This window comes from Ursus maritimus, unplaced genomic scaffold (assembly GCF_017311325.1).
Source record: "Ursus maritimus isolate PB19 unplaced genomic scaffold, ASM1731132v1 scaffold_6, whole genome shotgun sequence".
Taxonomy (NCBI): Eukaryota; Metazoa; Chordata; class Mammalia; order Carnivora; family Ursidae; genus Ursus; species Ursus maritimus.
The window spans coordinates 69776570-69847208 of record NW_024426774.1 but is presented as its reverse complement, the minus strand read 5'-3'; the positions used below and the strand labels follow the sequence as shown (position 1 = coordinate 69847208).

The 70639-nt window shown below is 51.2% G+C and overlaps 1 protein-coding gene across 1 annotated transcript; it reads right to left on the bottom strand.

Moving 5' to 3' along the window:
- Positions 1-23471: 23471 nt before the first annotated feature.
- KCNK12 (potassium two pore domain channel subfamily K member 12) lies at positions 23472-70126 on the bottom strand. Its single transcript, XM_040623502.1, has 2 exons — positions 69736-70126; positions 23472-24420 (listed from the first exon to the last, which is right to left on the bottom strand). The coding sequence occupies exons 1-2, from the start codon at positions 70124-70126 to the stop codon at positions 23519-23521; spliced, it is 1293 nt and encodes a 430-aa protein (XP_040479436.1). The 3' UTR covers positions 23472-23518.
- Between the last annotated feature and the right edge of the window lie 513 nt (positions 70127-70639).

Here is a 70639-nt window from a genome sequence, read left to right as displayed (position 1 = left end):
GCTACACAAAAGCGTGCATCAAACGGAAATCAGCCCACGGTTTTAGTTGTTAGCCCTGCAAGAAACGAGGTGGGGGGTGATGTTGATGCTAAGAAAACGTAGTCTTTCAAGCTCTGATAAATCAGGCTGCTTTCATTCCTCTAAAAGAGATTTAGTGTTTGGTTGTAAGATGTTTTTGAAAATGAAAAACACATAATGGAGCCGTTTAAGATATTTCAGACCTGAGCTGTGCTTGTTACATGAATATGCTAATGAGGCAACCAGGCCTTCAATGAGAGTCTCCTTCCTTTTGGAATGGTGGATGTAAAGCAAAAGACCGTTGCATTTAAAAATTGTAATTGTGGTACGGTTTGGGTTTTCTTCGCTGAGACGTGATCTTGGATATTACCAGAGTAAAGTCGAATATATAGTTTCCAAGATTTAGAACTTAACGATACTGTTACCATGAAATCTGTGGGCCACATAGCCACGTTTCTGAGAAAATACATGATTTTTGCATTTTTTAAAAGTTAGCACTAAGGATCCATCCAAGATGCAATTGTTTTTGTAATTAATTTGATTTCTTTCCTTAAAATACTGTTTTGAGGATAAAAATTGTAACCGAACAGAAGAAAGATGTTTTAGGATAGATATATTTAAAGAATAACTTTTTCCCCTTAAAATCTCAATGTTCCACATACTAAGCACATCCTGTTAGACTTCTTAAGTATTAAATGCATCTTCTATCCTTGGTCTTTCTGCATTTAGCTTTTTTGGGAAGTATGTTTTTACCCACAGCATATGGTATGAGCTGCTGATTCAGTATTGAGTGGCTCTTTAAGCTTGTTAGTTACATTCTGTTGATCAAAATGGTGCACTGAACAGTCAGAAGAAAAGCCAGTTCCTGGTCTGAAATAAATTAAAAACTGTTAATCAGCTTATGAAGAAGAACAAATGAGTAAAAGGGGTTTTGTAAGGAAATCTAACATCGCCATCCTGGGCGCAGCGTGTTTGGGTCAGGGGGGTTGGCTGTGGCCGGGGACGGTGATAAAAATGCCCAGAGTCATACACACAGTTTGAGGCTCAAACTGGAAGTGGAGCCCAAATTAAAATAATCGTTTTCTGCCTGATGTTCTCCCCACTCCACTTTCCTTGACAGAACTGCTGCTGCTTTCTCTTAATTCTGCTTCAGAATGTATCCATGTGGCCTTCAGATGTGTGTGAATGCAGTGCTGCAGTGCTCGCGAGTCACAGAGAAAGTAGTCCCTTGTCTCATTGCTGGTAGCGGTGCCTCCCTCCCTCCGCAGAGGGAAATGGGGAGCCCTCGCCTTGCCTTTGACACAGCAGCTTCCCCACCTCCCTGAAAGCAGTGTTTCATGGTGTCAGACAACATTCAGAACATGGTCCAAATTCAATGTATGTTAGCATATTTTTGCTTTGGCTTGTGGTTTGTCCAACAGAAATGCCCACACACATCTTTCATCCAGCTCTGTGGGAAATTCAGCAGTGGCACGAACAATATGGGATGTTGGGCAGCCTTCACTGGACCATCCTGATCTTTCTAGGCTTGCTGACTAGAAGACCACACTGCTGTTGCCTTTGGTTCACTTCAAAGAGGTAAAGAGAAATTATAAACTCCCTTAAATGGTTAAACTTAGAAGGAAAGGAAAATTCTGTCAGTGGACAATTCTTTAGCTCTAACAAAAGAACCATGACAATGAGTTCCATGGTGTCCACAACCAACCAGTAAGTATAACCATAGCAGTTAACCTGTATCATCACATGGTTACTGTCGTGTTCATTTCCTAGCATCTTGGTGACACTTACAACTAGCAGTCAGTTTAACTTTACAAATAATCTTGAATGGAAATAGCTGAAAACCAAATTAAGCGTAGTTACATCTAGGACAGTGTAACTATTTTTGTTCAGCCATCCATCTAAAATGTTAATAACGCATTGTCCATCCAGCGAGATGTATTTTTATTTTATCCATCTTTTCTTCACATAATGATCAGGACTTGTATTTAGTATCAATTTTAATGTGATATTTTATTGTTAAGCATTATGTGGCTCAGCCAAATCAATCATGAAAATGACTTTCCACGATGAATCCTGATTACAACCTGGCTGAACAATTTGGCAACGTTAACTCCTTGGTGAGTGGCTGAAAGGACAAGGTCCCGTGCTGCTTCCTCCAAAAGCTCGTAGAGGTGGACGCTTCTGTCTGCGCCCCACAGATGAGGACACCTGGCCTCAGAGGTTCCGGGCCTCACCCGGGTCACACAGCCAGTAAGTGGCAGAGCTAGGATTTGCACCCCAGGAGCGTGTCTCCAAAATCTGTGCTTTTTTTCCCCTTTCCATGTAGAGCCTTAAAATATAGTTAGGAATCTGAAAGGCACACTTGAGATAAATTTAATCTTTCTAAATATTATTTAGTGTTAAAAATGAGTGGTGTAGGCAAAGAAACAGGAGTTAAGGAAAATGGAGGTGTGGTGCAGATGTTAGGTGTTTCTAATTCTGTGGTAGGAGCTGGCGCTCCGGTGGAAGGCTTCTCTCTCGGCGGCTGGAGACGCAGCAAGAGGGGTCCGACCACCAGGGCCCTGCTGCCCGCCTGCTTGACGGCCGCTACTGGCCGCTGTCCGGGACTTATTAACCCCGGCACGCTGAGCAGCTAAGAAGCTACGTTCTTTCAGGTGCTTACCAATCACCCAGTGCTGACATCTAATCAAGTGATTGCAGTGTACTCTGGACAAAGGATTGCACTGAAATGAAAAGAGATGGTTGCCAGAAGCCTGCAGGATGGGGGAATGAAAGTCAAAGTCAGCAGCGTCTATAGGAGGACACCGAAGCTGGTGCCCGCAGAGGTTCTCATCACTTGACTCGGAGGTTATGTGTGTTCTTTCTTGAGCCAGGAATGTTTTATCCAGCCTGTGGGGAACAGCCCTGGCGGCTCTCAGTCACTCTGCTCTAAATCCGTTCCTAGTGAGTAAACTGATGACTCAGCCTGCACAGGCCAGGACACTTGGCTGAGTGAAAGCCAGCGGCAAAGGGGCGTATCCAGAAGGCTGCTGGAGTCGCTTAGTCCTTGCTTCACCACTGAGCTGCGTGACTGGAAGCTGCCCTGTGTCGGGTATTTCCCCCCAACCTTCTGTAGTTGAAAGGGACCAGATTATTCGAGTTCTTAAATGCTACACTCTCAGGGCCAGGCAGGTGCGGGCTACAGAGGGTAGTAGGTGAAGGCAAACGCCAACCTAAAAAGCGTTCAAAACTTGAGAAATGCTGCTGACCAAGAGAATAGGTCTGTGGGTCTGATTTTGTCCAAGGGCCCCAGTGTGTGTCCGTTGGGGTGATTATATGAAATGGATGTTGCACACTTGCTAAGAAGGGATTCACACCCTATTATAATCAGTCTACACCGGCGCCCCAACTGCTACCCCGACGTGGTCCCATCCTCGTCACTCCCTCTCCAAGTACCGTGCTTCTGATCCAGCTGGTAATTCTCTCGTCAGGAAAGCACACTAGGCTGCTTTATTTTCTATTATCAGCTGTGACCTTAGCGTCCAAGTATGTCGAGGTGTAGAAATACTCATTGATGCTTTCCCCTGAAACTCTTTTGGGGCTCCTTCACTGGAACTGGACACGGAGAGAAAAGACCCAGTGAATCCCAAGGAGACAGAATGAGGGAGGAGCTCTGGTTACCTGACAGAGGAAAGGCGAGGTGATTGGATCATAGCAGCACTTCCAACCTCCACGCACTTAAGTCCAGGTTTTGGGGAGGGTGGGGATGAGGAGAGAAAGCAGGTTGTGACCTTCAGAATTCACTCTGACTTAAGTAACCTTCAAGATTGAAAAATAGTAGCTTGAAGCAAATTCAGACAGTGACCAGGTGGAGGACAGGAATCCCTGGAAGGCTGGACCTGCTGGGTTTGGGTGTAGTGGAGGAGTTTGGGGTTCAATAAATAATAGCTACAAAGAAAAAGTGATTGAGAAGAAAGGTGGGTGGGATTATTCACTCCGGGGATATCAAAATTTCATTTAAAAAAAGTAAATATGATAGTCTACTGCCCATTTCAACTATGACTCTTGCTCATTTAGTCCTAATAATTTATTAAGTGTTTTACTTCCAGTCTAGCTAACATACTGTGTCCTGTTAGTTTCAGGTGAACAATAGAGTGATTGAGTAATTCTGGCATCGCTCAGTGCTCGTTGTGTCAATTTTATTTAACTTTTAAAAGAACCAGGTTTTGGTTTCCTTGATTTTCCTCTATCGTTTGTCCATTTCCATTTCACTGCTTTCAACTCTGTTTTATTAAGTTAGTCATGATAATTTAAACACCAACATGTAATTTAAGAAAAATACTAAAAAGAAAAAAATACATATATTTGGGATAATGAAGGGTGTAAGAGAGGAAATCTGACAATCTTTCTGTAAGATAATGTCTAAAACTGCAAAATGAAGAAATAGCAGTGTGAGCATGTTATATAAAAAGCATGGAGACAAATGCCAGAGGATTCTAAGAGCTGAAAGCAGCTCCCTCTGGACAGTGAGCAGGACAGCAGTGAGGGGAGGACTGCCGTTTTCTATTATGAATCTCATGATAATACAATTTCGTTTCTGAAAACTCTGTTTTTCTTTCATGTAAAAGAAATCTGGAGGTAGGAAGTCTTGGTACTGTGGTTCCATGAACATCAGGGACCCTGGATTCTTTGAGCTTGTTTCCACACTGTGTGTGGTGTCTCTTCTCAAGGCCGTCATGGCCCAACACGGCCACTGGGGCTCTAGCCAACGACCCACACTTCAAGCAGCAGGAAGGAAGCACTTGCGAGGATGTTCTTGCTAGCTTTAAGGAAATAGGGCAGTGGTACGCATTGCTTCCACTTGCATCTTCCTGGCCAGAATCCAGTCGCATGCCTGCGCTGAGGGGCCTGGGAAATGCTGTCTTTAGTTGTTTGCCCTACCTCATCGGGGCACTTGAGCAAAACTCATTTTGAAAAGTGCATTTTGGGAATGGCAGGGGATTTTTAATTTGGCGCTTAGTAAATGCTTTGGGATGATGATGTTTCCTCTTCTGCCAACCATCTTCGAAGCCCCCCCTTTTCTTTAATATTTATTTTCTCTAAAAGCATCATTTGGTTTCTGTTCTTCTCCTTCCCATGTAATAACTTCTTCAGGCTGCACTCTGTTCTATAATCCTGTTTCCACTGAATCCTTAAACTAAGCTGCAAATCCAGGACCTTGTCAGTCTTGCCCACAGTTCTGAGCACAGCTGGCGTGGAAGAGGTTCTCAGGGACACACCTGTGTAGAGAGTGTAAGTGCCGGGGAGGGACCCGGCTTATCGGCACCTTTGAGCAGGGACTCCGGTGTGCCCCCAGCTAGATACCTCTTCCTCTGGGCTGTCACGAAGGGTGCAGAGCACTCGGACATGGGTGTGGTTGGAGCAAAATGACCCTCCACAGAACAGACTGGCAGAATATTGAAGCCAGCGTGCAGCGCTGGGGGGAGACGCGCCTCAGGTCTCATGGCTGGTTGGTGGCAGAGCTGCCTGGTTGGTGGGCCTTCTGACCCTCAGCCACCTTCTCTGACCACAGCTCAATCGAACACCGATTTCTAGACAAAGCCTCATTGCACAGCATCATTAAGAAAACAGAAATGGATAATAAATTCTTATGTATTCAGAAATTGTTCCTTTCCTCCCCTCCTCTTGGGATTGATTAATTTAGCTGGAAATAATGGACCCGAACTGATATTGTTGAGCACCAGGTCTACATGGTAATTTCTATTCTTGTACCTTGTTTAGAGACTTCCAGAAGACCGTAATACTTATTAAGAGGATCCTTTTCTCTCCCCCACTTCCCACCAGTTTTTTTTCCCCTTGGTGTTGAGAACTGAGGAGCCAGAAAATAAATGAGCTGGAAGAAAGAACAGTTTCTTTTTTCTAGGAGTTGTGTCATATTTCTAAAGGGCAGCGCTGTAAATACCGTACTCCCCTTGGGGAAGGAATCGTGCTTCAAGGACACCTCACTGGAGAACAGACTCCAGGGGAAGAAGGGCCGGCTCGGGACTTACACAGTCATTGGCCAAATTCCTGCCTTCCCAGAATCTTGCTGACAGAGGCCCAGGGTCACCTCATAAGGGTTTCTTGGTTTTGTTTTTGATTTTTTTGAGGCCATTTCTGCTTTCTTCTGACTTTTCTCAGATATTTGTGGCTCTCTTAATGACATTATCATTCAGACTGCTTGAAATCAATCCATACCTGTCTCTCGGTTCCTTCTTACATAAAGTAGTGTTCTGTTTGTCCTCAGTTGGCCTCATGGTTTCGAAGGCAGCTCTCCCTCTGAGTGTCTCAGGGGTTAGTGAGCAATTCTGTCCACGTGGCTGGGAGCCCTTGGTGGGTTTTGTAGCAGCACAGTGCACCCCCCCCCCCCGAGCTAGTCTCATAGTGACTCTTGCCCAGATCCTGTGGTCATACCAGAGACGTCCCAGGTGACAGCTCAGAGACCAGCTCTGACACCACCCCCTGGGAGCTCTGGGGGCTCAGTTTCTTGTTAGCTTTAAGATATTCTCTTGTATATCGCGCCTGGGCCCTGGCAACCCAATGGCCAAGGAAGAAAAGTCCCAACCTCCTTGGCCTGAAGCTAAGTAGCTTCCACTCCACATGTAGCCTTTACCCCCTCTGGTTCCCTTCCACATCTCTGCCCTTCTGGTTCCAAATGCTCCCTGCTAGTCCAGGCCGCTGAAGGACCCAGCCCTCTCACCGCTTTGAACGCTGAGGCCAGTCCTCCTTACCACAAGCGGTTTGATCTTCCCATGGTGCCCAGGCCCTCTCAGCTCTGCTTGGGCTGTCTCCTGCTGTCTGGCTTCACCCCTTCCCCCTGCCTAGGGGAGGAAAGGCTCCCTAGAGGAAGTGGGGAACATTATGACCCAAAGGAGTGAAGAAGGGTACCGGGCGGAGAACAGCATGTCCACGGACTTCCTTCCAGGAGGCGAAGATTCGAGGAGATACCAAAGGGGGGAAACTGAGCAGTGTCTTCTGCTCCAAAGCCCTCAGTAAGAGTCAGCTGCTATGGTGGTGGCGGTAGTGGTGGCAGTGAGGGGGAGGTGGGGGAGAGGGGTAGGAAGAGGGGGAAATGGAAGGAACAGGAGGAGGGCTGTCCTGTGCTCCACGCCTCTCATGAGGGCTGCCGGCTGGTGGTCGAGTGGGCTGCGTGCCAGCCCTGCCTCCACTGTGTGCTGTGGCCCAGGCTTTGTCTGCTCTGGGGGCCACCTCCTCCTCTTTCCCACAAAGGCCCTGTATGAGCAGCAATGGCCTCTCGGAAGAAAAAGATGTCTTTGTGTTGAGGCACGAAGAGCTAAAATCCCTGAACTCACAAAGGCCAGTGCTGGAAAAATGATTCTTGTAAGGGAAGAGTGAATTTGTGGCTGGTGGGGTAGTGAAATGAGGAAGGGTTTTGGAAATCACTCTCTAGAAGCCAAGAGCTACTGAGCCTTCCTGGGTTTCTAAGTGGAAATGAGCCTAAAGCATCAGTCAAGGCCTTAGCTTGGGGCGCCAGGGAGACCCTGTCCTGGCCGAGGGGAACTGAGCATGGACAGCAGAAGTCTAGGGGAAGGGAGCTAAAGCCGTCCAGCACCCAGCCTGCGCCACGCGCTCTGCACACATAGTCTCATTTAATCTGCACGCAAACCCGCCATCTGTGGGGACACCAAAATGGAGGCTGGGAAAGGTCGCTGAGCTGAGTGATGGAAGGACGGCTGCCCCCCAGGCCTCCAGCTCCCGCTCGCCCCCACCCCCGTGAAGTGCTCGCGGAGAGAGCCCTCCCCACGCGCACCAACGGAGAATCAGAGAGCCCGGAGGACCTTGCCCAAACCCGCAGGGCTGGCAGGGGCGGGGTGACGTCTTTGTGGGAATCTTGCAGTCAGATTCCGCCTGCGGGGTGAGTCGTGGTCTGCGGAGATTTCACAGTGTTTCATTTCTCACGGTGATGGCTCCTTTCTCATGGGGGCACAAAATTTGCCAGATTTTCCTCCTTCATGTTTGAGAAATGCATCTCCACACCGTTCATGAGGCACTTTTGTAGCCAGATACTTTCTCCCTAATCCCTCCCGGGGCTGACTGCAGTGTGGGCCGGACCCACGTGGTGGGGAGAGCCGTGTAAGGGGTGGAGTTGGGCCTCCCTTCACACGCTCACCTGAGCGCCACCGTCCGGGGACTGTCTGGCGCAGGCAGCTAGCTGTCTTGTACCCATCATCTTCTCATTTAGCTCATTTTGCTGGTTTCACGATCCCTCCTGGGGAGTCCAATTAAAATCTTGGAAGGAATTGGGCTCTGTACGTTGTCCTCAGTGGAGCAACTAAGAGCTGAAGAGAGTAAAATGAAAAGCGAGACAAAGCCATTGCTCAGGTTAGGCTAATTAGAATTCGAAGCTTCTTCCTTGTATAAAAGGAAAAAACCCAACCATCCTGGTGGTCTCCATTACAGAAAGAAATGTTTTATTAAATCATATGTAATCCTGGCAATTGCTTTCTATTGGAGCTTGAAGAGAGGCCCGGGAATGTTTCCTTTCCTAGCACTTTCCCTCTCTGTACCTCCCTTACGACACTCTTCTGCCAAGTTATTTGTGTCTGGTCTTAATGTTTAATTTTTGCTTCTAGACGGTCTGTCCCTTTATCTACTTCTGTGGACAATTTGCAGTGGTTTGTATGCATGTAAGATGCTCAAGAAATGATGAAATATAAATACATGGTGGATGGATGGATGGATGGATGGACAGATGGACAGACGGACAGATGGTTGGATGGATGCCCCTGATAGGCAGGTTGGCACGGGAAGAGTAGAACTTGTGGATTCAGGAGGGGAGGGGGGGAAGGGGAGCTGATATCCAGTGAATGTCTGTCCTCGCTAGACACTGTGTTTGGCCCTTTATAACCATTTCAATAATCATTACACCAATGCAGTCAGGTGGGTTTGTTTTCTCATTTCGAGGTGTTTAGTGCTCAGAGGGTTACAGAATTTGCTTTAATGGGACCCTCATCTAGACCAGTCTGAATGGAAAACCCACCACACTCTAAAAGTCAACCCAGCACCAAGTGGGCACCAAAAGTTGACTTTTACAATGTTGTTTACCCAGTGTGCTGACCCCGAAAGTACGTGGATGCAGATGGGTGGAGGAGGTTTGGGCGTGACTGAGGGAGGAGCTGGCCTCCCCAAGACCTGAGTGACCGACGTGTCAGCCCAAGAAGACTGGCTCCCCTCTTTGGTTCCAGAGGAGTCAGGACAAGTGTGGCCATGCCCTCAGTATACCTGTCGTAGAATGCTCTGTGCTGGGGGCGGGGAACCTGGGGGGCTCCGTCAGTTAAGTGTCCGATTCTTGATTTTGGCTCAGGTCAGGATCTCGCAGTCGTGGGATCCAGCCCTGTGTCGAGCTCTGCGCTCAGTGCAGAGTCTGCTTCAGGTTCTCTCTCCCTCTCCCTCCTGCTCATGCACACACACACTCTCTCTCAAATAAATAAATAAATAAATAATAAATATCTTAAAAAAAAAAAAGAGTGCTGTGTGCTAGGACAGGTGGCCTTCTCGCCTCCATGTCCCCCAACCCTGCCTTGCCCCACAGACAGCAGACTGTACCCTTCTGTGCCTGCTGCAGAGCGTAAAGGCTGAGAGCAAGTGTTCCCTGAACGGCAGGCCTCAGAGGAGGGGAGAGAGGAGGCTGCAGTCTGCAAACTGGGAGCTGCCTGGGAACAGCGTTTGCCGGGCCTGGCCTCAAGCTATGTCTCCGTCAAAGGAGACAGGGCTGGGAGCCAGCGGGCAGCAGGGTTTGGGAGCCCAGACTATGGATTTGGTCCTGGAGATTGAATCCTTTGTGTGACTTGCCCGCACGATGGCCGTCTGCCCTGCGGGAGCATCCTGGTTCCAGAGTCTATCCCGACCAGACCTGGTGGGCCAGTCCCTCACAGATACCCTGTCCTGTGGGGTGGGGGGAAGGGCTCCTGTCAGCAGGCCCACCCCGATGATCTATCGCTCTCTCCTCTTTGAGGTGGGGCTTCTGAGCTCCTGACAAACCATACAGCGACTCAGCTTTGGGGAACTCCCCACAAACCCCTCTCCCCACGCCCTTGAGGTACCAGTGTGACCTACTATTTCTTCCTTTAGCTTCGCGTAAACTACCCTCTGCGAGGCTTCCGTTACTGGTCATTTAGTGGCATGGTAGTCTACGTGGAAACCACAGTATCTTCTTTCTCCATGGTTATTTACACTTCAAGTCATTTTATGGAGAAAAAAAATTGTCAAAGAATACTAATCCTCATTTCTATTCATACGGCCTTTAGCAATAGACATTATTTTTTCACATATGTTGTCTTTTGGGGTGATTATAACCCCGTTTTATTTGCATCTCTGTGGGGGACTTATTTGCCTACCTGACCGCCCTGCCAGGCCCAGACTGTATTGGCGCATATTTGTATGGGAACCTCATGCAGGAGTCCTTGTGGCCTTTGGAGTGGGTGCTTGGTTCCTGGAACACATCCCCAAAATGGATGAAGAGCTCTCCCCCTCCCATCCACCAGGGAGCTGATGAGGTAGAGGAGAAAGTCCCGTGAGGTTGCAGAGGCTGAAGGCACTCATGTTGGACCTTATAATTCTGTGGGGAGAGGCACTTTTGGGTAGGAGTCTGTGTAGTGCCCTATGAGTGCCCTTTGACCCACGTTATCCCTGGCTCCTTGAGCAAGAGGGCTATAGGAAAAAGAGACAGCCAGGCCCCTTTTGGAGACATTCTTAGAAACTGTAACAGTGGTTGGGAGAGAACCGCTAATGCCCCAAAGAGTGGAGAACAAGATGTGTGTGAAAGTGATAAAGTGGAGTGATGTCAACAGTGGCCGTGGGAGAGAAGTGGGTCGGCCCCCCATTCACTGTGGGGCATCGGGAAGGAGAAGGGACAAGACGTAGTGAGGTTCCCACAGGGCAGTAAAGGTCACCACAGATGGCCAGAGTGGGACAATTGTAATGGCCACCAAGGAGAACACATCAGTCCCTCAGGTCCCCGTAGGAGGAGAGAGGGTCTTTGGGGCTGGGGTCTGGGCTGGTTCTGCCGGGAGGGGCGTGGAGCCAAGGTGGCTGTGGCTTCCACTGTTCTTGCCCACTTTGGCCACCGGCCTTTGCTGGCACGACCCAGGGAGGCAGAGGCTGCCTGTCAGGGAAGAACTGGACCCAGGTGCAGGTGTGTGCAGTAAAGGGTCAACTCGGTGGGACTGGGGTGCTCACACGTGACACATACCGGGGGACTGGCCCTTGCCCTTCGCCTGGGAGATAACCTCTGAGCCCTTGGAAGGTCTTGTCTTATAGATCTGGCTTGTACAACTGAGTGCTGGTGTTACGCCGGAGAGTTTGCGCCAGCAACGTGATTTGTAGTGAACACCGGTCTGCTCACCTGGGGCCCTGGGCCATGCTGTAGCGGTTTGATCTCTGGAGGGGCTGAAGCAGGTCAGTCATGTGGGTACTCCATGCCATGTGACCGACCGTCTGCCCCCAATAAAAACCCTAGACATCGAGGCTCAGGAGAGCTCCCTTGCTGGCAAGACTGTACGTGTCACACATCGTGACTGGGAGAATAGGTGCTCTCCGAGCGATCCCGCCAGGAGACGACCGCTAGGTGCTTGAGGCTGGTTTCTCCAGGATTCGGCAATCTGTGCTTTTCTCCTTTGCTGATCTTAGTCTCTACCCTTCCTCTGTGATAAGCCGCAACTGTGGGTAGCATAGCCTTTCCGAGTTCTGTGTGTCTTTCGTTGAACCTGAGGGTGGTCTTGAGGACACCCAACAAAATGTGCCACGATCTGAGCCCCATGTTTGTTTCAAAGGCCCTACAGCAGGTGGTCTCACCGACGTTCAGCACCAAGAAGCTGGTGGCGAGTGTTAGTTATTTTTCTTTAAGTGAAAGGGGGAGGAGATGCCCCGAACTCTCAGCTCAGAGGCAGATCTGCTTCTGTTCCAGGCTTTTCCGCATACAGCCAGGACGGGCAAGTCACTTCCCCTTCCCCCCAGGCTCCTCCTCTGTAACTCGGAGGGCAGGCGAAACCATGGCGGAGGGTGGCCAGCAAGGGTGGCCCACGCAGGCTCTGGAGTGCGGGGCGGGGGGAGTTCTGGCAGCTCCTTCCTTGTGTCCCCGGCCTCCCCGGTGCACAGTGGGTGAGCTGGAGAGGGGACTGAGAGGCCTGCGATGCCCGGCTTGTGTTTGCATGGCCCCAAAGGGGGCACTGGGCTCTGGTGGCAGATCTGTCTGGAGTTGCTGCAGCAGGAGCCAAGCTCCATCGGTGGTGGAGCAGGGGGGGCGTGAGCCCGGCCTGGGGTCTGCACGCAGGCCCCACAGAGGATGGGGTGCTCACTGCGCGGAGGCTGTGAGCGGAGGGGCGCTTGATGCCGTCAGGGGGAGGGGGGGAGGGGCTGCAACGCCCAGGAGAAGGCTGTGCCCTAAGACGTCTCCTGGCCGGAAAGCTTGACTCCACCCCCAGTGCTTCTGCGTTATTCCTGTTAACTTGTTTAGGATGAATAAAACTGCCATGATCATAATTGTCCCCCAATTTTATTATTTTGATTTTTAACCAGTGGAAGGGAAATCCCTTAGCAGGGAGGGTGTGGTGAGGATAAGTAGGCTGTGGAGGGGCAAATGTTCCCGGTTTCTGGAACAGAGAAACTCTCTAGCCAGTAGAAACCTCCCTCCAGTCCTCTTGCCCCAAGCTCTGGATGCTCAGAAGAGAATCTAGGGAAGTTGGAACATGGAAGAAGGAGACAGATTGAGAGACTCTTGCAAATCTTGGGGTGTTCGGTTTATAGTATCAGAAGCTGGGCTGGCAGAGACCCTGTCACATAAACACTAAGTCAACACTGGTGACAGGATTTGTTAGAAATGTAATGGGAGATGGCTGGAAATTTGTCCTTTTTTTTTTTTTGACAGAGGAGGGGGAGGGGCAGAGGGAGAAGGAGAAGGAGAGAGAGAGAATTTCAAGCAGGCTCCATGCCCAGCGTGGAGCCCGACACAGGGCTTGATCTCACGACCTTGAGATCATGATCTGAGTCAAAATCAAGAGGGATGCCTAATTGACTGAGCCACCCAGGCGCCCCAGAAATTTGTCTTTTAAGGGAAGGAGTATTGGGGCTTATGTTCAGTTTCAGTCCTCCGAAGCCCGAAGTCAGCAAGGTGGATCAATGATGCCCTAGAATGGTCTTTTCTGGGACTTTATCTGATTAGTAGGGTCCCCAGCTCCATCTTCTGGGAGCCCAGGCTTCTGCCTCCTTCTGCTCCATCAGAACCTGGTCTTGGAAGAGGCTCCACCAGTCATTTACTCTTTAGCGAGAATATGTCACACTGTCCTGTTTCTCCCACAGATGTCTGCATTCCACGACTGAACTTTCCGTGAAAGTTGCTATTGCTACAAAAGACATTCCAGCCCTTCGAGAGCAGGGAAGGCATTATCCTGGGTCAAGGACAATGGTAGTTCACATTTTTTCAGTTGCAGGGTGACCTAACTCAGTCCATAGACGAAGGGGGAAATTACTGGCTCGAACTGGTGGGAAGAAAGCTGAGGGTCCTCCCAGATTTGGGGGAAGAAATGCAGGCGCCAGCCTCAGGGGGCACAGCTGGGCTAAGGTAGGCCTGCCCCCGCTTCCCTTTGCAGAGCGGGTGTTCTTCTCTCTTCCTGCGGGCTGCCGCTCCGTGCGGCGAGGCGGGAGGACGGTCACTGCCCCACAGCCCTTGCAGGCCGATGTGGTGGACAGGCGCTCAGCATCCACTCCACATCCTTCTAGAGGGCTCCGTGTATTGCAGGGGCGGGGAGGCTGAAAACTACATTCCCCACACTCTCTTGCAGCTGCCGATCCGGCTGAGGTTTAGATTCTGCACGTGAGATGCACTTGCACAAGATTTGAAAGGCGGATTGGAGGTAGAGCCTCTGCTTCCGCCGTTTACTGCTGGCAAGGGGGTGTGTCCGATTTTTCTGGAGTGACTTCTTTATCACTGTGGCCTTGACGCCAACGGCTGCTTCCTGACTGTAGGAGAGGCAGCAACCCTCTTGGTGACTGGCTGTCTCGGTGTGTCTCTCCCCGAGAGTCAGTCCTGAGAGCTTCACCTGGAGTCTTTCTGGCTTTCCCAGTGACATACGGGCTATTTGATAGCCCAGGTTCAATACCAAGTAAAGCTCATTACACCAAAAATAGACTGAAAACATTTTATGGCCAAGCAGGAAACCTGATCCAGGACAGGGTCTGGGAAGGCTGTTCAGATGAGGTTTAGGGAGGAGAAATCGGTAACATCTTTTAAAATCAAAGACAGCAAATTCTGTGTCCCAGAGCAGGAAAGCGAAGTCTCCTAGTAATGCTGACTGATCTGAAGTTGTGGAAGCGCAGGGGACCAGAAGGGGCCTCCTGGGTGCTTGTGGCACCTGTCTCAGGATTATGGGTCCAGGTGTCTCTCCTGGGCACATAAGCCCCTGCCAGGGACTATGGCAACAGTGCCCTGCAAACTCAGGCAGGCTGTCAGTGACCTCGGCCGCCAGGTCAGAGGTCATCCCCGGTAATGAATCTCGTCTGCTTAAACTAGCTGAACTGGATTCTCTTGCATTAACTTGGCCCTGACTGGTGCAGCAGGCCTAGCATGTAATCTATGAGAAGAAAGAGCCGCTCGATCACCCCTGATCCTTGTAAGGCCAAGGAGGTGCTCCCCTGGCCTGGGCCGTGTGCCCTCCCTTAGACCAATGACCGTGGTCGCACTCCTTACATCCTCTTGTAGAGACGATTGTTGCTGGTGATGGTGACCGTGTGACACTCTTCTCATCAATGAGATGTCAGCAGAATGGCCCCAGGGAGGCCTGGGAAAGCCACTTACTGGGAAGGCTCCCTTCCTACTGCCTGCTGCTGGTAACATAGACGTGAGACTTGGAGGTGTGGCACCTGAGGTGACCAGCATGAGGACCAAAGACAGCATGCTAAAAATGGCCAGCGGGAAGAGAGGAGGAGCTGGCCTTCCCACCTTACGGCAGCACCTGCCACCAACTCTGGTTATTTGAATCAAATCATCCCCTTCTTCTGCTTCTTTAAGCCCCTTTCTATTGGATTTTCTGTTACTTGCAGCTGAACACATTTCTATCTAACACAGGAGGCATCCTGGGATTGACAGGTCCACTAGACCATGGGGAGATGGGGTAGTTTTTCAAAAGGACAGGACAGGGACGTTGTTCCCAGAAGGGGACAGGAGAGCATCCTGGGCCGATAAAGGCAAAGGCTCCACAGTTGCTTTGATGTGCCTTCCCAACACCCCTAACCCCTCCCCTGCAGGCGGTCTTACCCCAACTATGGGAATGGCCGACCACCGCGGTTTGGGCCTCCTGAGTGAAAGCCAGCAGGACTGGGACCTGAGTAAGAGAAGGACTGTAAGAACCGGATCTGGGCCAATCTGAGGGGGAGGAATGGAGAGGATGGGGGTGGGTAAGAGATATCTGTAAACTCCCATGTTCATTGGCTGCTGAGATTTTGATAAATACCCACCCGCAGCCCTAGGGCAGCCCTGGAGTTCCAGCTTTCTGACCCCAGAGCTCTCTCAAACAGCCCTATGTAACAGGCCTTGCTGTAGTGACAGAAATGGGTTTTATCTGTGCTGTCCAGTATGGTAGCTGTTAGCCACATGTGGGTGTCGAACACTTGAAATGTGGTTCCTGCAACCAAAGAGCTGAATTGGTAATTGAATTTAAATTTAATTTTAAATTCAGTTGAGTATAAGTAGCTGCGTGTGGCTGTGGGTGCTGCACCGGACAGGGCAGCTCTCCCGAGCGGCCCTTTATTGGTCCTGGAGGAAGCAGAGACACGTAAGACAGAGGCCTGGAGCTCACAGAGGTTCTCCCGGGGTTGGGGGTGTGTGCGGCTGCTGCGCTTTCAGCAGGAAGCTGGCCAGCCTGCCACGGGCACGTTTCCTTCCATCCTGCATCCAGATGGCCGGTCCTGCTCAGCACAGTCCATGGAGAAGGAAGGGGCACAAATGGTCCATGTTGGGTTAGGCACTTGGCAGATGTTTGCTAAGTGTGGTTCTTGAAGGAATCCCCGTGGATTCTTTCATGCCTCCCCTCCCGCCTCTCCTCCTGAGCCTCAGAGGGACAGAGCCCAGAGGCCCAGCCCTCACGGGGCGGACAGGGAGAATGAGCCCCTGTGAGAGGGAGAGGCCTGCTGGCCGTCGGCGACAGAAGCAGCCACAGGGCAGAAGGGAGCGCTCAGGGTCTCTGGTTACGCCTTTCTTTAGTGATTCCATCAGTTTCCCTTCTGTGCACATTTCCCTCCAATGGAGTAGCAAGAGGCCGGGGATATAATTTGCTTTGCCCAGACTCCAGTTCTTTTTGAATTTTATTTATTTATTTATTTATTAAAATTTAAATTCAATTAATTAACATATAGTGTATTATTGGTTTCCGAGGTAGAGGTCTGTGACTCATCAGTCTTATATAACACCCAGTGCTCATTACATCACGTGTCCTCCTTAATGCCCGTCACCAGGTACCCCATCCCCCATCCCTCCCCTCCAGCAACCCTCAGTTTGTTTCCTATGATTAAGAGTCTCTTAAGGTTTGTCTCCCTGATTCCATCTGGTTTTATTTTTCCTTCTGTTCCCCTGTGATCTTCAGTTTTGTTTCTTAAATTCCACGTATGAGTGAGATCATATAATTGTCTTTCTCTGACCGACTCATTTCACTTAGCATAATACCCTCTAGTTCCATCCACGTCGTTGCAAATGGCAAGATTTCAGTTTTTTGATGGCTGTGTAGTATTCCATTGTATATCTATACCACATCTTCTCTTCCCATTCATCTGTCCACGGACAGCCCAGACTCCAGTTCTTATAGCCAAGAGAGCACTCCATGTACTTCCCCTCTCTGGCCTTCTCACTTGCCACTGCTCCTGCCTGGGACGCTTCCTGCCCCTCATTGGCACGCTCAGCTTGGACAGCCTACCTCTGAGGGCCTTCCCTGATGGTGGGGTGGTAGACTGATTGCCTCCCCCTGGGTGCTCCCACAGCCTGGGCTGTCCCATGGATCCGTGGCACCCACCCTGCGGTACTGTGGTGCCCAGTCTCACAAGCCTGGAGTTCAGGGACCATGAAAGCTGTGCTGTCTTTCTCACCCATGTCTCTCCAGCCCCTGGGGGTGCCCGGGTGGCTTAGTCGGTTAAGCATCTGCCTTCAGCTGGGGTCATGATCTCAGGGTCCTGGGATCAAGCCCTGCATAGGGCTCCCTGCTCAGCAGGGAGTCTGCTTCTCCCTCTCCCTCTGCCCTTCCCCCCTGCTTGTGCATGCTCTCTCTCTCTCTCTCTCTCTCAAATAAATAAATAAAATCTTAAAAAAAAAAAAATCTGGGACCATGTCTCTCCAGCCCCTAACAAGGGGGGGGTGGCTGGTGCTAAATTAGACAAGTTGCATACCCCTATGACCGCGGACAAAATGGGGGAAAGTACCAGATTCCTAGGGTAAGTAAGGGACCGTAAGATAAATAGGCAAACTCTTGTCCAAGAGCCTGGCTTGGTAAACGTAAGTTCTTTTTTCTTATCTTCTCCTCAGGAAAACAGAAAGGTAACTGACCCTAGAAAGGAGAGGGTTGGCAGTGCATCGGGCACAGCAGAAGAATCATAGGCCTCCCGTTTGGAAAGAAGATAAGGAGCGCTTTGTGCAGGAAAATCCCCCGCCTGAGCTGGTTACATGGCTGGGGCCCGGGCCCCGAGACAGAGGAGGGCTGAGGGATACCAGAAGCCGAGCCCCTCGACGCCACAGCTGGTGAGTGGGTCTTAGCTGGAAGCAGGGTAATAGGTCGCTTTCGTTCCAGAAACACTGTAGACCAGTGTTTTTCAAACTGCTGGGTGTAACTCATCAGGAAATCCATTTAACAGCTTTGACCGGCATTAAAACAAAACACAACAGAATGGGAAGTAGGATCCCGCACATCACTACAGTCCTGTGAGAGCTCTGGGGTTGGGCGCGAGAGAGTGATTTTGTAGATTGGGGTGGGCGGGCGGTACTTGAGTGACCTGTGAACTACTTCTCAGCTCAGGGAGGGTGCCCTGAGGGAGAGGGAGGACCTGGGCACGCGCTGTGGAGTTTGCACTAGGATGATGGCACCACGGGCAGAAGAAATCATCTAGATGGAACCTTCTCCCCCAGCTGGCACTGCAGAAGCAGTAGGGGTGACCCTTTGCATTTGTGGAGAGCTTACACTTTTCAGTTCTCGGCCTCTCATTTACTTTTCATAAGACTCCTGGGGGGAGTCTTATTATTATCCCATTTTAGAGATGAGAAAACTGAGGATCTGAGCCAGCACAGTGACGGTCAGATGCGGAACTAGATTTCAGACTCCTAGCTTCTAAGCGAGTGTGCTTCCCATACCATGACGAGAGTGCTCTGTGTTTAGAGTGTGGGTTCAAGACACTGGCTGCCCATTACGAGTACCTGGGCACCTTCCACAAAATTCCAGTGATTGCCGGAGCTCCTCCTAGGACCACTGCAATCAGAATCTCGGGGTGGGGGAGGGCAGGGGCGGGAGTGGGGTGCAGTGCGGGATGGAGGGGTGAAGAGTAGGGGTGGGGTGGGGCCTGGGCATCAGTATCTTCTCAAGTTGCCTCTGGAGACTCTTGGGCACCGCCAGGGTTGGAAACCGCTGCCACAATGGGGCCGGTTTCCTCTGTGCCCATCTTCCCTCCAGGCCTGGCTCTTAGAAACTGGCCCTGACCCAGTTCGGCCAAGCTGCCTGTGAGGTCCATTGGTGCCTCCTGCTTCAGATGGATGTCACTGTTGTTTTGCTGAGTAACTTCCCCAGGGAGCTGCTGCTGGGGCCCAATCCAAGAAGCTGAGGTCTCCTGGGGCCCCCTGAGAGGGAGGTGTGATCAGGGAGGTGGGGAGGCAGGAGGCTCTGACAGACAGACAGCAAACAGCTCAAAGGGGTGGCAGGCTGCATTTTATTCATCGTTAATTTAAACACCCTTCAACTCCTCTCTTGGAGTACTGCTCAGAAAAATAAATGTATTGTTTAAGAAACCCTGCAGGCTTGCCCCGCATGCTCTAACCCCCCTCCTGAGAGAACACAGTAGCATAGAAAATGATCTGTAAAGCAAGGGGGAGCTTCCCCAGGGAGGAGGGAGAGGAGGAGGAGGCTGAAGGAAAGGGGAGGAGGCTCGGGCCAGGTGAGTACAGAAGTCTCATCGCTTCTCAGCGCTTAAGGAGGTGTGGGAAGGTGCCAGAGCTGCTCCTGGGAGGGGCGTGAGTCCAGGCCCGAGTCCGTGCTGAGGAGCCCGCCCTGGCTCAGGGACGGTGTCAGCAGCCCTTCCCCCACCCCAGCCCGGGGAGTGTGCAGCCTCCGGCACCGCGATGAGCTCGCTGTACACCCGCCCTGCGACAAAGCAGCCCCAGCGCCTCTTCTGAACTCAGGAGGGCCCTAAGCAGTCTGTCTGGCTGTGCTTTCCAGACAGGGTGCGTGTGGAATTGTGCTTTTCGTTTGTTAAGAATGTAAAAAGTTACAGTAAGACGGAACCGCCTGGCCCACAGCTCCTGGGGCAGCCACCTCTGCGGGCTTCCATCTGCCTCGTTTCCCCAGAAGCTTCTCCTTTGGCTGTTGAGGGCTCAGCCACCCTCACCCCGAAGCACACAGGAAGAGGGCGTCTGCTAGGAGGCCTGTCTGAGGGGTGGAGGAGCCTGCATAATTTTAGCAGCTGTCTTCCACGGTTTGGCTTGGGTTTGGACGCTGGCTTCTATGTAAAACACAGATTCAAATTCATGCAAAGTGTACGTGAAACTCCCCCAAGGCGGAGAGGAATTTTCCAGGCCCTAGTAGATCTCCAGGGAGTTAAAAATGGGAAAGCTTTCTTCTCAGCGTGATCCAGACTGGGATTTTTCCTTGGGGAAAGGGGCTAGTAGCTCTTTGTAAGGCTGGTGTGTGTGTGTGTGTGTGTGTGTGTGTGTGTGCGCGCGCACATGTAAGTACACATGATGCTGTGATGTGTGAAGCTCCAGGACAAATGCCCAGGACTGTCTGGCATTGTCCACGAGCTGAGGGCTTGACACAGTCTGAGCCTTCTGACTCTTTCTCCAGGCCCCGGGGGCTCTGGCTTCAATCAGAGGACAGAGGAGGCTGACCACTTGGCCTCATTAGCAAGCAAGGACATGGAGGGGGGGGCTTCCTTACCTGTCTGCTCATCCCGGAAAAGTCCCAGCAACTCATTAAGACCCTGGCCTCTGTGTCTGCACAGCAGGTGGCAAGGGCTGCTTAGAGCTCCACAAGCCCCAGCCTGAGAGGGGTGAGTTTGGGCCTAAGGTGAGACAGCAACCCCAGGAGCTGAGGGGAGGGGTGGGAGTTGTAGGCTGCAGGGAGCTACCAGCCGTGGGTCAAACTGGAGATCCCCACATGGTGGGAGAGGCCACAGCATCTAAGAGGATGGAGCCCTTGCTTAGCCTGAGGTTCAGAAGAACCTGTGCCAAAGAAAGGGGTCCCTAGCAACGTCGTTATTCCTGAAATGATGGTGGGACCTCAGTTCTGGTTCTCAACGCTCAGCAGGATGCCAAATAAGCCTTGAGGCAGGGGTCTAGGCTCCATCAATGCCCCTAACTTTGGGAGCTTGGCTCCCCCCCCCCAAGAACCAGCCCCTGGCATTTGGGGCACTGAGCCCTTTGGCCTGAGGTGAAGGACAAGGATGTACTGAATTGGGGGGGGGGGCTACGGGAACATGGGCAAAAATACAAGCATGCCCCGGATCCTGAGCTACCCTGTATGCTGGAGGGCTGCTGTTTCTCTGGGAGGTTGACGAGAGGGAAGGATCCCTTCCCTGTCCCCATGAAGCCAGGCTTATGGCTCCTTCAGAAGCTTGCTCAAGCTGCTCACAATTGTCTCCTTCCAAAGGCAAAGCATAGGAGAAGTGAAAACAGCTAAGGCTGCAGCATGAGCAATTTAAGATAGACTTTAGGAAGCACTGCTGACAGAGAAGACTGCCAAGGAAGGTTGTGAGTTTTTCTTCTCTGTAGGCGGGTCCTGTTCCCTCCAGTGGAGACACAGTTCTGTGCAGTCCTGTGCGCTGGTCAGTGGGGTCCCCTGGACACCTCTTTGGCCTCTCGAGCTCAAAGAACCTCGTTAGCTACGTCTAAAGCTTCCTGTGCTGTCACTGGGACCCACTTCCCCTGGGTTGGCTGCTGTTTTGCCTGCTATCAAGTCCTCGTGGTCTAAATGCCTCCGTCTTGGTGATCGCTCACCCCCTCTGTATGCTTCAGATCCCCAAGTTATTGCTCGTTGCCTGGGTGACACCTTTAATTGGATGCCTTTTAATCTTTCCTTCTTTTAGAGGGATTGGCATGACATTTTATTTCTAGGCCCTATGAGAGGGCGTTGGCCTAGAGGGTGTGTGCCTCTCTCAGTATGCTGTCACTGTAGTGTGACCACAGCCATGGCTCGGTGGGCCGGTGGGGGGGGGTCACAAACTGGCCTGAACAACGGTCACTGTGACTCCTGAAGTGTGGCGCTCTGGAAGCCTACCCTTCAGAATTTGGCAAGACTGACCTCTCTCCGGGTCGCTCTGCCTCACTGGCCTCACAGGCAGATTAGGACTTGTGTTTAAATCCCAATCCCCATCCCAACGAGAAATTACCTGAAGAAGCTAGTCATTCAGATCCCAACACATTTTCCCCTTCTTGTTATGAAACTGGACGGGGAAAGGGGAGGTGGACATTCAAGCATGACTCCTAATGCTGTGTGCATGTGCGTGCATGTGTGTGTGTGTGTGTGTGTGTGTGTGCACGCATGTGTGTGCATGTGTGCGTGTGTGTGTGCGTGTGTGTGTGCATGCATGTGCGTGCATGTGTGCGTGTGTGTGTGCGTGTATGTGTGTGCATGCATGTGCGTGCATGTGTGCGTGTGTAAGTGTGTGTGTGCGTGTATGTGTGTGTGCATGCATGTGCGTGCATGTGTGCGTGTTCCAGGCACATATGCTTCCTTCACTGCCAGGGAGGGAGATTTCACAGCTTTCCATGCCTCTCAGGCCTACAGTGTGAGGCGTCCTGGAGCTTTTCTAAGACTTCCTGTCAGAAGCTGTAGACATTGGTGGGTCACACCGTGTCTGACTAGACTCTGGCATTTGTCCTGGGGATCATCTTTTTAGAGGAGGAAAATGGGCCTAAAGAGCATTGTTCCTTCACAGTCCAAGAACCCCATCCTTTCAATGAAGGCAGTAGCTGGCCTTCCTCCAGGTCAGGGACCCCTCTGCAGCAGAGGGCGGAGAACCGGTCCCTCAGCTTGAGGATATCCGCGCAAAACTAATTCTAAAACTGCTTCCATCCACCCGTTCCATCAGCTGCCCCCACCCCCCGCCTTCCCCCACCTCCAATACAGACTGTGCGTGGAGAAAACAAATTCACATGACTGTCAGTGGGGGCCAAACAGGGTTTAGAATGGGATCTGTCCCCAAAACATTATGGGCTGTGGAGCCAAATTCTCTGACATTTGCAGGATGGCTGCTTTGGGCTCCTGGTGCTGCGGAGCCTGACTCAGAGGAGGAGAACCGGGTTGTGGAGGCTGCACTCTGCACCCTCAGGGGGAAAAACGAGCTACTCAACGGGAGTCAAGAAACCAAATCCACACCAACAAAGCAAGATCCTGAGAAGACTCAGACGTTCCTGATTAGTAATGGAAAGCATTCCCAAGGACAACGCTGGTGAAAGAAAGGAGGGTTGGGGGATTCTGAGATGTGCCCCAGCCGCAGAGATCAGCCGGCTGAAGCAAAGCAGGGCTCCTGCAGCCTGAGTGCTCCCCTCCCTGCCGGCCACCCTGGGTTTCTGGCCTTAGAAGTAGCTGCCCTGTGTGCTGTGCGCAATGCACCGACTCCAGGCTGAGAAAGGCCAGCTGAGCCCCTTACCATCCCAATATCCAAATCTCGGGAAGTGCCACAGTCCGCAAGTCGGTGCTATGTTTCATCTCATTGCATAATACTACACCATTCTCCGTGTGTAGCGGCTGTTCTATTTATATACATCGGTAGGCAACATATGGCTCTCCCCACCCCCACCTGTCAAAACTGTGACTACATCACTTCTGACGACCAGAAGGAAGCTGCTAGGCTGGGCCAGGATTCTAAATGCTGCGGAGGTAATTCAGAGCCATGAGAAGTTGCACCATATGCTTTGGGGTTGCCGGCTGCTTATGTGCATGGGGACAGGGTTTAGTGCCAGTCCGCGAAACCCAGGGATGGCCCTCTCCTCGCTGCGGTTTGCACCGGCCGAGGGTCTGGGGTGCCATTCTCTCTCTCACTGGAGGAGAATCTGCTGGGGCCCACAGTTCTTCAAGACGGGACCCACGAGGAAAACTGGCTCCCCCGAAACCTGCCCTGGATAACATCAGGCCTGGCCAAATAGTATTTCTTTAAAAAAAATTTTTTTTGGTTTGATTTTATTGGGTAAAGATTAAGAAAGCGCCAGCGTCTGAGAGAAGGAAAGCAAACCACGGCCGGCGGCACGCTAGCCTGCCGAGGGTCCGTGGCGCGGCCCGGCGGTCTACCTGGAGGCGCTGGTCTCCGCCAGCCGGTTGTTCATGATGCCCAGTGCGCCCACGCCGCCCGAGAAGCCGTTCTGGCGCGTGTTGACGCACACGTTGCGCGGGTAGCCGTTGGCCGTCTCGGACAGCTGCTTCTGCAGCAGCGCCAGCGACACCTTGTTGGAGGCCGTGAGGTCGCGCATGGAGATGAGCTCGCCCGACAGGCGGCGGCCCTCGGCGTCGCTGTCGCGGGCCGCGGGGTCGGCGCCAAGAGCGGCCAGGCGGCGGCGCAGCCGGGAGCCCGGCGTGATGGCGTTGCGCCGGGAAAGGGGCGCGCCGGGCGCCGGGCAGCAGCGCGCGCAGCAGCGGCAGCTCAGCTTGCGCAGCATCCAGTTGAGCACCTGCTTGATGAGGATGGAGATGACGTTGAAGAGCGAGTAGATGCAGCACACGCCGAGCAGGATGAAGAGGAAGTTGCCCAGGCGGTAGAGCCCCTGGTTCCGGTAGGCGGCGTGCTGGCTGCTCACCAGGTCCCCGAAGCCGATGGTGCTGAAGGTGACGAAGCAGAAGTAGAGCGAGTCCACGTAGTCCCAGCCCTCCACGCTGGTGTACATGGCCGAGGCGCAGCACGACAGCAGCACGGCGAACAGGCCCAGGATCAGCAGCACGTGGTACACCGACGGCTTCCAGCCGGCCAGGCAGTCGGCCTCGGAGAGCGCCGAGCCGCGGCGGAAGGTGGCGGGCAGCAGGCCGCTGCGGCGCAGCTGGCGCTCGCGGCAGGCGCGCATGATGAAGGCCAGCAGCGAGATGATGCGCTCCAGGAAGAGGTTGAAGAACAGGATGGTCCCGGCGCAGCCGAACAGCCCGTAGGCGATGAGGAAGGCCTTCCCGCCCACCGTCGCGGGGGTGGTCATGCCGAAACCTGTGGAGACAGGGCAGGGGTCAGCGAGGCCTTGGCTGGGCAGGTGGTGCCTGCTGGGGGGCGAGCCGGGCGGGCGTCCGCAGGTGCTGCCGTGGCTTCTACCCTGAGTGGCATCACTCAGAGGAGGGGAAACGGTGTTTAGCCATTTCTCTCCCTTGGCGGCGCTAGGCTTGGTTCCCGATCGGCGCGACGCCTAAACTGATGTAGGAGACACGGCCCCTCGTCTTGGGGATCTGGAGATCGAAATGCGTGGGGCAGGATGGTCACTAGGAAGGACCCATAAAGACGCATGAAACGAAACCAGTGCACAGGTGCAGACCACTGGGATACCTGCAAAGCTACAAAGAGATGTCACTGGCTCTCCCACCCCCTCGAAATTTTTCTTTTCTTTTGAGGTAACCAACGGCACACATGGGCCTACCTGGGACAGAATTCCGTAAAGGCTTCATTTTAACTGATCCGGATTACTAGGGACCAGGTAGAGTGTGTTTAATCCAGGTAGCTATGTGTGATGGTATCTGAAAGGGGGTTTATGAAAACTGACAAAAAGATTGAGAATGAGTCCACAACCTTCAGAGAGTGAGCTGGCTCTGTCATTGAGTGTCCGACTTGGGGCTCAATCCCAGGACATGACCTGAGCCGAAGGCAGAGGCTTAGCTGACTGAGCCACCCAGGCACCCCTATCAATGGATTTTTGCAGAAGGCTTGACTTCCCACCAGCGTGCTGGGGCCCTTGCCATCCAGGGCAGCACAGCTCTGCCCCTCCCACCTGAGCTCTCAGCCCACTGCTGGGGTGATCTCTTTGTGGAACGCACGTTTGCCTCACTCTGGTTATAGAAGGGGTTTAATCTCTCGGCACAAAGATTCCCTGCTGGTTGGAGTCTGAACTGGAAATGGGTCATCTGTTCCAACGGCACCATGGCACCTTTCATCACCTATGCAGCAGAATTCAGGGGCATCCCTGTGAAATTTATGCCCCGCCTCAGGAGGGCTGCCTGCATGCTGCTACTAGTGGGGCGAAGCCAGCCCTGGGAACTGGGTGGAGAAGAATTTTGTCTCACTTGGCTTACTATTTCCTTAAAAGAGCCAAAGGGAAAAATTTTTTTTTCAGTAATTCCTTAAGCCTATGTACTAATCATTCTCTAGATTCCCTGGAGGAAATCTCAATTGCCTAACCACAGTCTTCATCTTATGCTTAATGACTTAGGAGAAAAGCTTATGATGATACCCATGTTGAAGAAGATGAATTATATCCCTAGATTCAGATTTTGGCCACAAGAAAGTAAAAACAAAAACAAAAACATCAAAACTATATTATCAGTGTAACCAATTTAATAGAGGGATTTTTCCACACTTTAAAGCCAAACCGAAGGGGTGCCTGGGTGGCTCAGTCGGTCAAGCATCTGCCTTAGGATTGAGCCCTGCATTGGACTCCCTCTGCTCAGTGGAGAGTCTGCTTCTCCCTCTCCCTTGCCCCTCCCCTGCTCGGGCTCACTCTCTCCTGCTCTCTCCCTCTCTCTTTCAAATAAATAAATAAAATCTTTTTAAAAAATCTTAAAAAAAAAATAAAGCCAAACCCAAATTCTTGAATTCACCAAGAAATCAGCTCTGAATCCATATGGTTATAAGTGGAGTGAAAGTATTTGTATTTGTGCGTGTGCGTGTGTGTACAGTGTGTGTGTGTGTGTGCACATTTATATAAAGTCCTCGATCGATGACCCAAATATCCAGCAACATAACCAAGTCACGGTCTGTTCATACAAGGAAATAGCAATGAGAAAGCATCAATCACAACTACGTGAAATAATATGAATGGATCTCACAAAAAGACTGTTAAAGAAGCTGAACACAGAACACCTTCTGTATTATCCCATTTATAAAAAGCTCAAAACCGGGCCCCTGGGTGGCTCAGTCAGTTAAGCGTCTGCTTTGGCTCAGGTCGTGATCCCAGGGTCTTGGGATTGAGTTCTGCACTGGGTTCCCTGCTCAGCAGGGAGTCTGCTTCTCCCTTTACCCCTACCCCCTTGTGCTCACACGCTTGCACTCTCTCTCTCTCTCTCAAAAATAAATCTTAAAAAAAAATTCAAAGCCAAACTGTAGTAATTTTTTAAGGGATACATTCTTGGTTGGTAAAAATATAAGGAAAATCAAGGAAGTATTTTTTTTGAAGTTTTTATTTGTCCGAGTAATCTCTATACCCAAAACAGTGCTCGAACTCATGACCCCAAGATCAAGAGTCAGATGCTCTCCTGACTGAGTCAGCCAGGTGCCCCTCCCTCCTTTTCTTAAGTTTTTATTTAAGGGAAGTAATTTCAGTTAAAAGTCAGAATTGGAGTTTCCTCTGGGCGTGGTAGGGGGTAATAAACAGGAGGGGATACGGGGCCTCCGGGGTGCTGGCAGTGTTTTGTTAATCTGGATAGTGGTTACGCGGGTGTTGTATAATTACCTGCGTGTTTTGTAAGGGTTTGTTGTTGTTTGTACTCTCATGGTAAGAAAAACTTAGAAAAAAACCCCTAGACTCTTAACTGTAAGGGATCTTAATTCTGATCTACCTCTCACTGTATAGGTGAGGGAGCAGGGGTAGAGGGGACATGACCTATAGCTTGCTGGGGACAGATACCATACCTGTGTCCTGGCTTCTAGCCTGGTGCGTAGACCATTCTACCGGACACTGCTTCTACACGCTGAGGAAAAATAGCACGTCTAATAGGGGATCCCTTTGCTAGATTCCAGAAGAAATGGAAAGTCCTGAGCCTGGAAATTTAATACTTGAGAATATTGAATGGGATTTTCCCAATCTTTAGAATTTTTAGCTGAAGTTTCAAAGCTAAGAGTGACATGTGGTATGTTATCCCCTATTTGAAAGAGAAGTTCTAGAAGCATCTATGCTGGATTACTAGAAGACCAAAATGGGTCTGCTGACTAGTACCCCCAGCCCCACCTCCAGGCTATATGGAAAGGCTAGAAAGTGTCCAGGGATAATGGAAGATGGTCATGAAGTAGCAGAGTTGTTGCGGCATAAGGTGCCATGTCATCCTGCACCCACCGGCGGGGCAAGTGTTGGGGGTGCGGTCAAGAGCACCTCGGGCTCCAGCAGAGGAGGCTAGCTGAGCTGCAGACACAGGCAGGCCCAGCCAGGGCCACTGGCTGCAGGATTGTGAGAGTTTTGGGAGAGCCAGGGATATTTCCTAGAGTCTGAAGCTGTGCTGGAGAGTTCTCTGGATGGGAGGCTGGCTGGAGCAGCCCACACAGGCAGGGGTGGGAAGAGGGGAGCAGTCTGCATTTCCGATGATGCATCAAAGATGTGTGAGAGCGACATGGTCGAGTGGATGTGCGGAAGGCAGCCAGATCTGAAGAGACTCTGCCCAAGAGGGCTGCTGCCTGATGGAGGGGCCCCTAGCAATAGGAGGCTAAGGGGTGGGGTGCTGGGACAGCATTTGAGGTACTCACAGGAGGTAGGATGGAGAAGGCACGCCCACTGAGGGAATAGTGCAGGGCAGTGGTCTCCAAAGACCCAGAGATGGGCCTCAGGAAAGGGCATGTCTGTCCCAACAGTGACCATGGCAGCACCACCAGCAATAGCTAAGAAAGGATTATAGTGGCTGCAGCGATGTCAGACCAAGAGCGAACAAACAGAATGCCCCGCTCACATCGCAGACCCCTGAGCTGAGGGCCAGGCCTGAGGTGGAGGGAGAGGCCGAGCTTTGATTAGAAGTGAACTTGAAGACTGGATTCTTTCTGTCTTTCTTTCTTTCTTTATTTATTTTAAACGATTTTATTTATTTATTTGACAGAGAGAGAGACAGCCAGTGAGAGAGGGAACACAGGCAGGGGGAGTGGGAGAGGAAGAAGCAGGCTCCCAGCGGAGGAGCCTGATGCGGGGCTCGATCCCAGGACTCTGGGATCACACCCTGAGCCGAAGGCAGACGCTTAATGACTGAGCCACCCAGGCGCCCCATGAAGACTGGATTTAGATTAGATTGAGATCAGATTGGGTATTTAAGACTGAGTTTCAATTTTAAAACAGCTCGTACTTAAGAAAAAAAGGACTAGTTGGAAAACTCTACAGCATTTGGCCAAGACGTGAAGGGATCCAAAGGGAAGTTCTTTAAGACATTAGATGAAGACGGGGCCATTTCTGGGGTCAGCCCATTGAATAAACTGGTTCCACCTGGATTCGCTCGCTGCGGGAAGCCCACGGCCACCCCACCCTCTCAGCGCCGGCCCCGCAGGCCTCCTAGCTTCATCTCTGCAACAGTTCTGAGGGAGGAACACCCCACTCCACTGACAGGAAACCACGGACCAAGGGGTTAAGTCGTTGTCGAGGCCCCACAGCATGGAAGGGTAAGCTGAGACCGAAACCCAGGTCTGCCGGGCCCACTGCCCACATTCTTCCCACACTGCTTCCTGAGGGCACCGAGGGGCCTCCACTCCTCCTAGAAAACCTCATTTCCATCCTCCAGGCCTGGCAGCCAGGACAGTGCTTTCACGGGGGGAGGCTGACCCTCAGTCACGACTCCTGTCCCCAGGAGTCCTCTTTTCCCTGGTGGCTCTCTTTCCACTGACCATTGCTGGGGAGAGGAGCTACTCCTCCTCTTTAATGTTCCCACCAAGGTGGACTCTTCACCCCTCTTGTGGCCCAGTGAGGACAAGCACGGCTTTATAGCCAGACTCAAACCTGGGCTTGGTTAGGGACAGCAGGAGGAATGTGATGCCGAGGGGACCGCTACTTTTGGCTAACGGTCTGGCTGATTGCCCACAGGCAGGGGACTCCTCTGGCCCTTGGGGCCCTCACAGGACTGCCCTTACCTCACCTACCCCCGAGTCAAAGGCCATGCCCTCTGTCAGAAGCATACTCAGATTCCTCCAAACTCCCCCAGGTCTGGCTTCCCGGCCCCCCTCTGGAGCTGCAAATCTTGTTCTTTTTCTAAGATTTTATTTATTTATTTAAGAGAAAGATAGAGAGAGAGAGTGCACAAGCAGGGGGAGGGACAGAGGGAGAAGGAGAAGCAGACTCCCTGCTGAGCAAGTAGCCCGATTTAGGGCTCCATCCCAGGACCCCGAGATCATGAACTGAGCAGAAAGCAGACATTTAACCAAATGAGCCACCCAGGCACTCCTCTTTTTTTTTTTTTAATTTTACTTTTTATTTCTTTAAAAGATTATTTATTTGAGAGAGAGAAAAAAACATGAGTGAGAGGGAGGGGCAAAGGGAGACCAAGGAGCAGACTCTCCACTGACCAGGGAGCCCAAAGTGGGGCTTGATCCCAGGACCCTGAGATCATGACCTGAGCAAAGGCAGATGCTTAACCAATGGAGCCACCCAGGCACCCCTGGAGCTGGCTTTCTTGTTGACGATGTGTCTCTTCCCTTGAGGATGGGACTGAGAACGAGATGAGTTTCCCCACTGACCATTCTCCTTCCCCGAAGGGGTGTGGCCTTATCCTAGGCCCCGATAAGGCAGCACCACCAGATGCGCTGCTGGAAGACCAACATGCACCCGTTCGCTCCTTCGCAAACACAGTTTGGCAGGCTTTGTGCTAGGCTCAGGGACATGGTGGAAAACCAGACAGACGTAGTTCCTGCCCTCACAGAGTACCTGGGATGTCTTCTTCAAGGTTTTGTACTGACTTCCATTCCTCTGCTGCCTCAGGCTCACCCCTGGGCCGGGGCACGGCGTGTCCCTGCTGCCCCCACATAGAAGCTGGGCCAGAGCTTCTTCTGGGATCTCCTCATGGCCATGACCACAGGCCCGAAATGGTGCCGAATGCTTGATTGGCTGTGGTACCAACCTCCCAGAATGAAGAGGACAGGCCGGTTAGGAGTCTCTCTGACAGCACAGAGGGCACCCAATCAAGTATCCCTCTCACCAGCCCTATTCCTGAGGTCTGGTTCTGTGCCCACTGTACCTCCTTTTGCTTTCCTACAGACGACACTGTCTGCTCAGCTCAGATCAGGTGGAGGTGGCAGTTTACCCTCCTTCCCCCATTCACATCCACAGGCTCAGAGCTCTGGTGGGGGGGGCGGCGGATGGCGGATGGCGGCGGATGGCGCCTTGGGGTCAGGTTTCTGCTGAGGGCCGGAGGGGAGGGCTGTCGGTACCTAGCGCTGCTGTCTAGTCAGGTGCTTCCCAGAGTGGAGGAGCAGTCCCCCAAGCTCCGGCAGTCTGTGGGGAGCCAGGCTGGCTCTGGAGAGGGGCCTTGAAGACTCAGCCAGAGAAAAGGCAAACCTAGCCATCCTGAGAGTCCCTTCCTTCCCCCAATCACACCCTGCAGAGGCGTAATCTGTCCCCGGGTTCGCACCAAGCCTGCTGTTTTGTTTATGCCACAATTGATCTGCCATCCCAGTTTGCAAAGAGCAGACACTTGGGGGCTTTATTATGCCACTTTGACAAAAGCTGTGAAGCTCGTTCCCACAGCCTGTCTGGTGCCGCCTTCGCAAATGGGGCCCTGGTGACAGGGCCTCTGGAGTTCAGCTCAAAGAGGCTTGAATACAGATGGGGAGGCCACTACTGATCTGTATTGGGTGCTCCTGGCCGGCAGCCTCTGTGCTGGACGCTGGACACATGTCCTCTCATCCAATCCCCCCAACCACCCTGTGAGGGAGGCATCATCAGCCCCAACAAAGACATGGGCTAAGGGAGGTCAAGGTGGTCGGCTGAGTTTCAGTTTGTAAGTGGCTGAGCTGACCCTGAAGCCCTTTTTGCTGGGCCAGACAGAGGGGAAGCCTTTGCTCTTCACCCGGGGAACATTTTTCTGCTGGCTCTACAGTGTTGACTTAGAGAAGGAGAGATATCATTCATAGCCCAATCCAGTATACTTTTGAGAGTAAAAAGAGAGCTAGTAATAATTACCCCAGGACAGCATGTAGAAATAAGAAATATAAGAAATAAGAAAGAAACGGGGACATAGGATTAAATTGCAGATTCCAAAGCAGAGGCCGGTTAGCTCAGTGGGTTAGAGTGTGGTGTTAATAAAATGCAGATTCCAAGGCAGGTCCCACTCTAGAGGTTTATTTAGTGGGTCATGAAAAGGGCCCAGGAATCTGCATTTTAACAAATGTTCCCTGATGATTCTGATGCAGATGGGTTAAAGCCAGTTCTTTAAGAAACAATGTTATAAGGTAGCCCTGAATGTCCTACTGGTTTGAATCTGCCCGATTTCAAATATTTTGATTTAAATTTCTTAATTTCTTAAAAAAGATGGCCTTATTAAGGTGTAATCATTATATAAATTATAAGATATTTAAAGTGTATATTGTTGATTTAAATTTCAAGAGGCCTTAAACACTTGTGGTAGATATTGTAGCTGTCTTTATAACAACACCTCTCACCCCCAACTCCTCTGTGAGGCAGCCAGGCCACTTGAAGAAAAGCCCCTAGTCCAGGGGCGGGATCGGCGTTAGTCTCCACCAATGGACATGACCAGTCCCTTACCGTGATTGGCTCAAGGATGGATAGGCCTAGATCAATCAGTGCAGGGCGTTTTTCTGGCTACAGAGATGGGTGCAGGACCCCATGTGACCCCATTCAGGTGAATCAGATGAAAGAAGAGTTTCTCTGCTAGTTTTTGGGCGGTAAGATTGTTACTTGAGAGCTGCTCTGGATGTGGAGGGCGCGGGGAGTAGCCCAGGAGTCACCGGCAGCCATCTGGACCATGAGGTGGGGCCAGCCTTGGATGAAGCTGACACTGCAGGAGGCCGAGTGGAGGCAGCTGAAAGAAATGAGGCCATCATGACCCCCACGAGCTGTCAAATCAAGCTGGCCATGCTGCCCAGCCTACATCTGGACTTCCAGGGGCTTGAGCCCATAAACCCCTTTTCCTGCTTACACCTTCCATGACACACAACCAAACACTCCAACTGCTGTGAAGCTTAAGGACCTGGGCAAGCAGCTCAGGGTACAGGAAATAGGACCAGTCTTGAGCTCAAAGGTTTGACCCCCTGTTGTGGCCTCTATGGGCCAAGTGTGAAGCAAGTGGCTACCATAACTTCTCTGAGCCTCCATTTTTTTTTTTTTAAAGATTTTTATTTATTTGACACAGAGACAGCCAGTGAGAGAGAGACAAGCAGGGGGAGTGGGAGAGGAAGAAGCAGGCTCCCAGCAGAGGAGCCCGATGTGGGGCTCGATCCCAGGACCCTGGGATCACGCCCTGAGCCGAAGGCAGACGCTTACGACTGAGCCACCCAGGCGCCCCCTGAGCCTCCATTTCTTCATCTGTAAAATGCAAATCTCCCAATGTGAACGCTTTTTGTAAGCAGTAATACGCTATGCCAAAGTATGCTCCTCAAGACGATAAAATAGACTTAATGGTGGTGGGGAGAATTCCCAAAATTGAAAAGAGAAAAAAAGGTGGATGAATGTGAAGCAAGTTTATTTATGGCAGGACTTTTCAGAGCGCTTATTGTGTTACTGTGATTTATGAATCCGAGGGGTCTGTGCTAACACTATCCAGTGTTCCCCATACTAATCTGACCACAGATTGCATTTAATTGCCTCTGGTGACCTTGAATGTTTCAAAGAATAACCTTGGGGAAATGCTGCATTCTACCCTCATGAAGACTTAAGGATGAGACATTTTAAAAAACGCTTGAGGAGTACCCACATTCTTCAATAGTCACCGTGACAATGCAGTGCCTAGAATAGCCCCTGCTATGCAGAACGTGCTCGAGCTAAGCTTGTCGAGTGAATAAATAGACTCTCCCTCTGCTTGTTTGGAACAGTGATTCTCAAACTAGATTGCCTAGGACCCACCTGGGGATCTTGTTGGATTCTGGGGCAGGGCTCCCGATTCTGCATTTGTAACCTGGCTTCAGGTGATGCCACTGCAGCTGGACAGTGATTTTTATTTTAAGTAGCAAGTACAGATCTGACTTACAGCATTAATTACCTTCTGGGGCCTGTCTCCATAATGAGACTGAATGAATCCCTTGCAGGTGGGGCCACTTCATATCGGCTATTTGGAACTATGTTTCTCAGGTTTGAATCCTAGCTCCACCACTCCCTGGCTGTGTGTCTTCTAGTAAATTAACCTCTCTGTGCCTCAGTGTCCTTATCTGTAAAATGCAGATAACTTAAGGACCTCAGTTTTTTGTATTGAGTTAATAATATGCAAAATACTTAATGCCTCACACATTATGAAGCCCTTAATAGTGATTTATTATTAATCTTTCTGTGCTCTACAGTGAACAAGGGAATCCTATGTAAAGTAGGCAGTGATAGTGATTTGTTAACCGAATGACTGAAAGTAAAAATTTTAAGAACCTCTCAAGGGTGAGAGCTATCACAGACAGTGGGAAAGCAGAGGGGTGGGGTCAATGGGCAGGGATGGGCAAGGCCTCATTAGGGTTGCCAGATAAAATACAGAATTCCCAGTTAAATATCAAATCACTTTTTAGTATAAGTATGTCCCAAACACTGCATGGGGGACACTTACACCAAAAAATGATTCATTATTGGGCACCTGGTTGGCTCCATCAGAGGAGCATGTGACTCTTGATCTTGGGGTTGTGAGTTTGAGTCTCATGTTGGGCACAGAGATTACTAAAAAAATAAATAATTATAAAATAAAAATTATTCTTATATTTAAAAAAAAAGGAAGGGATATATATTAGGGTCACCTAGCTGGCTCAGTCAGTACAGCATTCAACTCTTCATCTCAGGGTTGTGAGTTCGAGCCCCATGTTGGGTGTAGTGATTACTTAATAAAATCTTTAAAAAAATTCATTATTTATCTGAAATTCAAATATGACTAGGTGTCCTGTATTTTTATTTGCTCAATCTGGTGACCCTACCCATGGCTGCACTTATCTGCTTGCCACAGTTCTCTGGGAAGACTTTCTCAACATCTTCATCTCATTTGATCCTGAATGGCTGGAGGAAGGATTAACAGCCTCACTTTAATAATCAAGGAACCTGGGGCCCCTGGGTGGTTGCGTCGGGTAAGAGCCTGCCTTTGGCTCAGGTCATGGTCCCAGAGTCCCCGGATGGAGTCCCACATTGAGCTCCCTGCTCAGCGGAGAGCCTGCTTCTCCACCCCTTTTAAGCTCTCTCTCAAATAAATAAATAAAATCTTGAAAAAAAAAAAAAATCAAGAAACCGGAAGCTCACTGGAGGCTGGGCCTTGCTCAAGGCCAGGCTAGCAGCCAGGCCTTCCCGTGCCCCTCTCTCTCCAAGCAGGGAGCAGTGGGATATTCCGGTGGGCTGTGGGGTGGAGGGTCCGACTGCCATTAGGCTGCTCTGTGGCTAGAGCCAAGACACTGACTCTCAGGCAGAGAGAGGGCGGCTCCTCCTTGGAGGAAGGCTGGGCACTTTAGAGGGCATCAGACCAGAGAGGCTTCCCTGGGACACGAGCCCCAGCCCTGGAATCTCGGGGCTGCCTATTCATCCTGGTCTAATTGCTACCCTGGGGCCAGGCGTGGGTGCGGCAGCGGGAACAACCAACCAGTCTGGATAAGCCCCGAATATTTTGGGAGAGCTGGGGCTGAACGAATGGTCGGCAAAAGTCACTAAACCATTGCGAGAGGAGTAAAAACGCGGCGGGGGCTAATGATAGCTGACATGTACTGAGCCCTCACTCCTTCCGGGCCCTGGGCCAAGACTTCTTGTATATCCATGCATTTCATCCTCACGACGACTCCGTGAGGCACTGGGTTTCATTCATTCAAAGTCACAGCTTTTTTTCCTTGAATTTTAACATGCCTGAAACCAGGATGCTTCTCACAATTGATGACCTGACATAGTTTATTTGGCAACATTTTAAATTCTTAATGGCACACAATACTGGTGCATTTATAATCGATGCTGCAGTCATAATCTCAGGTGGGATGAACCACAAGTGGGAGGTTCTTAACCATCCCCATTTGTGAGATTAGCCGATGTAGTCACATTTAACAGATAAAGGCACTGAAGTTAAATAACTTGCCCAGATCCCACAACAAGGGGCAGAGCCAGGATTTGAAAGCGGAGGAAGGAGCTTGCAATGTGGTAAGGGAGAGAGGCAAGTGCAGGGGAATTCCGAAGAAAGAGAGGTAGGTTGCCTCTGGCTGGAGCCGCCCTTGTTCACTCCCGGCTGGGCTGCACCGGACAATCACCGCGGAGACGTAAAACCGTCCCCAGTGCGCAGGCGCGCCCACACCAGCGCAGGTCAGAATCCGGGCTGAGGTCCTCCAGATGGAGGGTCTGCGAAAGGCTGACGGAGGAAGGCGAATTTGTCCAGAAGGGTGGGTGGGGTTTCGAGAGGAAGTAGAGGCCTGGCCTTGAGAGTAGCATGCGCCCTGGAAGAGTGCCGTGCACAGGGCGGGGTGTGCGAGGGGCTCAGCCTGGCCCCCAGACCGTGTCCGGTAGCGCTCGCCTACGGAGTGCGTGACTGTGTGGAAGAAGGAAGAGGACCGTGTGGGAGAACTTCCCATGCACCTTGCTCTCAGACTGAACTTTATGGAAGCATTGTGGGAGTGAGTCCTCTAGAAGCTTCTCCAGCATCTGAGCCTGACATCCGGCAACATGCCCTGCCTTGTACAAACTTACAAGCTCTGGATACCTAAAGCTGCGTGAGACAAAACTGGCGAGTCTCCATTCCTGCTCCTGCAGGCTTGGGAAGGGCCAAGGTCACCTTTCTTGGAGCGCTGAGAGCAGAGGAGCAGGGACTGTGGCGTCAGGCTCTCGCCACACTTGCTAGTGGCAACATGGACATGTTAGTTCTCTCTCTAAAAATGGCCTGCTGACTGCCTGCCTCGGAGGGTTATTGTGAGGAGTCACTGAGGCGGTGGTTCCCCGGCTTCCCGTAGGGCCTCGGACGTGCTGAGCGCTCACCAAGGACAGGCTCGATTGGCAGACAGCACGGGAGAGGCACGGCCCTTCATCACAGCTCCGGGGCATCAGGTGAAACGTGCGAGCCCAGGGCCAAGCCGGGACTCGAGGTTTCAGCTGCCAGAAAAAGCTCTCCCTCCATCTACGCACCCCAGACCAGACGCTCCCACTGACTGCTTTCACCTCCCTCCGGGGGTCTCAGTTTGCTCGCAGTTCCAGGTGAGTGGCCGCACCCCCTCCGGACACATTTCAGGCTCTGGCCCCTGAGCGGGGTGGGAGGCCCAACCCCAAATCCGGTGTGGCAGCGGGATGAGAGGCTGGAAAACTGGATTGTTGCGGCCAAGCTGAGGCTGTGGGCTGGTGGTGTTGGTTGGCGCTTATGGATTTGTCTAGATTGCAAACTCCATGGACAGCTTCCCGAGGACAGCAGCCCTTGGTTCCCTTCTCTCCATAGCCGCTTGTGGGGTGTTGGGGGGGGGGGTCTTACACTGGACTCTTGGTGACTCAGGACAAAGTAGCGCTGCTAGCAAAGGATCTGGAGAACATGGGCCCCTCCTTCTCCCGTTTGCTTTTGGCTTGTTCTGGGGAAGGCTTCGGCAGGACCTTTGGTTGAGGAGAGCAGGTGGGGGTGGCTGAGAGTGCAGAGCCCCCCCCACTTCCCCCAGCTGCAGGCTGGTGATGTTTCACATTAGCAAAGTTTTGGTAAACTGTGAGCAATGGGCAAGTGACCCCGAGAACCGGTTGTGAACCTTGGCACGGCTTCCCTGGCCCGCCGGGCTGACTCGAACCTCCTCCTACTCTCTGCTGCTTCTGTGGGATTAAGGTTTTCTCTCCTCACCAGAAATCATTCAGCAAAATGAGTTATTAAAAGCCAGTTAACTACTCTTGCCTCCGGGTAGCTCCTGCTTAACAACCTCTCCCGGGGAGCAGCTGTCAAACCCGGGCCCGCGGAGCTGGCGGGGAGATGAGTCATTTACATGGAGCCCATCCTCCGTCCTGCCCCCCAGATCTGTCCCTGCCTCTCTGATGACTAATTCTTCTCAGGGATGAGATCACTGCCCCTCCTGCCCCCCACCCTCCCCAAAGAGCAGAGCCCTAGCCTCAGCCCAGGGTTGGGGGAGAGGGCTGACTGCAAGGCGAGGGGAGGCAGGCACAGTCCCAGATGGGACACGGGCCTGGCCAGCAGGAGCCGGGAGTCGGCCTAGTGACATGGGAAAGCCTCAGGCCCGCCCTGGCCTCGCTCCTTGCTTGTGGACCTCTGGAGCCCGCACAGGGCTGGGGTGAGGCTGCTCGTTCCGGGAGGAGCTTGAGAGTTCGCCTGCTTGGAAGGGTCACTCCAATGTCAGTTGAATCTCCTGTCACCTCAAGTCCCATATCATAGAAGAGCAGAGGTTTTCAAGCCCATGGTGGTTCCCGTATAGCAGAGTCTTGCTCTCCCACGGACAGTTCCACCTCCTCTCAGTCCCGTTTTCATGCCCCCGGTCCTTCATCCCTGCCTATGGAGCTGCGAGCCACATTTGAAGGAGGGCCTCCATGCCCTGCTGAAGGGGACACAGGGAAGGAAGTCGGGTCCCTGGGAAGCGGGGTTCTTAGCCCTCAGGGACAGGCTGCCCGTGCACGGGGGGCCACTCTTCAAGGCCCTGGTGTGTATGAGGAGCCAGTGCTTGGCTCCTCCCCCTGCCCCTCTGCACAGAAGCAGGCCTGTGGGCTGCTCCAGGGGAGTGATAAAGACGAAGGCATGATGCGGACAACCTCACTGTTGAGAGCTGCAGCTGGGGAAGTGCTCTCGACGGTCCCCGCAGAACCCCGAGCCCGCCCTGGTGCCCACTGACACGCCCCTGCCCTATAGACCGGCAGACAAGCTAGAGGGGCTGCCACAGCGTCTCCGCACAGGGGTCTCTGTTAGGGCCTGGCTGTGTTGGGAGGGACTGGACTTGCGGCTTCTGGACTGAGGCTAGGGGGTCAGGAGTGCCTCCTCCTCCAAATGGGGCAGGGCTGCTCCTACTGCACATTCTGCTCTCAGCCACCTGCAGGGAAGGCTGGTTGATCACTGGCTCACCGGAGGTGAGGGATGGAGGGACTGGGTATGGAGACCTACCCCATGCCCGGCATTCTGCTGGTGCTTTCCTGGAGGTGCCCCTAGAGCAACTCCTGGAGCAGGTGCTTCTGGTCCTTATTCAGGGGAGAAAACCAAGGCCCAGAATAGTCAAGTAATGAACAAAAGAACATCAGTACATAGGTCCCAGACCCCACACCCGTGGCTCTTGCCATTCCCCTTCTTGGGGCCCTACCGGCCTTTGGCTCAGCGAATACACTGTATCGTGCCCTGAAACACCACACCCTGATGGGGAACTGTGGCCAAAGTGCCTACCCTGGGTCTGTGGCATGAGTGTGCAACAGATCCTGAGTGACAGGACATGGAAGCTGGGGCTCCGTGGTGTTAGGGACCTTGTCCAGGGTCACAGACCATGGCATGACTGGGATTCCAGCTCAGGTCTGCCCAACCCCAAATCCCATGTTCCGCATCAGCTCGCCTTTAGCTTCCCTACCCCCGTTCACAGAGAAGCCTGATGCCTTGGAGCCCTCCTTCTGCAACTGTCCCGGGTGGACTGTCCTGCTCATGCTGCACTGAGCTCCCAACAGGAGGACCCAGAATTTCTCAGACTGGCGCTTAAGGCCCTGACCCACTTTTCTAGCGTCATCTTCTCTCTTTGAACCTTCTTCCTCAGGCGCTCAGGTCCCCTCACTGCCTTATGCAGACACACACATTCATTCACCAGGAATTCCCGGAAAGCCTGCTCTGTGTCAGGTGCTGTGGACAGGAGGTGAGCAAGATGGGCAAAACTGCAGCCTGCACAGAGCCTAGTGTGGAGCAGATGTGCCACAGACGCTCCCCGCGCCCCGCCCCTGTGCCTTTGCACCTGCCATTCCCCACCGTGCAAGGCCTGCAGTGACTTCTTTGCTTTCTTTATACCTCTCTGAAGCCCATTCATCACCTGGCGGCACGTTTAGCTCTGTGGTGGCCCCTGTGCTGTTGACCATGTCCCAGAGTGTTCTTTACCCCTTTGTGCTTCTCTGTGTTGCCTTGTTGACGAGGACCCAGCCCTTGTCTTTTATTTCCTCTCTCCCTCTACAACGCAGGTGCTCAGGGAACAGCTGCTAAATTCCCAGTGGAACTGGCACTTTGTCTAGTGGTCACCAACAGGGCCCGTCCCAGAAACATGGTGTGCACCTTTGAGTGAATTCATCTCACATGTTTTTGAGATTTGCTCTGTGCCAGGCATGGGGCGGGGGGGAGCACTGGATGGACAGTATCTATCGTCTGGGCCCGGCAGCCAAGGGCCACCAGGAACACACCTGTAGACACACAAAATTGAGTTTCCTGACTCACTGTGACAAGGGAGATGTACACCATGGGGAGCTGGGGGGCATCTCCGGCAGCAGGTATCAGAAAGGACTTCTTTAGGATTTGGGCTTGAGTTAGGTGAGTCTGAGGGGTGCTCAAGGAAGCAAGGCTTTGCTCTGGATTGGATGCTGCCAGGGATAATTCGAGGAGTGGACATTTTAATAACTGTCACCTAGAAGGTGGGAATAACGGAGCAAGGCCACAGCCGTGGTTGGTAAAGCAGCAGCAGTGTCTCAGAGTAAGCAGAGGGGCGTGTCTGGTCATGTGGGCGGCTTGGGTGATGTTCTTCCGTGGTCTGTGTTCAGGCATGACCATGGGTGAGTGATCTTGTTTTTGTCTTACTGCACTGTGGTCATCAGGTGGCCTTCTCTGCTGGCAGTGTCCTGTGGACTTGCTGATGTGCCATGTCCGAGCACCCCAGCCTAGATGTGAGTGCGGGCCCCCTCCCAGCTCACGGGGGCTGCTTCCGTCTTTCTCAAAATGGTTCTGCACTCCGCATTCCCTGAAAGCATGTTATTGGATGCCATTTATTTTTTTTTAAAAGAAATTCCTTCTAAGTCTTTCAGTTTATTAATAACATATATTAATATGTTAATATATATATTGAGCCTGGGTGGCTCAATCAGTTAAGCATCTGCTTTTGGCTCAGGTCATGATCCCAGGGTCCTGTGATCGAGTCCCATGTTGGGCTCCCTGCTGGGCAGGGAGCCTGCTTCTCTCTCTCCCTCTGCTTGCTGCTCCCCTTGCTTGTGTGCTCGCTCACTCTCTTTCTGACAAATAAATAATAAAACCTTAAAAAAAATATATATATATATGCATGTGTGTGTGCTTGCACGTGTATTTAATTCTGTAAGTGGAACACACCTCTAGGTTATAGAAATATGGGTGATTTTTATTTTAATTTTCTTCTGTATGCTTTTATAAATATTTCACATTTCCTCTGGTACAAATGGGATAGTTACTACTCTTGAAATTGTAACTTTTCCCCCAACAATGATTTTTTAAAAAATGTATAAATGGGGCACCCAGCTGGCTTAGTCAGGAGAGTGTGTGACTCCCAATCTTGGGCTCCTGAGTTTGAGCCCCCTTGTTGGGCACAGAGATTACTAAATAAATAAATAAAATTAAAATGTATAAATAAAAATGAATGAAATAGGCCCCTGTTCTCAAAAGAATGACCCTGATATCCTATGAAAATGACAGCATGGGAGACATCACAAGAAGCCAGCAAATAAGAGAAGAGGCCTGGGGGGCTTCCCAGAGGAGGTGCCGCTGGCTGAGGAGTAAACCTGCCTTAGCCAAGCAGGTGGAGGCTGGGAGATGGAACTTTCAGCCGTCATATGGATTAGACTTCTCAGGGAGTACGTACAGTATGAGGAGGAGGGCCTCTGGGGAACCCTGAGGGTAGAAGAGGAGCCTGTGAAGGAGGCTTTCACGCACTCAACAAATATTTATTGAGGGCCTACTGTGTGCCAGGTGTTAGGCTGGGCTCTTGGGATTCATCAGCAATTCAAACAGTTCCCTGCCCTCACAAGGCTTCTATTTCAGCTTGGAGATGGATAATAAACTACAAACATAATATGCAAGTAAATTGTGTTAGAAGTGGCTGGTGCCCTGGAGAGAAGAAAAACTAGAGCTGGCTAAGGGGGTGGGGGTCCCGTGGCTGGGAGGGGGCACCTTGCAGCATGAGGTGGGGTGAGTCAGGGCAGGCCTCACTAAGGAAGGAACATTTGATGAAGCCCTGGAAGGAAGTGACGTCTGGGGTAAGAGTGTTCCAGGCCAGTCAACAGCCACAGCGAAGGCCCCAAGGAAGGGGAGCTGGAAGTGGAGGATGAGAGCAGGAAAAAGAAAGAAAAGACTGGGCAGGTGGATGAGTCAGCGAATCTCTCATGGACCCTCTCAGAGCAAAGTTTAGCTCACACAGATGTCCCAGAATGTAAGAAGAGCTATCACTCTCATTTGATTTTAGCATGAGAGATAAACAGATAAGCTAATGGTCTTTAAAAAAGAGGAAGAAATATAATAACTATTCAAGTAGATCTCAAGGGACAGCAGAAATGCTGAATGTAACTAATAACTACCTTTTTTCTCTATTAAAATCCCATGCCATTTTAGAAGGAATTAAGATTATGAGAACAACCATCAGTTGCTCAGTGTACAGAGCAAATTTTTCTGTTTTATTTATTATTGAGAGGGAGTGTGCACAAGCATGAGTGGGATGGAGGGAGGAGGAGAGGGAGAGAGAGAATCCCAGACCCTGCACTGAGCATGGGGCCCCACTCGGGGAAGATCTCCTGACCTTGAGATCATGACCTGAGCCGAAATCAAGAGTCAGACACTTAACTGACTGAGCCACCCAGGCGCCCTACAAATTTTTGTTTTATTACATATAGTCACCACTGTTATCCAGGAAGGAGAATGGCATCACCATCCCCATTTTGCGAACAAGGGAATTGATTCGATTGGAAGTGATAAAACTTATCTGACCTTGGACTTCCTCAAGCCTCAGCCAGAGTTTGTACCTCCTACCTCTCAACCCCATGTCTCAAGCCTAGCATCTTTCAGTTATAACAAGAGAAAAATTGGAGGGCATATCAGTTTGTATTTGACATATAGCGTTCATATGCTCTCAATCAACGTTTGGCTATTAACATTTTTTTTTAAAGACTTTTACTTATTTATTTTGAGAGAGAGCATGGGGGGCAGGGAAGGGCAGAGGAAGAGGGAGAAGCAGACTCCCCATTGAGCCTGACACAGGCAATCCCAGGACCCTGGGATCATGACCTGAGGGGAAGGCAGAAGCTTAACTGACTGAGCCACCCAGGCGCCCCTAGTTATCAACATTTTTACATGACAGTAGCAATAAAAATAATAAAGCCAGCCTCTCTGGCTGCTGTATTGAGGATAGCCCAGAGGGTCAGGATCTCAGAGTCCAGTTCAGACGCTGCAGCACCAAACAGGTGGGGGTGGCCTCAAGCAGGGCAGTAGCCAGAAGGGGACTAGGAAAGGGGGGACAAAGGGAGGACACAAAAGCAGGAGAGAACAAAGTCACTGAAGCTAGAAGAGACAAAGGGTTTGAGAAGCACAGATGAGGGAGCATGGGGTCAGAGACTTCTAATCAGATAGAAACCTGACAGGTCCCCTGGGATTTGGCAACTGGGAGAAGCTGGCTCTAGGCATGAAAGGAGGGGGGTAGGGCCTCATGGATGCCAGGCTGCAGGGGGTGCAGAGGTCCTGAAAGGAGAGGAAATGGACCCAGGGGAGGAGCCTGCCTTTGAAGCGGCTTATTGGTGGGGGGCTGGCTAGGACACCCCCACCTGGCAAAGCTCCAGGCCAAGACAGGTGCTTGACTTACTTTCCCTCAGGGAGTGTTGCAGTCTTAATGTTTGTGTCCCCACTCCTGAGGTGATGGCATTAGGAGGTGGGGCCTTTGACAGGTGATTAGGTCACGAGGGCTTCTCGCTCATGAGTGGGATCCGTGCCCTTGTGAAGAGACCCCAGAGAGCTCCCTCATTCTCGCCATCATATGAGGACACAGGACAGGTGTCCCCTAGGAACTAGGAACTGGGCGAATCTGCCGGCACCTTGAGCTGGGACTTCCCAGCCTCCAGAGCTGTGAGGAATAAATACAGTTTCAGCCACTCAGTCTCTGGTGTGTTTGTCTAGCAGCCCGAACAGAGCAGGCGGGGAGGTTGAGTAACTGCTCGAGCGTCAGAAGACCGCGGTTAAAATTCCAGGCCCTGGAGTCAGAGATTCAGGTTGTCCCCAGCTCCACACTCACTCCAGGCTCCCTGCCACGCCCGTGTCTTCGTCTGTCACGTGGAGACAGCAGGACCTCGCAGGGTGGCTCTGGCACTCGGCGGAGTGGCCATCCGTCAGTGTGTCCAGTGTGCAGTTTACACGCCCTGCAAGGGCGGAGAGGGAGAAGCGCCTAGCTCTGCAGACCTCGGTCTCGGAGGAGATACAAACAGTGCTCCTAAAATTTCAGGTGTCTGATCTTGCTTTTAGGCACTCACTGCCTCAGTCCGTTCAAGCGGCTGTACCACAATCCTACACACTGGTAGCTCCTAAAAACAGAGGTTGACTCCTCACAGAGCTGGAGACGGGAAGTCCAAGATGAAGGGGCCGGCAGATTCGGTGTCTGGTCAGAGCCCTCTTCCTGGCTCACAGGAGACTTTTCTCTGCCTTCGTGAGGGATCATGAGGGACCTCTCCAGGATCTTTCTTATAAAGTCACGAATCCTATCGTGAGGGCTCCACCCTCATAACCTAATCCCCTCTCAGAGGTCCGGCGACCTAACACCGTCATCTTGGGGATTAGGTCTCAACATCAGAATGTTAGGGGGACACAGACATTTCCGACCATAGCACCCCTACTTACATGTGCACTCACCTGGTCTCTCGCTTCTGTAATGTGCTGTGCCTACCGTGTGTCAGCCATGAGGTGTGTTCACTGTACCGAGGGGCTTCGTGTCTCTCTTGGAAAGTGGGAGGACACAGGCTCACCCCATTAGAGGCATGAACAAGAGCCTGGAGGCTCTAAGCAGCAAGCCCCCTCTCATGGGGTCTCCAGATGCCGTCTCTATGCTAAGGCAGGTCATCAGAAAACAGCTACCGTGGACCATACTGTCCTTGCTCCCCATGGAAATGCTTTCAGAAGTGATTTAATGTTTTACCGCCTGCCTTTAGGAACACCAGGTTTGTGTCTTCTGCAAAACCAAAGAAAAAATATCATTGCCCATGTCCCTGCTTAAAGATGCATGAGGGGCGCCTGGGTGTCTCAGTCAGTTGGGCATCCAACTCTTGACTTCAGGTCATGATCTTGGGGTCCTGGGCTCGAGTCTCGAGTCGGGCTGCACGATCAGTGGGGAGCCTGCTTGAGGATTCTCCCTCTCTTTCTGGCCTTCCCATACTCTCTCAAATAAAAATAACTAAATCTTAGGAAAAAAAAGATCCTGAGATTTGCTTCTCCTTGGATGTAGGATCTGATGTGTTGGTTTCCTAGGGGCACCTGTGCACTTGCTTCCTTTTCCTGAGTGCTGAGCGCTCAGTGTGCCGGCTCGGGGGAAGCTCGGAACCAAGGAGTGACCAGCTGCTGTAGGACTGTGTCCCAGCCCTTGGGACAACTCTCATCAATTTGAAATTATATTTTAGCTCCTTTCACCCCTCCTTGCCTCCTTCCCTCGTCCTCTTCCTCCTGTGCACAGACCTGCTGAGCGCCCGCTCTGAGCAAGCACCGTGTTAGGACACAGCCCTGCCCTCTTAGAGCTCACCGTTCAGCTTATTTCTAGTTTTACCATGAAGTGTGTTCAGACTGTGAAAAGAAGCTGGCTTGTAGTCGTATATAATAAGCAGCAACAATTTCCAGAAATCTTCAGGTCACACTGATCCCACCAAATACATGGAATCTCTTTCTCTAAGGTGGTCTTTAAAATGCAGACCACCTCTCCTTCACCGAGGAAGGCTCTGACAGGTTTCATTCTGAAGGCAGGGGGATGACCCTCGATGACCTATTGCTCCCTCCAGATTCTTGTGTTGAAGTCCTAACCCTCCAGTTCCTCAGAACGTGACTGTATTTGCTCATCGAGCCCTGAAACAGGCAATGAAGGAAAAATAAGGCCGTATAAATAGGTCCTAAACCGGACTGGGGTCCTTTTAGGAAGAGGAGATTAGGACCCAGACACATACTGAGGCAGGACCACGTGAAGACACACAGAAAAGACAGCCACCACCTACATGTCAAGAAAAGAGGCCTCAAAAGAAACCAGCCCTGTGGACACCTTGATCTTGGACTTCTGGGCTCCAGAACCGTGAAAACAGAAGCCACCCAGCCCGTGGCGCTTTGTCCTGGCAGCCGGGCTGGCTGCTGGAGCCTGAGTGCAAGGCTGCACCCTCGCTCAGCCTGGTGCTTACAGCAGTGGTGGCGGCAGGGAGCTCGGATGCACCGCTCCGTTTCAGAGCCTGGATCAGAAGGCTGTGTTTATATTTATCCTGCTAACTGCAGGGGACTGTTTATACCCAGAGCAATAACCTCCCGGGTGAGATGAGGGCAGCCAAGGAACCAGCTGCTTCCGTCAGACCTGCTGGCTTCCCGCAGCCGGGCGCACGCTGTCAGGCCCACGTGGCTCTCAGGTGCCACCTCCCTGCAGGCTCTCTGCGATGCCAGCTCTCCTCACCCCCCACGCCGGGCTGGGGCTCAGGGGCCGGAGTCTGGTCTTCCTGGAGCACAGGCGGATTGCACAGAGGCTGACTGCGTCTCTCATGCTCTCCACAGTGCACGCAGCCCAAGGACTCCTGCCTTTGCAAACAAGTCTCCATTCCTAGTCTCCCTCTGATTCAACATGATACTGGGTGCTCAGGAGGTGCTCAGTAAACAGAATAAGGAGGGGTTTGGGTTTTAAAGTTAGTCTAGACTTCTACCTTTGTAAACTGTAAAGTGCTTTTGCCGCCCATCCTCCCTTCTTGCTCCCCTTCCTGGGAGCTCTGAGGGGAGGGTCTCCTGCGACGGGGCCGAGGCACTCGGGACATTCAGGGGTCTCACAGCCGGCCTGGCCTTCCAGGAGCCGATGAGAGGTTTCGGTAGGACTCTGGCCCTGATGTACAGATTGTTATTTTATGGGAGAGATCACCGCCTCACTGTGACCTTGGAAGTCCCTGTCCGGGTAGAAGTGAGACGGGAGGACCCAAGCCAGGTGAGGGGGCCCAGGCTTCTGCTGCCTGCAGAGAAGTCAAGTGTGCAGGGAGCCAGTGCTTGCACGGTTACAAGCGAGCAAAGACACAGACAGGCCTACAGGTTTTCAGCACCGGCTGGAGGAGACACTATCTATCCTCCTGGGTGGGTGAATACACGGGTCAGTCTGCATGCTGACACGCACACGTGTTCTCTTTAAAGGGGTTATTTGAGGTGGGAACGCTAGTTTACTTGAGCAGGTGTGTCGATGTAACTGAAAAACGGAGCTGTCAAAGCAGTGCCTCGCAGACCCTGTTACAACCACGGTCACCCCCGGCCCAGACGACAACTACATTGTTGAGCTCTGATTCCTACTCTGTGTCACTTTCCTCACTAGGTTTCTGTGGGGGTTTACGGTTGTAAAGGTCATCCTCACAAGCAGTTTGCTTTCCTCCCAGCCACCTGAGGTGGGTGTGATTACCCCGTTTTTAGATGCGCAATCTGAGGACCAGACAGGCATGGTCTGAGGCAAGAAAGGGGGTGAGGTGGTGTCAGAATTTAGGCCTGTGACCCCACGGTGGCTGACCCTACCCCACTTCTGGGTCTCTGACAGCACTGTCTCAGGGCGTCAGAGCAGAAACTCATCGGAAGCTTGGCTGTCCCACTAGGTGCTCCTGCCCCTGGCTGGACAGATGCCCTGGAAGCCAACGGGGAATATCCCCCAGGCATGTGCTCTGTTGGCTCTCTGGGAGGCAGGGCAGCATGGGGATCACGGACTAGCCCTCTGGGAGCCAGGCCAGCGAGCTAGGGCATGGGGATGGGTCATTCCCTCCTCCCCTCTGCTATTATGATTCTGGAAGTCATTAAAAGAATGTGTGCCATCTTTCCAGTCTATTTCTCATCTCTCTGCAACACAGCAAGGTGTCGTCCACCCAGACTCAATTCTTACAGCTCTGTCACTGATGAGAGAAGGTCAGGGGCTCTTTCCACCAAGGAGCCAGAAGGACGCCCATCACCACTCCTAGGAGCAGGGGTCCCCAGATGTGGCACCGAGTCCCCAGGGCCTGTCTTCCCTCCGCTCTTGGCAGCAGTGAAAGGCCAAGCAACATTCTAGAAATATGGCCACCAATTTCACCTGTCTTTCTTTTGGACTGACTCAGCGGTCTCAGAGGAGAGCGAAGACAGATCTCCAGCCAGATGACAGACACTCAGACGTGCCCACACTCCCACTTCACTGCCTCATCCTCCCACTCCCTCCTCAACACACACACAGTATCACACACAGGGATAAAGCTAGGCCAAAGGGATTCTCATCACATCAGCTCTTCGAATAGTTTCAGCCTGTTCTTCGGCAAGGCCTTGTAGCCCGGGGAAGCCCTGGCCTCTGCGCGCAGGGCCCGCGCCTCACCAGCTCTGAATGACAGGGATTGCGGGTGGCGGACTGCGGACAGCATCTGGGAAAGCCTTTCTCCTTCACGCGGCACTTTCCCAGGCTCTAGAGATGGCTAGCATTATTGTTCCCAGGGTTCTCACTAAAACACATCAGTCCTATGTACTTTCCTGTCTGAGTAAGTCATAGATTGCAAAAGCTATAATTTCATGGGATTTGTTTTAAATGCCCTTTGTTGGCAGACGTGGGCTCAGCATGAGCACTCTGTAATTTTCCAGCCTCCTAAGTGGCCCCCCTGTCGCTAACACGTACCACGCACCAAACATAACCCACCCTCTTTCCACCCTGCAGACAACCCGATTACTCACTCACATGGTCTTCACCAGGGCCCTCCTGGGGTGGGGGTGGGGTCCCTGGCCTAGGTCCTGTGGGGGAGGCATTCGTGCTTCTGACAAGCAACGGCACATCCTCTCCAAAGAATACTATGCATCCAACAACAGGGATGCTTTTAAAAAGTTTATTTCTGTATTACGTATCAATAACGTAAGACCTGAAACGTTTCTCCAGAAGAAAGACTCCAAGGCAAATCTCTGTCATAGTTCTATTTGAGTGGTAGAAGTATTGGAACATTTTTTCTTTCACTTCTATGTGCTTCTCTCTTTATCAAATGTTCAATAATGAGCATATAGTATTTGAATGGATGAAAGACTATGTCATTTTTTAAAGGCAGGGTCTAAGCGTCTGGTGGGGGGGCAGTCATATGTGTGTGTGGTCAGTCACTGGCAGGAGGGAAACAAAGGTGGGTCATTGGAGCCTGGATTATCAGGGTGGGCACATGTGAGGAAGAGGCCCTTGAATGCTGTGTGGGTTTTGGAGAAGTGAAGGGGGGAGGACAGGAGAGGGCTTTCTGGGCAGAGATGATGTCATAATGAAGAACAGGGTGGGGGGGGGTGCATCGTACCAGATCACTTGACTAGAGCTGAGGGCAGAGCAAGGAGAAGCTTGGAGAGGCTGGGGCCAGTTTCTAGAAGCCTGGAGGACACCAGGCAGGCTGCTCCCAGAGGATGGACCCTTTGGGAGGCCTGGATACAGCTCCACATGTTTCCTCAATTCAGTCATTTACTAAGTCCCCTTTCTGTCTCTAAATCCCCCATCATTCTGGCAGCACCAGCTTTGTGGCTAGGCGGGGTGGGCAGTGGGCTGGCTGAGGAGGCAGGGACCCCGGGTCAGAGTCTCCTTTCTGTCACTGGCTAGCTCTTTGATCTGAGAAAGCCCTTTAACTTCTCTTTGCTTCAGTTTTCTCACCTGTGAAGTGAGGGTATGAATTGCACCTGTTTCCATAGGACCGTGATGAGGATTAAATGAAATAAAGTATGTAACGCGCTTAGCATAGAACTTGGAAACGTTGACCATTTGTGCTGTTAGAGAACAAAGAACAGGATTTCTAAAGATAGGAGATGAGGAAGAATGGAGAAGAGAAAGGTGGTAGGATAAAATTCCCAGACTGAATTTCACTAAGCTTCCTTTGTTTTCTTTGGGTAAATAATTGGCTCAGGAGGCCAGCTGGCATTATCTACGTGTTCTCTTTGGGGAGGAACCCACCCACATTAAACTCCCAGAGAGAGACAGCTAGGTACAGGGAAAAGCTGTAAATGAAACCCTCATCATAGGTGCCCCAGGAACAGAGGAACAGCCCCTCCCCTGTCAGAAATTTCCAAGGGCTTCCAGAGCCTAGAGCTGTGGGTCCCACTTATCTGGCTTAGAGTCTCACAACTCTGCATTTATTGCAAAGGCGTCTGAATCTGTTTGTTCTCAGCCATAATCACTTTCTCCTACATGCCTGTGCTATTAGTTTCCGAATATATGTGAAGTAAAACCACAAATGCATTTAAAAGTGGTATTAAATTAATTCAGAGGACTTTGTGTGTCAATATGTATTTTCCCTATTAATTAACGGATACTGAAAGTATATGTAACTTCTACCATATGGGTTCAGTAAAAAATATTTCTATCGTATGGGTTCCGTAAAAATATTCTAAATAAGTAAAAATATTTATTATGTAAAAATATTTAAAGTGATCCTCACCTTTTAAAAAGGTTTGGAGACTTCTGGTTTTTAAGATGATCATTTAATCACCTGGATTGATCCCCTCTCCCTCTAAGACCCTGTTAAAATAACAGTAAAGGGATAGAAAGGCATAAAGCAGGAACAAGACTGAAAATGGGGGGCGCCTGGGTGGCTCAGTCGTTAAGCGTCTGCCTTTGGCTCAGGGCGTGATCCCGGCGTTCTGGGATCGAGCCCCACATCAGGCTTCTCCGCTAGGAACCTGCTTCTTCCTCTCCCACTCCCCTGCTGTGTTCCCTCTCTTCCTGGCTGTCTCTCTCTCTGTCAAATAAATAAATAAAACCTTAAAAAAAAAAAAGACTGAAAATGGGGAGGGAGGTTTCCAGTGGATGAGGAATCTCAATATACTTCTGGAAGATGACAGCAGGTGAAGGAGTGGTGATGGGTGAAGGTGGGTGTGGCTGAGGAGGGGAAGAAGATCAAGTGCCCCAGAGAACCCTGAACAGGCTTGGGTGAGGGCAATACCGCAAAGATAATGGCTGGCTGCTCACTAAAGAGACATCTGAGCCAACAAGCCCCACCCATGCAGTCAGATTTTCTAGTTTTTACTTGCAAATGTGAATGGATAGCCACAATTCAGACATTTGCAGAAAGCCTGTGACCTCCTTCTGTTGGTTCTCCTCCTAGCTTAGCCACTCCTTCAGCTTTTGGACCGCTAAGACTCAGTCTTCAGATCACTTCTGAGTCCCATGATCACTCCCTTGGCTGCGCATTGGAGTTTCCTAAGGACTTTAACAAGATATACTCATTTCTATGTCCTACCCCTAGAGACAGTTGGATGGTGAGGGTAGGGTGGTGGTTAGACATTAGGACTTTAAAAAGCTCCCCAGGTAATTTTAATATGCAGCCAGGGTTGAGAACCACTGCCTAGCTGATCTTTGACAGGGGGTCAAATGACACTTATAAGAGTGTCATTTGCCTGCACATTAGAACCATCTGGAGAACTTTAAAAAATATCAATTTCTAGGTCCAATCCCCAGAGATTCTGATTGAATTGGCTTAAGGTTGAGTCTGAACATTGACTTTTTTTCTAAGTTTCTTAAGTGTTTTTCATACCATTGCAGTCAGGGTTAAGAACCATTGGTTTATAAAAAATTGGTATCTCAGCCCTGAACTCTCTCTTGAGTTCTAGACTTGCATATCCAACTGCCTAAGTGATATCCGACCTGAAGTCTAGCAGGCATCTCAAAATTAATATCTTCAAAACTGAGCTCTTGGTTCTCATCTCCATCCCAGCAATTCCCCTTCTTGATTTGACTACAGCCTTCCTAATCTCAGTACATGACAAATCCATCCTTCCAATTGCTAAGGTCAAAAGTCTTCAAGCCCTTTTTGATTATTTTCTTTCTTTCACACCCTATATCTGATCCATTAGCAAATCCTTCCATTCTATCTTTGAAACATATCCAGAATTTAACTACTGACTTTTGCTTCAGGCCATGAAGGAGCAGCTGGATCCAGACATATCTCCCACCATAAACAACTAGGAAACTAACAAATCTATGAAACGATTATTTTCAAACACTGGAAAACAGGAAGTACAAGATTATGATCCCTGAGAGAAGGGAAACAAACAAGGTGAGATCTTTGATTGCCCTGGTTTTTCTGCTTGGAGGCAATTTTCAGACAGCAATAGAGGAAATGGGGATTCAGATCGAGCCGAGCACTCAGTGAATTGAGGAGACAGAGATTGGAGTTCAAGGACAAGGCAGCTATCACAAAGGCAGTACTTGCAGGATAGTGTATGGGAAAGGAAGGAACTACCAAGAGAAAGAGCATAGGGTTTTCCTTGAGTCTTTGGCTGAATAACAGTCTGTGCAGGTGTAGGGTGAAACTTCTTAAGACCAAGAAAAAAACAACTTCCAGGAAAGGACAGCTGCTGGAGATGTGTAAGCCAAACCATTTCCAGAGCTCTTACGGAGCTGGGAATCCCCTGAATTCCCACCAGCCAGGGTGCAAAGGTTTTAATGAATACACAAGGCATTCAGTAGAGGCCCCAGAAAGGTTATGCCTTAATAGTGTGGCTAAACTAGCCCCAGAGAAGAGTCTTCTTTATGTCTGTCTTTAAAAAGTTTAAAACAAGCCTAGAAAAGACCAGATGTATCTGTCAGTAACTCAGCTGTCTGCCAGGACAAAGTCCAACGCTTTTTTAAAAACAAAAAAAGTTTATTTGAGAGAGTGAGCAAGAGAAAGAGTGCGTGCATGAGCAGGGGAAGGGGCAGAGGGAGAGGGAAAGAGAATCTCCCAGAGATTCCCTCTTGAGCATGGAGCCCGATGCAGGGCTCAGTCTCACGACCTTGAGATCATGACCTGAGCAGAAATCAAGAGTGGGAGGCTTAACCAGCTGAGCCCCCAGGTGCCCTGTCCAACACTTTTTAAAGGAGTATAGCATAATCAGGCATCAAAAATGTAAAATTTACAATGTCTCTAATAAAATTATCAGACATGCAAAGAAGCAGAAATCCACAAACAAGAGAAATTAGTCAGTAGAAAATGATCCAGAAATGCAAAACATTAGGGAACTAACAAAGACATTTAAACAGCTATTATAAAAATGTTAAATATGTTCAAGGATTTAAGAAAAAGAGGAACATAATGAGAGAAAGAGGAAAAAATAAAAAAAGAACTAAGAATTTCTGGAGATTAAAAAAAGAAAATTTCTGAAATGGAAATTTCACACACTGGATAGGATTAACAGTAGATTAGCCACTGCAGGAAAAAAAAGAAAAAAGATCGAACCTGAAGACATAAGCAATAGAAACTATCCAAAATGAAGCACAGTGAGAAAAAAAAAGTCTGAAAAACAAAACGGAAGTGAAGAGTTTCTGTTACCTGTGAGACAGTATCAGGTGGTCTAACATATGTGTAATTGGAGTCCACAAAGAGATGGTGGGGGTAACAAAAAGAATATTTGAAAAACTAATGGTCAAAAATTTTCCAAAGTTGGTAAAATTTATAAACACACAGACCCAAGAAGTTCAGTAAAACCCAAATAGGATAAATACAAAGAAAACCATGCCAAAGCACATCAGAACCAAATTCCTGATAAGCAGGGTTGAAGGAAAAGTCTTAAACGCAGCCAAAGGAAAAAAGGCACTTACTTACATATAAACAAAGATAAAAACCATAGACTTCTTGTCAGAGACCATGTAAGCCAGGAAACAATCTTTAAAAGGTGGAAGGAAACAAAACAACCCTTCAACCCAGATTTCTATACCCAGTGAATATATCTTTTCTGAAAGATCTAATCACTTCTTCCTGGCTCGCCATTAAAATCTGGTCCAAGTCACCATTGTCTCTCACCTGGAATATTACAAAACCTCCTGACTGGTTTCCATGCTTCTGCGTGCCCTTAAAGTTTTTATCTTGAGCAGTAGTCAGAGTGATCTTAAAATATAAGTCAGATTATCTCCCTCCTCTTCTCAGTACCCTCCAGTGGCTCCCCATTTCACTCAGTAAGATCCAGAGGCCTTGCCATGGCCCACAGACCCTGCATGATCTAGTCCTCGGTTGTTCTGACTTCACATTCTAACACTCTCCCACTTGACCCTCCTCCAAACACTAGTCCAGCCACATGGGCCTCACTGCTGCTCCCCCAACAAACCAAGGAAGCTGGTGCTTAAGAACCGTGGCTGGAATACTCTTCTTCCAGGCAGTCACACGGCTCACTCTCTTCCTTCCCTCTGTGTCTTTGCTCAAGGGTCATGTCATCAGAGACCCTTTTAGATCACCTAATCAAAAACCACACCCCCATGTCCATCACTCTTTATTCTCTGAATTTGCTTTTTTCTTTTTGTAGCCTTTATCACCATCTGACACTTTTCTAAAAATTTTTTCCTTGTGATGAGATTTTTTTTTAAAGATTACCTATTTATTTATTTGACAGAGGGAGAGAGAGCAAGCACGTGTGAGCGAGCACAGGCAGGGGGAGCGGCAGGCAGAGGGAGAGGGAGAAGCAGGCTCCCTGCTGAGCAAGGAGCCTGATGTGGGGCTTGATCCCAGGACCCTGGGATTATGACCTGAGCTGAAGTCAGATGCTTAATTGACTGAGCCACTCAGGTGTCCCTGACACTTATTTATTGACTGTTTTCCTCAACTAGAATGTTAGCTCTTTACAGTGGGGACTTTGTCTACTTGTTCACGGCTGGTTGTAGAATGTGAAATCAATCATTTCCACGCATACACACATATACACACTGCATCCCTGCCTCACGTTTTTCTGGAACTCTAGTTCTAGACTCCTTGATGCATAAAACATTTTGGTGCCCTCAAAGGGGCTGGGAGGAGCTCTAAATGACATATGTTTTAGTACAGTGGCACCACTTTGGGGTTGGAAACCCTGGAAACGTTACAAGAGGAAAAGGCCAGGGCCTTGCAGATGTTGGCTCATTCAATCATATTACATGGAGAAGTTGGGCCTCTCTCTGCAGGGTCTGAATCATCTCCTTCCTCCCTTCTCAGCCCTGGGGAGCGGGGCAGGGTCAGGAACTGAGATAGAGCTAATCAGAGTACTCAGCTCCAAGTTTGCAGTTGGAGTGCCCTTCAGCCATTAACAGCTATAAAAGAAGAATTTTTTTATGGAAAAACCATTTAAAAAGAAATAAAGCAGAGATTTGTTTGGAGGTAATTCTAGGAACAAAGATGCCATGAATTAAGGTCACTGCTACATACCAACCTCTGTTGCAGACTTGCCACCCTTCCCTAGTGCCTTTCTCACCTGCGGGGCACAGGAGGCCGCCCTCTGCAATCGGAGCAGGGAGGGGAGGGCTGCCCTGCTGAGCCCAGATTTGGAGGAGGGGCTTTCTCCTCCGGCCTCAGTCTGACTTCACTCCCCACCTTCCGTGCAGATGGAGCATTTTCAACTGCCTTCCCCCCATTCTTAGACATGCACAACTCTGGATGTATCGTAGACATCCCCAGGCTCAATTTCAGTCTCTTTCCCTGGATCCTCATATGTGGCCTTGATGTGGAGAAATGGGGGGAGAACAGAGAACAAGAAAACCCAAGAGTAGTAGAGATGGTGTTAAGTCATGTTGAGTGCCAATCACTAGATCCTGCCATTTGGTTCCTGCAAACACCTCCCTCAGCTTCTCTTCTGTTCCCTTCCAAAGGCCACAGGATCCCCAACCCCTGTCCCTAGCCCCTTCCACCCAATTCACTCTGCACACAGATATTACCAGCATCCTGGATTGCCATATAAACAAATGAATAAACATTTATAGACCCCCCTGGCCTATTATGTGAGGGTCTTCCCTGCAACTCTGTGAGGCAGAAATTACTGTGGGAAAGATCTGTATGTAGCTGCTAAGTCCAGTGTGCCAGATTCTGCTAGCTCTTTGTTCAATGTGTGTACACTGGTAGCTATAAAATAAAATTATAACCATCATAGATCATGAGCCACTTAGAGCTCATGAAGAAACAATACACATTGGCAATCCTTTTGAATGAGTTTGGAATCACATTGCAGTTCAGAGCTAAATATACAAACTAAGTACCTACTCCTCAAGGATTTACCACCCATATAGACTTGTAAGCTCCCCATAAAGTGCAGGGGACAGCTGGTAGTGGGCTGATGTAAATGTTCGAGGTGAACAGCCAAAACGAGGTACTTCACAATTATCTGGTTGTTTCTAGGCAGTCTAGAGAATGACAATTTAGACTAACTAGATTGCCTGATTTAATGACCTACTGTATAGTGACTAATCGGCCAGAACGCGGCTCTGAAACACTCGTCCTCACATTGCACTCCTGTCAAGAACATGTAATGGCTCCGTACTGCTCTCCACGCCAAGTCTCAACATTTCTGCCTGGCTTTTCAAGGCCCGCGTATATGACCCAAACCTAGAAAATCAGTTTTACCTGTCACTGCTCTGTAACATGCCTGAGACAGGCTGGTCCTGATGTCGCTCATGGTTCTTCCAGGCCTCCCTACCCTGCAGCCTGAGAGGTGGTGTTAGACACAGAGGAGTGAGCAAAGGCTCTGGGGTCAGAGAGCTCAGCTCAGGGTCCAGCTTTGGCACTCACGGTGTGACCTAGGTCACATTATTAATAAAAACACTAGCTCGCTTAGAGTGTTGATTCAATGCCAGGGCCAGACTCAGCACCACACTCATTATCTCCTATAATTCTCCCCACAATCAGTGAGATAGGTGCTATAAAAATAATAGCTGAAGGCAATGGAGTTGCAGGAAAAGCTCTCTACCCTTCCCCTGTCTGCCTAAATGTAGGGTATGAAATTTCCTTTTGCGAAGATGTCTTCCCTTCCCTCAAGTGTACCAGAAAGAACTTTCAGTCACCAGAGACACTCTTATCAATCACCCTAGTACTGCATGAGATTGAGTCTGCATAAGAAACCCTACTAAAATAACCATTAGTTCCCCCTGCTTACAACTTATCACTCCTAGAAAGCTAAACCCCTTTCCTTTGTCTTATAACTTCACAATTTATTGCTCTTCATTTAAGATGGCATATAAGCCCCTAGCCTAACTACTTCTTTGGGTATTCAGTTCTTTCCTTAAAAGGTCTCCATTGTATATACATAATAATCCCTTTCTCCTGTGCCTGGCTTTTGTCAGTTTAATTTGCAGGGCCCCAGAAACTGAATCTAAGGGGGTAGAGGAAAAAGACTTTCCCTCCCCCACTGGTGAAATGAGATTGTCTGAAGAGAGAGCAGAGAGAAGGGTCTGAGGACTGAGCATGGGGCTCCCCAACACTGAAAGGCCATACAGAGGAGGGGGCCCAGCGAAGGAAACTGAGGAAGGCAGCCAGTGAGGATAAAGGAGAGCATGATATCCCAGAAGCCAAGAGAACAGAGGATTTCAAGAAGGAGGCGTGGTCAGCCTTGTCTGATATTGCTGAGATGCTGAGTAAGATAAGAACAGGGAAGTCATCATTGGATTTGCAGGAGGCTGCTGGGAATCTTGAAAGCTCAGACTCTGGATAGGTGGCCTGACCTCTTGATTTATATGGATCCGGAGGAGAAGGTAGGGGAGGAAGGGAGATGTTGACTACCCTTTTGAGAAGTTTTCCTGTACATGGGAGCAGAGAAAGGAGGAGGTAGCTGGAGGATGATGCAGGGGTCAAGACAGGGGTCTATTAAGAAGGGAGAAAATACAGCATGTTTGCATATTCATCGAGGACACTCTGATAATGCGTGGGAGTGGGTAATGGCTGGAACAAAATCTTTGAGCAAGTTAGAGGGGATGGGACCTAGTGAAACAGGCATTTGAAAGTGGATGATTCATTTGCTATCATAACAAGGAAAGCAGCTCCATGTGATGAGTGGATTTAGGAGTGCGAGGGTAAGAGAGTCCCTGTCTGATTCCTTTTATTTTCTCCATGAAGTATGAGCAGAGTGAGGGGTATGGGAGGCTGGAGGTTGTCAGGGCGGGGAGAAGCGGTGAACTGACATGGTAGGAAGGCGGGAGGAGGGCCTGCCGGTTGGAGTGTCCAGCTGGTACTGGGGTCACTAACGTAAAGTTGGATCAGCCAATATGTTGGCATTGTTTTCTCCCGCCACATTCAGCTGCTTGGGTGTGGGAGAGGAACAGGTGGAAAGCTGGTGTTTTGATGGTGGCCGAGTGGGGGTAGAAGCACAGCACACAGGGAGAAGGGCAAGGAAGGTAAGGGTCCCTGCAGAGGGAGTAAATCCGGGCTGGATTAGAAAAGAAATGAGGGCCCAAACAAGATGACAGAAACGTAAGAGCAAGACACCACAGGTTCTGAGGTCCCAGGATCACTGTTTTGGGGCAAGAGAGGAGGAGACCTGGAAGGACAGGAGGTGGCGGTCAGAGGCAGGGATGTTTGGAGTCAAACGCTTTGAAGGTAGGGCAGGGTCATAGCAAAGGCAGAGGAAGAACCTCGTACCCACAGAGGGGGACAGAGAAGAGCATGGTGGTAGAGGAGACAGTCGAGGGACATGAGCCCCAGGGTCTTCGACGGGTCACGCTCGGCAGATGGGAGCAGGGTGCAGAGGAAGGCAGTGAGCAAGGCTTCTTCAGTGATTGAGCAGCCCGGCTAGTGAAGGACAGACCTGTAATTCACACCCCAGACCGGGGCTCTCGGCCCTCTCCCTGTCCCCTGGGTCACACCGCAAGGCGTCTGCTGGTAATGCAGATTTCCTCCTTCTGCCCGCGGAGCCGTGAACGACACCCGCCGTCCGCTGACCAGCACAAGCCGGGAGCTTCATAAGGTCCCTTCCACACAGCAGGCATGCAGTGCAGTGTGCTGCCCCGCGGGTAACGGGACACTAGCCACGTCAGCTCTTGGCACCCCTGCTTCCGAGGTGCCCAGCAGGCCGTGCAGAGTGCTAGCTGATTGGACCACAGGCACTTGCCGTTAGGGACTTGTCAGGGGCTTGGGGCTTGTGTGTAGGTGGTGATGGCAGCAGAGGGGACTGTATGTGGCTGCTGGGCTCCTGACATACTGGCTGCATGGTGCTTTTCACTCTGCGTGCACTGAGGTGCCTGGCCCTACTTCCAGAAGCCCTGGGGTGACTTCCTCCACACACTGAAGCTTTCCTGGACAAGGCGAATCATCCTCTGATTTTCACATTTTACTTTTTCATGAACGGGTGTCTAGGTAGATTTGAGAATCTTGGAAACAGCCATTCATCTCACAGATATTCCTGGGGCCCCTCCCATGGGCCAAGCCCTGTACCAGCCAACGGGAGGCACAGCAGAGATCAGAGGACGCATGTCCCCCCCCACCCCCGGCTGCTGGCATGGTAGGACCCTGCAGTTCTGCGTCCAAAGGCAGGGTCCTCTTCCCTGCCTGCTGCCCGGGGCTTTCAGACCTCCCCCAGGACTGGCTCACCTGCCATCTCACCTTTCCTTCTCTACCCTCCATTTAAAAATAGAAGCCAGCCATCAAAACCTGCATGGTCTCCAAAATGTACCCTGCCCTCCTCAGAAATGCCAACAAGCTCGACGTGGGCAGAGTTTTGTGTGTTCCTTTCCCTCTGGGCCTGGGCTGTCTCTGCAGCGTTTCTGGCAGGCCCCGGTGTGAGGAGCTCGGAATTCAGAACACTTGGCAGCAGGGAATGAGATCGAGGCCATTTGGAAAGGATTAGGAAGAAGTTGCACGGAGTGCGGTTTGGGGTTTGTGTTTATCTCAACTGTAACTTTCCAGAAAGCTGGGACACCCAATTCCAATAAAAGCCTCCCCAAGTATTTTTGGGAGGTATTGTGATGGCGCTGGAGTGTGTGGGTGGGGGTGGTTTTTCCCAGTTCATGCAGTGCGTTTAGTTACTGGGAAACTTCTGTCCGATTTGTGAACCAACATGTGGTTCCCAAGGGATGTGCCCTGGGCAGGTGGGGAAGGTAGCACTGCTGGGCTGAGGGCCTCCTTCGGGCTGGGGACCAGGGGCTGTGGCCAAGGCCAGACAGGAATCAGAGTTGGTGGGAGAGCTGGGACCAGGAGCTTGCCTTCGTTGTTCAGGACTGAACTTCTGCTACCACTCCTGGGGCGACAAGGGCTGAGGCTCAGAATCGGCTGGTGTGGTTGCACGCCAAGGATCGTGCAGGACCCCAGGCAGGGTAGGAAAGGACCAGGCGGACTCAGAGAGCCACGGAGGCAGCACTGCCAGCCAGGGGAAGCCCCGCCAGCACGAGCTGGCTGCCTGCTGCACATCTGCCAGCCGCTGAGAGGTCGTTCAACCAATGGCCCAGCAGAGGGGCCAGGACCCAGCCCGCCCCTCTGGCTCCAGGGCAGAGGGAGATTCCTGGAGCCCAGCCTGGGCCCAGCTTTTTGCATTAAAAAAAAAATTTTTTTTATTACTATGTCTAACAGTCCAAGGTTTTCAGTTACTCACACTCATTTATTCATTCCATCCATTCAACATACGTTGATTAATCACCTATTTTGTGCCAAGCATTCTGCTCCATGATTTACAGAAACTATCTCTTTGCTTTAATTATCTCCATCCATCTCCAGACACAGTGCCCCTTTAGAGTAGTTGTTCAGTGCATGGCTATTATTAACTGTAGCAGTGACAAGCCCCACGAAGACAGAGCTCCTAACCTGGAAGAAGAGGGAGAGTAATTTCTGACACCTACTACATGCTGGGTCCTGTGGCAGCTTTCGACATAGGGAAACTGGCATAGAGACAGATAGTTACAAGTCTGGGGGCAGTAAGAGGGACTTCATAGAAGGTCTCGTGCTGGTGGCCCCCTTCGAGCTGGGCCTTGAGGACCAAGTTCACTGGGTAGAAGAAGATGGAGAGAAAGGGAAGAACATTTCATGTTGAAAGAACAGCACTAGCCATGGCCTGGAGGCTTAAAGTGCCTGTAGTTTGGGGGTGGGGGTGAGTGGGAAGGGTTGGGGGTGGTGTGGGGTGGGGGAGGGATGACCAGAATTTAAGAGTGGCTAGAGGCGGGAGGGGGGTGTACATTGGCAGGTGCTTGGTTTCATGCACTCCCCTAAGATCTGGGTAGGTTTGCTTCCAGGACATGACCTTGAGCAGAGTCTTCCATAAAGCAACTGGCCCTTGGGTACTGAGCTGGCCGAGTCCCCAGACTTTGCTGGCTGGTGTGCGGACCTTCTGGCTATTGGGTTTTGTGTTCCTACCTCTCCATGTCCACTGATGCTAGCCCAAGTGCAAGGCTGAGGGCCCTCAGGTCCTGGGGTCCCCTCTCTGGGCAGGAGCTCGGCACAGAGTTCTACCCAGGCTCCCAGAGTTCTGGTGAACTCTGCACAAAGCACTGTGCCTGTCTACCTTCTCTCGTCTGCCTGGCAGCCTCCCTCACAGAGAGGAGTAGGTTGTAAGGGATGGAAAGCAAGCAGCCCTTAGTTCAGTGTAGCCATTGGGGCTGCAAGGAGCACAGCATAGCCAAATCTGAGTCCCTAAATTGTGCTTGAGCCCTTGCCGATACCTCCTCATGTTCTCCTCCTCCACCCTACCACCCAGCAGATCCTAAAGTGGGCTCTGATCCTTCCCCATCTGGGCTCAGGGGCAGCAGAGAGGATGCTGGGGGGTCAGGAGTCCTGGCTCCTCTATGCTGCCAATGCCTCACTTGCTGTGTGACCCCGGGCTTGTCACTTGACCTCTCTGAGCCTATTTCTTTGTCTGTGAAATGGGATAATAGTGTCCTCTTTGGTATCCTAGGGTTTTTGAAAGGTTTCTGAGTAAACGTGGGTGAAAGCACAGTAAACCGGCAAGCATGGCAGTGTATGAGGGGGACCATCAGTGAGAGTACTGAGGCTTCAGCTCTCCCTCTTGCTCCCCACAAGAAAGTTCCTGGCTGCTGGCAGGGTAGAGTCTGGATCGGGGAGATGCTGGCAGCCCTGCAGGGTCCCCTGTCCTGCCCTAGGAGTCTCTGACTGGGAGCGCTTTCTCTGCCCATCAGGGGAGCTGAGGTAGCCCCCCAGGGAAAGAATGTAGGTGCTGTCAGGGCCTGATGACCTGGCGCACCACCCTGGCTCCCACCCACGACAGGCTGTTTGCTGCAGTGCCGTCCTCAACGGCCTCCGCCCGCAGTCCCAGCACCAGGCCCACTTCAGAGAAGTGTGGCTGGGCCCAACTTCAGCCCGTGCTGGGCTCTGCCTGTCTCAGCTCCCTCACCTGCCCCTAAGCCTGGGCACTGCCAGGAGGCCCCAGCCCACCAGGGAGACCAGGAGGGTGGGCAGGGGGTTGGCCTGCCAGGACTCCGTTCTGGGTGTGGGGAACAGAGAAGTGCCAGAGGGCAATGGTCTAACCCACCACTCAATCATTCATTCGGTTATTCACTACGTATGTTCTTTAAAAAGATTAAAGAGCACACACATGTGAAGAATTATTGAGACATTTTGGTTGAGGAACAAAAGAAAATGCATTTTAAAAAGCACCCTCCCAGGCCAGTTATGTAACTGTGCAGGACAGCAACACACCCCAGAGACACTGGCCAATGAGAGGGCAGCAGATGCCACACTGCAGGGGTGGCTGAGGCCCGGAGGGTATGCACAGGATGGTGTATGCAGTTGAGCTGCAGGAGATGAGTAGTGCCTCAGTTTCCCTCCTGCGCAGTGAGGCAATGCGGGGCTCACCAATGGGGTCAGCCCAGCTCTGCGCAGCTGATGCTTCCTGAGGGCTGGCCAGGCACACGGCGCATACGGCCTAGCTCGTTCGGTCCTTATAGTAACACCCCATGGGACAGGAAGCAGCATTATCCTCACTTTGCAGAGGAGACCCGGGTGCAGAGAGGTACATCCACTCACCAGGAGCACAGCGCTTGTAAGTGGCAGATCTGGGACTAGAACTCAAGCAGGTGGGCTGCAGAGCTGGCGTGTTCGGTCTCTACTACACTGCACTGAGACAGTGTGAGCAAATCGCCTTCTGAGACATGAGGACATCAGAGCTGGAAGGGACCCCAGGGACTCTTGGAGTCCTTTATCCTTTTAGGAATGGAGAAACTGCGGCGCGGGGTGGTGATGTGTCCTGCCCGAAGCCACAGAGCCAATGAGTGGCAGAGGCGGGTCTCAGCTGCCGGTTCCCGATTCGCCACTGCCTTTCTACACCCTGGCTAGTACAGGTGTGGCCTGGGGCCCAATGAGAGGGGTATCCCTGGGAGCTTGTTAGGAATGCAGAGTCTCAGGTTCCCCCAGACTTATGGGGCAGAAATCTGCATTTTGACAAGAGCTCAGTGATCCACATCCACGTTCTAGTTTGAGAAGCCCTGCTCTGTGCTGCTCTGCCTTCCTGGTCTGCTGTATCTGTTACTGGGAGTACAACGACATTGCATCCAGACACGGTACAACCTGAAATTAGAAAATTCTGGAAGCTCCGTCCCAGGCTCACGTGGGGGTGAGTCCTCTGGGATCTGGGGGAGGCAGACAGAGCAGTTCCCCCAAAGCTTGGTCCTTCTTGGACTCAGGTCCACCAGTCACTGCTGACCTGCTGCTCAGCTGGGAGCTTAGCCCTGAGCTGGGGGTTGCTAAGCCCAGGGAAGAGGTAACACTTGGACAGGGTCCAGAGCATTGTCCAGCATCGCCACGGATGGCTGGTGGAGGAGGCCTGGGAATGGCAGGTTCAGGATAGAAGTTCCTGGGGTGGAGCCTGGCAGCAGGGCTGATAGCCAAGAGCTTGCGTGGGGCTGAGGGCCAACGAGCTTTGGTTCTTTCTCTGCTCTCCCAGCACCTTCCTGCGCACTGAGAAAGGCTCTTCTCTGTCCCATGGAAAGTCCTATGTCCTCACAGCCTCGACACCCTCCACCTCCCCACTCTTCCCTGCACAGAAACCCCACCATTGCCCTGAGTGAAGTCAGAGGTTGAGGCAGCCTAGTGTGCCCACTGCAGCCCCACACTCATTCTGGTTTGCTGGCTGGCAGCCCCCGTCCCCGGCCTGGGCCCTGGGGAAGACTGCGGGCTGGGAGTGACCACAGGAACACAGTGGCCTTTTCTCTCTCCCAGCTCCTCTGAATCTGAGGCAGCTACACAAGGGCAAGGAGAGTCCCACGGTAGCTGGCAGGGCTGGGGGCACCGAACCCACCTTCCTACACAGACCACCTTCAGGTGGAGCAGGAGCTTCTCCCTGGCGGACACCTCCAAGGCCCCTGACTTATTTGCTGCTCCTCTGATGCCCTACTCTCCTCTCTACACGCTCTTCCCCTTTCTCCTCGATGTACGGTTTAATGCTCCTCTGACTTGCTGTGGAACCTTAGGCAGCCTCTCCCCCTCTCTGAACCTTATGTAAAAGGAGGAATAAGGCTAAATTGGCCCTCTTCAGGTGGGTCTTGGAGGAGCTCTAGGGCTCCTCGGAGCAGCCTCCAAGGAGAGCGTAGTGTCCAAGGGGGGCCTGATGGGCAAGGCTGCAGCACCTACCTCTAATCAGAGCAGCTTTGCCACTGTCTGTTTTCTCTTTCTTTCTTTCTTTCTTTCTTTCTTTCTTTCTTTCTTTCTTTCTTTCTTTCTTTCTTTCTTTCAAGATTTTATTTATTTGACAGAGAGAGACACAGCGAGAGAGGGAACACAGGCAGGGGGAGTGGGAGAGGGAGAAGCAGGCTTCCCGCTGAGCAGGGAGCCCGATGTGGGGCTCGATGTGGGGCTCGATCCCAGGACCCGGGGATCATAACCTGAGCCGAAGGCAGATGCTTAATGACTGAGCCACCCAGGCACCCCATACTGTCTGTTTTCTGTAATGGGATGTTTGTTGGCTTTTTTTTGGCAAAATGGTCTAAATGCTTGGGAGACATTCTGGAGGACTTTTATAGTACTGTCCCAGCTGGAATCCCCTAGGGGTTGATCTTTGCTCCATGTGGCACAATTCTGGGCCCTTCCAGGCTGGGGTCCAGTCAGGGCTACGGGGAAGGATGCTCTCCGTCAGCTGGCTTGGCCCAGGAGTGCAGGGGACAGGAGGGAAGAGAGTCCAGGTATTGGACCTCTCAGTCTTTGATGGCCTGGCAGCTACTCCCATCTGTTCCTCTTTCCTGCCCTTCTTCACTCACCCAAAACTTCCCAAAGAAGGCAGCTCTTGTTAAATCAGTGGAGGCTGACAATGTTGAAGCCACAGCCTTGTTCAGGGGTGGCTCAGCCCCTGGGACTGAATGCAATCCCAGCAAAAACCAAGTGGCCTGTTTCCATGGAACAATCAGCTGGATAAATGTCCAGTCTCCGCTAGGCCATGGAGAGGTGTAGGCTTGGCTTGGAGGAGACCAGACAGTCCCTCACTCCGAAGGGGCTGGCCACAGAAGCCATGAAGATAGCAGTATCCACCGACTCAGCAATTTCACCACTGGGAATTCAACTCAAGGAGATATTACAGAAAGAAAAGGCCATCTGCATAAAGATGATCACTGTGGCATTACTCAAAATAGCCCCAAACAGGGAACTACCCAGCTTCCCAGCAATAGGGGTAGTAAATTATAGAACATCAACCAGATGGAATATTATGCACCCACTAAAATTAGCATGTGAAGGCTATGTGGAAACGTGGAAACAACACTGATGATAAAATGTTAATGAAAGAAGAGCGGCTCCACACAGATCAGTACTCTTTCTTTTCCCTACAAAAGGTGTCACGGAGAACGACAGCTGTATTATGAGTGACTCGCTGCCTTGTTCACTGAAGGAAGAATGATTGTCTCCCATGTGCTTGGGCCAGGGCTGGGTGCTGAGGATGGAGCGTGGCTGAGAACGCCTTTCCTGCTCTCCGTCTAGTGTCTCCAATCAAGTCCTGAATCTCTTCCCTAAATGTCTTTCAAAATCGCCTCAGCGTCATCTTTCAATAAGAAGTGGGTGATGAAGGAAATAAGGGAGGAGAGGTGCTCCTCTCCTTCCCAGGAATGTTCCCTGGCTCCTGGGATCAGAGCCACTTCTGACTGGATTACATACATGTCAGAAGAAAACCAAATGTCAATGTGGTAGTGACATTTCGGTCTTCTAATGTCTTAGTTTCCTTTGAAGCAGAAAGAGTTTTAAAAATCCATGTTAAAAAGGAGGAAAAAAAGTTAGGACTCGTTACTAATCTCGCGGCTGAATAATTAAGTGTGCCTAATTCTGAAAGTAGCAGGCGAAATTATGCAGTGCCGAAAGTGACAACTCTCATACCTACACCATCCCGTCTATAGCAGCGTGGTTTTAACGTTACAGCTAAACTACGCTGCCAGAAAACCTAATAAAAGGAAGCAAAAATATTTCTGTTTATATCAAGCTGCCATTTGAGAAAGACTTTTAAATATGTTCTTCCCCATGTGTAAATCTGACAGCAGTTGCATAATTAAAACCCCAGTGGAGAGTTTCCTTTTAATCTTTTCAAAGTAAACCGGTAAAACATCCTTTAGGATGTGAAATGATGGAGTAATACGTGGCCATCTTTGAGCGAGAGCACTGCCTCCAAGAATATTGTTTAGTGCTAAAAGAACGCAAGCCACCATCTTTATCTGTAGGAGTTCATGTAATCACAGGAGAGCAGATAACGACGTACCCAAGGCCACACATGCATCTGTGATGAGTTATGCTCGTCTAGGATTTTGTTAAATGGAGGACTGAATAAACGAATGCGTTCGCATTAAAACAAACTTGATTGTAACCCCTTAAGAATATGTCACATGGCATAAATGAAAGAAATAATAATTACCCAGGATTTCAGTTCAGTGTGAGCAATCAATATGAATGATTTAGAGCACAAAGTGGTTTTTTATTTTACTTGAGCTATTCAGGTTGACTTTTTAAATGGCCTCAACTACTGCTGAACAGTTACTGGCAAATTCTTCCTAGATCTGTACCATGTGGACACACATGTGTCTATATGGTTGCAAACTGCCTAGCTCGGGGTGCAGGCCCTGTTCAAGCCAAATGTCCAGACAAAGATTTTGTCTTATCATGAAGTTCCATGTACCCCTGAATACATATAGCCACGCCGGAATTTTTCTTCTGTGTCTCCCTCTAGCTGAAGGCCCATTCCTGCCCCTTCTTTGCCTTCCCTGGGCACGCGTGTGCGCACACACGTGCTCGCGCACACACACACACACACACACACACACACACAATGGGGCGAAAGAAGGCAGAAAGCGGGTGGTTTCTGTCTTTGTACCATTCTGATAAACATCAGAATGTCTCCTTAGGAGACACCTCTGTCTCTGACCTTCTTAGTATTGGCTCTTGCCTTGTCAGCTTACACCTGCCAGATGCTTCTGGTCTGTCTGACCTCTAAGATACGTTTGATCCTTTATGTTTTCTCTGGACTTAATCAGTTGTTGGCCTGACCAACAGACCAGTCCTCCTGCCCACACACACCCACACCATTAAATACTTCAGTCTCAAACAAGGATGTGCCCACCAATTATATGCATGAAATTGGTAAACCAAACACTGCATTACATGGATTCTGGACCCAGCCGAACATACAATGAACCATGACTTAAGTCCCTTAACACTCTGCACCACATGGGATTGGACTAAAGGTCTCCTCCTTGTTCTAGTCATCTTTAGTGAAAATAGCCAGGATATGCTGCCCATAAACACTGTGATCCGTCTGCTGCTGGAATATGCTTTAACCTGTGTCTTGTAGGCTAAGCTTTAACTTTTCAAAATGTAGCACTGGGCCTGACATACACAATACATCATATTTATAGAAGAAATAAAAGAAGGGTTTTTTTACACTAAAATCTAGATGCATCATTTAGCAGGGTCCACACAACACCGAAAAGGAATCTGCACGTGGTAGCATGGACCATACACACCATGATCTTACACTGATCAGATAAAACTGAGTGCATGCGAATTTCCCTCCTCACTGGATGAGGTGACAGGCAGAGAATCCTGGGACTGCCCATTTTGGACTAAGCTTTGGCTCCCTGAGCTGCTAAATCCATAAAAGCACCAATACTAATTGTCTCTGAAGACTCAGGGCATTTAAGGGAAAGAAACTATGTAAGCAGAAGAGAAACTGACGTAGGTAGGTCTTTACTTAAATCTCATGGAAGTACGTTTTGCAAGAGAAGGCTGAAATGACAATCATGCTACTTTGGGATTCAGCGGAACTTATCTGACGGACAGAAGTAACCGATTGAACTACTGCCCCAGACCACTAGGGCAGGTGGATAACTGACAGAGATCCTGAGACTCGAGTGGCTGTCCTGGCATCCCTGCAAAGGTCTGGTTCAACGCTAAGCTGTCCACAGGCTAGTTCTGGTCCCTGAGTGCAGCTCCCCTGAGAGATACATGCCTCCCTGCAGCAGATTTTGGAAACAGTGTGCTGGGTCATTCGTAACACAGCCACATGCTTGAGTGTAGCCCTCCTACACTGCTTGCCTACATTTGAAAACACAAATCAAGAAAGAGAACATAGCTCCTTTCTGCTTGACTAAAGAACAGCCAATCCTGCCAGCAGATTAAAGGCTGAGGCTTGGAACAATTTGCCAACACACAGACTTGATTTTGTGCAAAGACTGAGAGAAGCTTTAGAAGCTGTGGCTGGGCAGTGAGTGAGAAACTGATGGGAGCTCATCAGAGAGGCGCCAAGACCACAGGTCATTGGCATGGGGCCCCATTTGGGTGGACTCACTGCCTGTAGGGGAAAAGGATGCTAACACCTTTCCCTTTAGTCTCTGAGTTCCATTAGGAAGCTAAAGCCAGAGCGTGTAAGTGGAAGAGAAATGCTGTCACCACCCAATATGTGTACAGGTGTGCCTCTAGGTGGAAGAAGGCAAAAGGGTGTGTTTACAAGAGGAAGAGCACAAATCAGTAATGAACGATGAATGCATGATGTCATCCTCTAGGACTAAGCATCCTTAGTACTTTTAAAGCACTTAAAAAAAAAACTCTAGTTGCTATAGCAACTTGATGCAGCTCTTAAGAGGGGATTTTTTTGAGGGGGTCATTTTATATCTTCAATCACCATAACAACATGATATAGCTTTTAAAGGGTATTTTTATCCAATTTGTGTGTGCTTTGGGCTTGGGCCATATTTGCCTTTTCTACTTAAAATAATCAGATCAAGCATGACACACGAAAAATCATTGAAGGAACGGAAGCCCTTTCGTAGACTATACATATACACTCAGAGAGACATCTCTAGCTGCTCATATCCTGCACATGGATGAAGGCTTTCTCTCTGTCTCTCAGCAGCCATCTGTGATGGCTTACACTGGCCAGTTAGTCTGTGCCCGTCTCTGAGCTGGCATAGCAAACTAGCCCAGAGCGTACTCAAGGAAGGTGTGTCCATGCAGTCCCTCACTCCTCAGCCCAGTGAGTCCAGCCCCCTCCTCCAAAACTACCAGGAGATAGTGCCTTGGGGTTACCAGTGATATGGCCAGCCGAATGCCTTCTTCCACCCTAGGACTCAAAGCAGGAGCAGATGGGACACAAAAAATCTCACCAAAGTGGAAATCCTGTATTTATTCTGCACTCTATAGTAGCTGGGGAGGAGGTCTGTTCACATGACACCTGGAGTGCAGGGAAAGGGGGGATGGGGAAAGTGGGTGCCAGGAGAAAAAGACAAGGAAGGGGTGGGGTGGGGAGCAGTAAGAGGCTCCAGAAGGGGTAAAAGTGAGGGAAGTGGGGGGCTTATTAAAGGAGTATTTACACAGCATGTTGTGTATGGTTGTGAAACCGTGAGCTGTTTATACCGAAAATAAGGAAAAGGAGTAATAAAAGTATAAAGAAACCACCCCCTCCCCCACTCCATCCAGCTACCCCTTGGTGCCACTGTTGGTTGGAAAAGATGGCAAGGTAACAAGAGAGGTCAAGAAATTGGAGAAGTAGGGAAGGGGGTGGAGGGAGAGGGTGAGAAAACCGGAGGGGGGTGCAGAATAAGGGCGCTTAAGTCCTGGCCTCCAAGTCTAACGGGCTTTTCTTTGGGGGAAGTGCAGTGTAGACCGTAGGAGAAGCGGGTGGGAGGGAGATCAAGGAAAGTGGTTGCCCTCCCCAGGGTAAAATGCTAGATGATACTGAAGGAAAACGCGTGGCAAAAGAAGAAGGAAGGGTGAAAGAAGGGATAAAAAACAAAAACAAAAAACCGCTGTGAGTGGTGGTAAAAGGGGCTTCCCAAATCATCTGGATGAGGAAACAGACCCAGGGGGCGCGAGAAATAGAAGGAAACAGCAGGCCCTGCACGCTTGTTCTCTCACAAGTCCTCTTAGAGGAGAAAACTGAGGCGCACAGAGGTTAAGTCATGAAGCTGGCAAGCGCTGGAGCGCGCGGGCGGCCCTCGGTCAACCCAGCGCCTGGCTGTGGGTTCTCCCCATTCGGCCGCACTGCCTGGCGTGTCACCGCTGGGTGAGCGCCAGAGATGGGCCTCTCAGGCCACTTCCCGCCCCGAAAGCCGGTTAAGAAAGAGAAGGGTCAGGAGGAGAGGGACGGGCGGAGAGGTGAGGGCAAGACGAAAGTAGGCGGTGGGGTGTTGTAAGGGGGGAGCCGAGGGACGCGGACCCAGCCTCGGAGCGGTGGAAAGGACGGCAGGTGAAAGGCACGAAGAGGAAAGACGCGCGCGGGGCGCGCCGCTCACCTATGGTCGATACCACGGTGCCCACGAAGTAGAAGGCGCCGGGGAAGTCCCAGCGCGGGCGCAGCGCGTCGGCTCGGACGCCCGCGGCCAGCGCGGCCTCGTAGTGCCGGAGGAAGGCGCGCAGCTCCGGCTCGGCCACGCCGTGCGCTGCGCTGAAGTTGCGCAGCGTGGCGCCCCAGCGCGCCCGCGCCTCCGCCTCGCCCGGGCTCTCGAGCGCGGAGAAGACTGTGGCGCCCGCCACCAGGTAGAGGCCGATGAGCGCCGCCAGCAGCACGAAGCGACCCGTGTCCTCGTTGAGGTGCGAGCGGCGGCAGCAGCAGCAGCAGCAGGAGGGGCGCGGCAGGCGGCGGCGGCAGCGGCGGGGCGGGGGCCGGGGGCTGCGGGAGGACATGGTCCGGAGCTCAGCCCCGGGGCCGGGGCGGCGCTCGGGGCCCGGGCCGCGACATCCCCCCCGCGGGAGCAGAAGCGTGAGGATGGTGGCCAGGGATCGGGGGCCGCCGCGGAGCCCCTTGCCGCCTCCCCCAGAGCCCGGACGGCGGGGCGCCTCGCCTCCGCCTCCTCGGCGCTCAGGCCGCACACGGGTCCCGCGGCCCTTCGGGTGCCCGGGCTGGGACGCTCCTCTCCGCGCCCCGACGCCTCGCCGGCTCCCGCGGCTCCTCGCCCGCCACCCTCGGGCGCAGGGGTCTGAAGCTAGGCCCCTGCCGCCCTGTGGCCGGCGTCCGCGGGGCCCCGGGCCTCATACTCCTCTCCAGACAGGCCGCGGGCTGCGGGGGGGTGGGGGGGGGCGGGCTGAGGAGCCCGGGATCCTAAGACTGGGACGCCGCAGCAGGGCACGAAGAAAGCCCCCGGGGGCGTCCCATGAAGCGTTCGCCTCTCGGCGGCTCCCAGGCGCAGGCTGCGCGGG

Excerpts from the sequence above, each read along its gene's own strand:
- KCNK12 (XM_040623502.1), bottom strand. The coding sequence starts at position 70,126 with ATGTCCTCCCGCAGCCCCCGGCCCCCGCCCCGCCGCTGCCGCCGCCGC. Across the intron at positions 24,421-69,735 it reads CACCGTGGTATCGACCATAG|GTTTCGGCATGACCACCCCC; the intron begins GTGAGCGGCGCG and ends CTGTCTCCACAG.